The 65737-nt window shown below is 38.3% G+C and overlaps 1 protein-coding gene across 1 annotated transcript; it reads right to left on the bottom strand.

The window, feature by feature from the left end:
- Nucleotides 1-9207: 9207 nt before the first annotated feature.
- PDK3 (pyruvate dehydrogenase kinase, isozyme 3) lies at nucleotides 9208-43314 on the bottom strand. Its single transcript, XM_010286285.1, has 10 exons — nucleotides 43178-43314; nucleotides 33375-33446; nucleotides 25929-26113; nucleotides 23742-23831; nucleotides 20718-20795; nucleotides 18500-18576; nucleotides 17164-17265; nucleotides 16398-16508; nucleotides 11534-11647; nucleotides 9208-10410 (listed from the first exon to the last, which is right to left on the bottom strand). The coding sequence occupies exons 1-10, from the start codon at nucleotides 43285-43287 to the stop codon at nucleotides 10267-10269; spliced, it is 1083 nt and encodes a 360-aa protein (XP_010284587.1). The 5' UTR covers nucleotides 43288-43314; the 3' UTR covers nucleotides 9208-10266.
- Between the last annotated feature and the right edge of the window lie 22423 nt (nucleotides 43315-65737).

Here is a 65737-nt window from a genome sequence, read left to right as displayed (position 1 = left end):
CTACAAACAAACCTTTGTTTTCCATAAAATAAAGTAACTGTGAACTACAAAGCCACCATCCACTTAGGAAAAGTAGATTAATTATTACCTGCTCTTTAGAATTGACCAGCTTTGAATACCAACAGGGTTGTGTTATTTTAATGTACTACACATGCCATACTAGGCTCTAGTTTTTTTATTTCAAAACTAATGCATGAAAACAGTAAGAACCAAGTTACTTTGCTACTTGGCTGTACTTAAGATATTTTGCATCAGCAATTTAAAAGTTAACAAGTTGCATTTTTAACAGTGTCCTGAGCTTGCACCACTACGTAATTAAAAGCCAAGTGCCAAAACAAAATATGAAACTATCCTTCAGAGAAAATTTCTGGGTTTTGTTTTTTTCTTCTCTCCTTTTGTTATTTAAAAGGTCTCTCTGAAATGTCTGCACTTATTCCAGAAAACAACAAGGAGGTCATCTTAAATATTCATACTGTTCACTTGCAAATAGAAAACTGCACAAGGCATATCCTGTATAAGGACTAACAAGATTCCCCCCCAAACCAGCTGGTTCCAACATAAACATTAATCCAAACAGTGTAGCAAGTCTTGGGTGGTTGGTTTTTGTTTGTTTTTCTTTTTTTCTTCCCCTCAAGCCTACCTTTTCTTCAAAGCCACAGCACATACTTGTACCATAGACACAGAGAACATGGAGAACCATCAGAAGACACCAGCAAGCTCACAGTCTGTATCTTATAACGAAATGCAAGAAAAAACAGTGTCGTGAGGTCAAGCACCTCTATTCTGATTGCTTTCGATTGCCATTTTCTGGGAATTCAAGTCAATCTGTCATTAAGAACACAGCGATAAGCTACGTAGAAGCCAATTAAAATGCAGTTAGCCATTACGCAGAGTGGTGGTACTATCATGCCATCCACAGAATTGACTTCACCCATTACCCAAATGAAATTATAGCTACAGGCAAGTGCCCAAGATGATCTTTTTGTATGTTTTACCTAACTGTTCAACCATTTATCAAGGAACAAAAAGTTAGAGTTCAATTATATACTTGAGCACTGACAGTTGTGTACCAGGGACCTTGATAAAAAACACTTTCATATGCCATTAAAAATGTAGAAAAGTCAGTTCTCTTGCTGTAAAACACGACGTTTAGCAAGCCAGCATTCTCCACGCTGGAGTAATGGCACAGACTAGCAGCAAGACAGAATGTATTTAAATACACCGGAACAAAGCATAACTGCAGCCTCTTCATCCATCACAAGTGGCTATTTGCAGAGTATTCTGTAAAGCTGGTAAATTTGTACCTTATAACACACAGGACGTGGCCATTTTACTTAGTGCATAAGGTAGCAGGCAGTTTTCAAGCATACGGCATCGTACCGGCAGTGGACACCCATGTAGTGAAATACTTTATCTGAAAATAAAGAAGGAAAGTATAATATTGTTTCCCTGGTGGCACAACTGAACCTTTAGTCCATCATCATCTAGAGACACAGAAACTACCACCCAGCCATGACTCAGGCACGCACAACCACCCAGGTTCCTCTACCTGAATGCAAAACTAACCATGCCTTAAGTGCTGGTCCTCCACAGCCCCAAGGATTATATCAAGTGTTCTTATTGTCTATAAAGCGATTTATTATCATAAGGATAAAGAGCAAAGCGAAACAGGCAAGGGAGGTGCCCACAGAACACGTAGGGGAAGCCACGCACGCCACCGATGACCTCACGCCTGCTAGCATGGCGACTACATCTTAACAACTCGCATCTCACTGCAAGCTGGCATCAGCTTCCCCAACCACAAGGAAATTTTAACAAAGCTGTCCTGTGACAGCTTTCTAATACCAAAACACAGATCAACACGTGATCTTGAAAACTGGCAGAACTGAAGCTTTCTTCTGAAAAGCCTTAAATCAGTGTATTTACTGGCGCCTGCTCATTATTAATTTCAAGAAAAGAATCCACAGTGGCAGATCAAGACGGAAAATCATCTTGCAGCGTTCAAATCATGTCTCTGAGCTGCAGGCTCGCAGAAGCAAAGCGACACGCCTGTTGCCTTCGGACTAGGAGACACAAAGGGGGATAGTTTGGGCCAAAGACATAAAAAATTATCCAAGTCAGTGATGGAGAAGGGCTTTCAGGTTGCTGTAACAACTTCTCTGAATGGCTGATGCTCTTAAACAAAATACAGTAAGCATTATTTACTAGACTCACATGCTTTTACTCCTACTACTAGAGAAAATGGTGCAAAAGCTGTAAGTAAAAACAGCCTTACAATTAGATGACGAACATAAACTAATCTGACCAAAAAAACTGTTTTTTCCTATTAAGCATGCCTGACATGTTTTGTATGCCTGACTGCATTTAAAAACTGCCTACTGCAAGATTTCTGCTTCCACCGAAAGTAACAAATTTAAGTACTGAGTCTACAACAGTCTGAGAGAGACATGAACCTCTCATGACAAACTGATCCCTTACTACAAATTGTTCTCCCACGTAAGCCTGTGTCCTAAAGCCATAGATCTTCATTACACTGCTGCTGCAGCGAGCTGCTTCACGTTCTACAGACAGCTACCGCCAAATACCGTGCTGTACATGCTGGCAGATTTTGCAATTTTGAGCTACTTAGTTAACCGCTCAGCTCCGGCGATTTATCCCATCATGACAAATGGTAAGCAGCAAGAAAGCACAACACAGATTTCTTCCCTGAAGTTTTAAAATAAATTCTTCATTGGAAAGAAACTTATAGATCTCAGTTCTAGCATAATTCTGACCAACTGCAGCCTCATTTATTACTTAATGAGAAAGTTAATGAGTCAAGAAATCTGGGTCTCCAGGCATTTTCTCGCTCTGGAATTGCCTGGTAACAAACTTTTAAATTTCTTGAATAAGTTACGAACACGTATAAAATTTTATGGAAAGTTGAAGAAATTTCAAGGTAGAAGCCTTGGGGTTTTTTTGTAACAGATTTCTCAAATGTCAAGAATATTCCAGGAAATTTTAGCTTTAGGGAGATTTATACAGCAGAAAAAACAAATCCAAACCGAGGAGAACAATGTGTGGTGACAAACCATGCTATGTACCCCAATCAATCGGACACCAGTTTCAGAAAGCCCCAATAACTCACTTCTGGTTCTAAACCGCTGTAGGAGCTTCTGCTGCTTCATTGTCAGGAAATCAAGAACTCCAGGATGCATTAGAGGCAGTCCTTAGTAATACTGAACATTAAAGGAAACGTCGTACCCCACAGAAATATTAGGAAGCGGTTAAAACCGTAGGCTTCATCTCTGTGGGCTTCAGAGGAAACGTCAGCGCTGCCAAAAGAGGTAGCTCAATCCCTCCCTTCAGCCTCTCGCCGAATTCAGTCCCTCTGAATCCCGTATTTCCGCAAGCCAGCAGTTTGAAGTGCTGTGAAGCTGTGCTCCTGTCACAGTAACAATGATGATCCAAGGGCTTAAATACTCCCTTCTGTTACTTACTTCAATATATTAAACCAATAAATTATTAAATCAATAAATTATTAAGTCTTGATCGACAGTAAAGGCTGTAAAACCGAAGAGGGAAAAAAACAAACCCATACACTTATAGAGCAAAACGGTCAGCGAAACCACAACAGTCTAGCTAAATTTAAGCAAAGTTTGAAACACAAACAGCGTACGGATGGCGTGAAAATTCAGCTCTTTGGTTTCGCTAATGCTAACACCATTTTCTGCTTCTAAGTCTGTATGTTCCCTCAAAACCAATAATCTGGAGAACACGAATGAAACTCATTTTTTGAAATATTACTTCATCTTTTCAAATGGCAAGATAAGATCCTCAGTTGCCAAATAAGTTTAACTTATAATTCTTTCCACTTAATGCTCTTAAACTAGAAAAATTTCTGGATTCCTCTATGAAAATAAGAAAAGGAAACTTTGGGGTTCTTGCCATAGACATTCTGTTTTAGGCAGTTATAGCTAGAAACAGCTGTTTCTGAAAGAGGCCTGAACTTTTCTTACCTCAAAAAGAGCAATGAATGCTAGTTAAAAAGAGAGAGTAGAACAAGAGTCACTAGGTTAACACAATTCTCTCAGACTGCAAAAGAAAAAAAAATTAAGTTTTACCCCAAAATGCTTTAGGGTACACATTCCACCTACAACTCCCCCTTCCTCCAGCTACAAACCTATAGAGACCAGGGAGCTTATCTGTACAGAGAGAGAAAAAAATATTTGCAGAAGTGATGGACCCAGCGTAATTTTGGTAGTGACTAGTTTTTCAAGACGCCAGTCTCCCACAAATGCTTTTGCAGTTCCATTATTTTGTAGAAAGAGACAACTTCAGATTTACAATTAGCAAAAAAATTCTGGTGTCTCAATTTTTCTGCTCAAATCCAGTACCATTTTATTTTCCATGCAACAGCTTTCTTTGTAAATATTTTGATGTCAGGTTCTTGGCGTAACAGGAAAATCAAGAATTGTGAAGTTCAGCTACTTTAGCATGTGATTTATCTTTTCAAAAACAAATCAAGCCTTGTGCCACAAGAATCACTGAAAGGTAACTTCAGAATTGTTAAACTTACTAGTTTACTAGTTAAACCACAACAAAAATTAAAACTAGAGGTTCTTGTGAAAATAAGCATGTCATGAAGACTCACATTTGACAGGAATAAAACATATTTATGAAAGACTTCAAAAGCTTTAGAGTTTTAAAATCTACCTGGAAATCTGATACAAACCAGATCAGATTAAAGGTACCTGAAAATTCAGAGTAATACAATATGGAAGCAATTGCATTAGTATATAGTTCTAGAACCAACTTAAAAAATAAATTATGCTTGCGATATTAACAATAAATTTCAAGGCAGGGAGGGAGATGGACATGGAAATACTCAAATGTATGTTTCTATGAAATATTTCGAACTGCTTTGTGACAAACAGGCAAGAAAAACACTTTCATCCAAAACTACTGTGAGCTCCCAACTGCAGCTCTCTGAGGGTGTCCCTTGGTAGGCACATGTCAAGTTGACCGTGGGCTGCCAAACCACAACCTAAACTCCATAGTGTGTGAAACCGAATCAGGCCCTTAAAAATGTCATCATGTAGTTTTTTACATATTTTTATTTGTCAGCAATGGAAAGAAAAAAGGAAAATAAGAGTACACATAAATTATATGCACAGGTATTGGACTAGAAACAACTCCAACACAAGTTACAGAAGACGCAAAATTAAAACATCACCAAGTAATTTCATGAAAAATTAGCTTCCCACTCCTCCATTATAGGTTCAGTTGATTCAAATGATGCCACCACAGAGGAAATGCAACACGAGACCTCCTTCCCTCTTGGATGCCTGGTGCAGCACAGGCCAGCTCACCAGTAGGAGTTCTGTCCCATAACCGACGTTGGGAACAAATTGACTTGATTTCCACCCATGTCAGAAACTCACATCATAGTTTAGCACATCTTAACAGTTCATCAGAGATGGCAAGCGTGAAACAGATAGTGGGTCCCTCGCATAGGGACAGTCCTTGCTCAACTGCTGAGGGCACTGATAGTGCACTGCTTGGAAACGCGCCCTACCCACTGCCTGACGGCATCTACAGAGGGTATGAATTTCAAAGGACTGTCAATCTGGCACCTCTCGGCAGCATTCAATTCAAAGGCAAAATTTTAATAAAGCAATTAATATTAGTTTAGCAATGTCAGAATTATCACAAACATCAATCCTGATACTACATTAAAAAAAATATCTACATTTAAGAAACAAACAAGTTCTCTATGCCAATTTCTTTTAAGGCAACATAATACTGCAATTAAAGCACGTGAACTTTAAATTTTCTTGTTTATTTTTAATTAGAAAGCCACTTCAGTTACACAAATCTTCATTGTTTCAAATTAATGTCAACAGCTCAAGTTCTGATCCTGAGAACAGATTCATTTAAGTGGGATTACACTGTTTACTTGTGCAAGTATCTGCAAGATTCAGCCCTGAAGTTGTTACACAATTTATAACTGTATGTTCCTCATTTGTGAATAAACTCACCTTTGAACTCAGTAATACATCATTCTGTCATGTGCCATCATATTCTCTTAAGTTCTGCAAAAACACATTTATATATCAATTCATAGGCAGGTGAGTATGTCAGGAAGAAGAGGTGAAGAGCTATTAGAAACCACAGCGTCTATATGGCAACCGAAAAGACATGCAAGGAGAGTGAACACCGCACAATCGGACATGGTTATCCTTGAGAGAGATACTAACAATAAACATTTAGGCTGTTTTCTACAAAATTATTTCTATCAATCAAGACCACTTTGCACTTTGCAGCACCTAACACATAAGGATCTAGAAGTGCTTATTAAAAGGTATGGAAGGGGGAGTATTTTCCATGTCAATGAGGTCAAGATTTCACCCTAAATACTAAGTTTGGGTGGAGGTGAATAGGAGATTGCCCTACACTGAAAGATCACTCTTGCTCACTTTTTGGAGAAAGTGAGCAGCTGCTTCAAAGCAAATTCTACGTGCCACTGAGGACAAAGCATGTTATCCAGTTGGAGCAGCAAGTGTAGTTTACACAAACAAAAGGTAGCTTAAGTTTTCCAAGAACACTACAATTAATATCCATATTCTTTAAGCATGTGCCAAGGGACCTGCTTTAAACACTGCCCACAAGGTAACACAAACTGCAGCAGGACAAAGACTTTCTCAGTACCATCCTAGGTCACCACAGTCAAGTACAGAGGCAAAGACTGTACGCTTGATTTGTAAAAGAAGCACTTCAGTATCTTCTGAGTATTTCTCATCAAGCACTGACTGTGAAAGACCCTTTGTTAGCCTCAAAACAAAGCCTAGAAAAGTAGGGAGCACAAGCATGTATATAATTTGGAGAGACTAATATTAATATCTATTAATATTAAATTAGGCAGAGGATTAATAGATTACATTCAAGACATGTACACCAGAAAAATGCACACTGGACAAAAAAGTTAAACTATTTGTTACACTATGACACATAGAAATTGTTTGTAAATTCTCAGGAAGAACTGAGGAGCAAACATCTCTTGTTCGGTTTCTGTTAATCACTGAACACAACAGATATGAAGCATTTTCACTGAAAAATTTTTTTTTTCTATTTATATGCCCTGTAATTCAAGACAAGCAGGTTGCAATAACATTAGCAGGCCATACATCTGAAATCCATAAAAAAGAAATACACTTTTCTATCATCAGGAAGTTTGGAATTAACAGCCCCAAGGTATTAAAACAAACCATTACAAGAGACTCCAATCAAAGGTAGAAGTAACTGAAAAGAGATCAGTATCGGTAGTTAAACTTGCCACGTTGAAAACACTCATTTTTCAGGCATACCCACTGAAAAAATCTATTCTAATCGAAGGTCTGCTGCTGTTTCCTAAGACAGTTTTCAGACTAATACCCCTAAGGAGAAACATGGCATGAGGACAATGACTGAAGAACCATTTATGGCATACCTGGGATCTCCACTAAAGCACAGGCTGCCTAGACAAGGCTGGAAAGGAGAGAAGTTGCTTCTCGCTCACATTCACCGAAATGCCCACGAACAGATCTCAGGAAATGTAAAGAAAACACATTCCCTACCTCCCTGCTTTAAGCTGTTCACACATCTTCAGGGTTCTTGGAAATAGGTGCCATTTCAGGGGACTTCAGTATTGGAGTACTAGAGCACTTCAGTCCTGAAAGCCGGCCCGTCGTTTTTGTGAATAAAGAAGTGAAATGACTAATATACCGTAACACCCTCCACAGTATCTTCAGCTTTCATTCATTGGCTTCTATGGTTTACATTCACTTCATGAAAACAAGTTCAGTACGCCTACATCCTTTCTTTTCCTTCTGTCCCCTCTCCTCTCCATGTATAAGGAGACAGCCAAAAAGATGCACCCAGTCAGGATTTACTGCTTCAAAATACGATTTTTAACAGAAGCTGAAACTTGGCTTCTTATATAAGCTATCTTATTCCTTGGAATGTTTTAGGTAATGTTCTAGGAAAAATTGACCCCACTCAAGTTTCATCACAGACTTCTATTTTTAAGCAAGCCCTCCTCTGCAATTACTAGAAAACATACACAACTTGAAATGAATTTAAAGAACAGTAAGAAGTTATGGGTGAGGGCAGAAGTGACTAAATTTTAGTAGATGTGACTTCCAACTGGTGTTTCAGTCAAACTATGACTCTGATTTCAGCCCAGCAGCATAGCTATATTGCTTGAATAGCAATTTGCCTTCTCTGCAGCAGTGCCTGCAGTCATGGGAAATTATTGCTCTGGAGACCACATGCGTTACACCCTCACCGTGCCACGTAAAGATCCCCTAGCAAGGGTCAAACAAGTCCAGTTTGGGAGCAGAAGAAGATGGCCCCATCAGCATGCTCCCTCTTCCTACCTGCTGGCAGAGGGGGCTCAGAAGGGCACCGCATACCAGCTAGCAAGTCAGACAGCCTTCAGCAGCTGTCCTGGTATCTCCGCCTCTAAGCGGTATGGCGGCGTGCTAAAAGAAGCGGGTGCTCCTATATGACTTCGCTGCACGGCGTAGAGAAGTGCACAGAACCTCAAGCCCTGGAAACTCATGAACTATTCACATACAAATTCTTCAACCAGCTGCAACAGGTAAGAGTAAGGGTTTGCAAGGTAAGGACTCCAACTCTTCAGAAATGGGGCTATATGAAGCTTATTGCTCAAAAGCACTTTGTAATCCTGTGATGAAATGTGCTATGTAAGTGCAAAGTACTATCGCCAAGTCAAACTAAGACTTTTTAAAAAATATCTAGGAATTTCTCAGCATTTCCCTGTTTACCTAACAGATCAGTTCTTTATAAAAATAAATATTGGGAGGACAAAAGCAACAGTCCCCCCACCCAATTTTAGTAAACAAGTTTCATTTTTCCATGCTAAAATTTTCATCATCTTTCACAAAAATATCAAAACACCTAAGAGAAACTGAGGATGCATCAGAGCTGCTTACAACTCATCTACTTTATTCCCACAGCTACACCAGAACTTCTAAACTTCCCAAATTTTTCTGAAAGGCCATAGTATCAGAAACAGTATTTGGCAAAGACCTAGTGAGGAACAGTTTCCTAATACTCAGCAGCAGCCCTTATAATAAATTTAAGGGGAAAACACTTAGCTTTTTTGTCTTTTTTTTTTTCCTTAACGCAGGTACCAGCCATGTTTTGTATCTCCCATTTCTACGGTATTTCCAGTTTCATGTATTTAGACCAAACACACTTTCCAAAAGCTGGTGTACAACATCTTTATATACACTACAAATTCAGATTACCAGACTGTAGTCAGACATTGAATATATAAATAACTTTGCAAACTATTTACAGGTTTTAAACTAATCAGGTTCCAAGCAACCAACACTCTTAAGGCAAATTTCATTTGTATGACTGGCTGTCTGGCCTTTCAGCATTTCTCTCCCCTCCCCAACCCCCCCAAAATGATAGAGAATAAACATGAAATTGAGTTACCCCCTGTCCCTATATTGACAGAATTTCATGTATGGAGAAATAATGTAACTCTTTATAATCTTTCCTCAAAACAAGGAAAAAAGTACAGAAATGCATTTCTGGGTGTGGGTGTCCAGAAAATCATTAAGGTGCATACCAAGAACTGGAAATCCCAATGTCTTATAACAACATAATTTTTGTATGCACTTGACAAATGGATCTGGGAATTTGGGGAAAGCATCAGTTTAAAGCTGCACAACCCTCTTCAGTACTACACATTTATAAGCTCATTAGATACACTAAAATCCGAAGAGCTTAAAGGGATTTTCTGTAAGTGGTGACACTGTGCAATATAAAAAAATGCAGCAAAGAGTGGATTTTGAAAGCATATGTTTAACTACATTAGAATTTTTCTCTTATACCATATTGCTGTGCAAGATACTATTCACCATTTAAAGGTATTCTGCACATCTTGCCAATCCTTGTATTAGAATAAAAATTGGCCATTTCGAATAGTATCTTTTTGTAACAACACTGTATTTTTAAGTGCAGTCCCTTCTGCCAATGCATGACTGAAGCAACCAAGCATATTCTGGTGAAGTAGACAGGATTCACATACCAAACGTGCTTAGTGCCTTCCTTTAAGTCCCAATCATCACTTTGTTCTTACTATTTTTCAATGCCCCGATTAGGTCTTTGTTTGGAAGTAATTAGCTATTGTGGTTTGAAGGATTTTGGAACAAAGCAGAGACTTTATACTGAATGCAGGGGTCATCTCGAACAGAGACAAAAGGTGGCAAATTATCGATTAGCTTTATATTTAGAAGCATCCCTTGGTTCACTGCTAGGATTGCTCCAGTCATCTGCTTCCGGTGTGGTCTTGTAGTGTCGCCATGCTGACTTATTAAAAACAGGAAGTCTTTCAAATGATTCACTTGAAAGGGCCTATGGAAGAACAAAAGCAACGGTAAGATATCATAAGAGATACCAAGAGCAAGATGATACTCTGGGGACTTCTACAGTTACAACTTCTCTATCGAACAAGAGTCTCAATTATCCAAGTGTTACATGCCACGACATTACTTTGAAAATACTTTGGCTGTGACTAATCATTCTAGTCATAGTCGAAGTACTAGTCATAGTAAAGGTTAAAAGAAAATAACAACACTTTAAAATATTGCCCTTCTTTCTGGGAAGTGGTGTCTACAAAGATAGCAAGAAAAAAAGCTTTGGTCAAAAACATTTTAGGAGATCTGCCACTGACACTGGGCAGACAGCTTCTTTCCTCAAACAGTTCACTTCAACAAACTCTGAGTCTCTCAGCACACTGGTCTGTGAGGACTGATCTAGTTCAGTCCATTAGCATGCCTCTTTCCTCTGAGAAAGACCATACCTTTTTCCTCCACACATACATGCAGAGGATTAAACCCGTCAGGAACTAAAGTTAGCACAGCTAGCACAACTCACTCGCCACATACAGCAAGGCAAAGTGACAATGCTAAGTCAACGACCTGCACATGAGCTATATGCTATATTCTTTTAAACTCCGCAATGAAATTCAAGCAGTGTCACCCTTAAGGCCCTGAGTAGCCTGCAATCACCCAAAAAATAACAACAGGACAATAGGCTGTATTGCACAAAAGTGAAGAACTGCATAGGGGAAAAAAAAAAAGGACTAGTCAGGAGTCAGTCAATAGTCTTCACAGTGTTATTTTGGTCAAAACTTTCAGAATAAAAAAGTATTAACCACAATTATCTCTCAGCTCACAGTTCTTTGACAATTCAGCACTTACGATGGATTAAGAAAATGCGAAGATCCAACATGGGACTGGGGGTGGGGTGGGGGGGGGAATGGATCAAAGCAAGCTAACTAGTATTAGTGCCAGGTTAACATTTATAACTTCTGCTTTTAAGATTCTGTGTAACTGATTTAAATAAAATATAACGAAGATAGCAACTACAGATTTGAAAACAAGTTGAAGAATGAAAAGAAAGTTCACTTAATTCAGCCTGCTATAAATTATCAAATTGCACTGCATTAATAGCTTATATAGGGTCAAATTCATACCTTCAAATAAATTACAGCATCTGAACCAACGCCTTCCATTGAGTAGAGTTTAAGGTCACCTTGAAAGTACCTAGCGTACAGACGAGAAATTGGCAAGCCGTAGCCAAACCCAGCCTATAAAAATCAAGAAAACAAAAAGGAAGAATATGGCGTAAAGTTAAAAAAAAAATGCAACAGATCATTTATAAAACAGAAGATACATAAAAATTAGATTTGCATCAAATTACTCTTCAAGCTTTCCTTCATTACACAGCCTGCACTACAAGTTGGTATTCAACCTTTTGAGCAATCTCCTTTTTTCCAAGGTGTAATTTTTTAGTTTAAGTACAGAGAATGGAAAAGTATCAGAGTCCTTTGTTAGGGGTACCTTGTCCATTTTGCATTTTGTCAAAGAGGCAGGTAGGTATAACATACAGTACATGCTGCCCCCAATCATCAAAGCAAACCAATATCCCCAAGCCTGGGATTATTATTCTCAAATGTTTCCACACTTAGGAGACTACACAAGAAAGCCAGAGACAACTCTGTTTACTTCATCTAGGTCACACTATTAAGTGATTGCTGATGCCATACTGCAATAGATCAGAAGGCTACTGCAAAAAGACTACATACAAAGCAATACAAAGCAAATAATCCTCACTGTTTACCCATCTAACAAAAGATCAGGATTCCATAGCACTGAATGAGCTACTGAGGACTGAGACCCTGTGCAGACCATGCAATTTTGAAAGCACAATAGACTTGACAGGTACAAATTTTAGATTTTCAATTTACAACACTAATATTCACAACAATATCTGCAACAAGGTCAACAGCTGGCACCTTTTCCAATCCACTCTTGTCAGAAAGTTATAAAAAAACCCAAGCCTCCCTCACTGCAGCCAGGGAATATGATTTGGTCTCTTTCAGATGACTGGGTATGTGCTGAGAATCTCAGTAGTTGATTATTCACCTGACCCCGCCCCCTGAATTTTTCAGGGATGTTCAGAGCAATAAAGGAAGGATTCCAGACATAGAAGCATTTGAAAATGATGATATATAAGGCAATGGTTTTTTTTTTTTTCCATAAGGGTGGATTACAGGAAGAATTAGACACCTAAAGTTTTCAGAAAACCAACAAACTCATTCCCCTGTAATATTTATACGAAGGCAACCTGACAGCTACTGAGAATCATGCCCTGAATCTTAAAACCAAAGCCCCGAAATGATACAAAAAAAAGGGAAGGCTAAGAAGCAAGACTTGCAAGTGTAATACACAGCTAATATGTGGTATGACTTTTTGAGAAATCCCTTGAGTGAGGGGTGAACATTAAAGAACTTTGTACTACGGTATCCATCACAAATTCTCTTGCTGTCATCTACTATCTTTCAACCTCTGCCTTGTTTTTACAGAAGTCTAAATTTAGTGATCTTAAATCAATTAGAGTTGCTCACACTGATGACTGTAACAGTTCTTCAGAGCAAAATGAGAAACCAAAATGCCAAAGATGCCCTTTTCTACTCACATTGCTGGTCATAGTTATTACCGTCCATTTACACAGTTAAAACTGTTGCTTAGCTGCACTTTTTCAAACAACAGTATGCTTTAAAAATGTAATTCTCAAAGACTCTCATTAGACACTTTCAAACATCTGGTCTTGAAACTAGATCCATTTCTTAATCTCTAAAAACTGGAAGTTATTTGAAAGAACTAAAAAAAAAAATTCCCAAAGCTGACTTGCATCTCTTCTAGAGACCAGACAATAAATACATTCCAGAAATTAAAAAGCACAGCAACTGAAAAGCAAATTGTAGATAGCAGATATGCCCAGGAAGAGCTCAAGTTAAAGGGCAGTATCAAGCAATCCTGAAAACATATTGTACTTCCCTCTCTCCAGAACTATGCTTCCAGAAAACCCATGCCCAACTGCTATTTGCCTCCGGCTCCTTCCAGGAAAATCTTTTTATGCTCTGTGCTAGCCCACATAATTATTTTGTACTTCCCTCCTTCAAAAATTTCCTGTCTCTTCTCTAGCTGTTTTCAGGGTATTTTCCAAAAAGAGCCAACTTATAAGAATTATGAAGATAACAAGGTACTCATCTGGGATCTGTTAAGGCAAGACCTTGCAAAAGGTCTGTTCTGCAAGAGACAATTAACAAGAAGTGATTACTACATAGCTCTGTGCTTGACCTCGAGGACAGAATATAGTCAATGACGGCACATCTGCCTTGAGAAGAGAAAGCTTTTCAGAGTGAATTTCTCATTAAATATTACAACATGCTTTATACAAATAGGACATTAAATTTGTGTTACTAGTGTCTACAGGTTTAATTAAGCCTCATTTAAGCCATGTTTCTCCCACTATAAACAAATGCTGTCAGAGGGAGAATCATTAAATTCTCTAAGAAAACCTAATTATCATTAAACATTACCACATGTTTCTATTTTTTCCAATATGTGTATAGCAGTACAGATGAGCGCAAGACCTGCTAGAATCCAAATGCTGCCATGGTAACAAGGTTTCTCATCAGTTTTTAAAGAACACTTGCAATGACACTGAGAAAGAATTTTCACCAATCAACAAAAAGATCACTCTCTTCCACTCCTCAAGTCCATGAATGTTTCATAAACTAGACAGCGGATCATATAACAAGGGGAGGGAGAGTTAGATAGAAAAATATGTCTATTTACACTGCACTGCAATTTATTTTATGAAAATTACCTAAGAATAACACCAGCACAGACCTATCTACCTTCTGAAGCACTGTAATTTTTAAGTGGATTGGTCTTTGGCACTAAGCAATAAAGAAACTCTCCTTCTGCATGGACTTCTTAGAAGATTTATGCAGAACCTTTCTGCTGAAGAACTTTTATTTCTAGACTGACATACAAAGTATAGCATAATTGTTTTTATAACTGTATCTGGGCCATAATACATAATGTGTCAAGCTTCACTGCTAAAGTCCTTTTTCCTTTTAGTGGAAAGTTATGCCACAGACTCTCAGTTCTTGACTTTCTTCTTTCTGCACACACATATAAACAACAGAGCTTAACACTTCTTCTTAACATTCAGTCATGTACGGGCATCAGTCAGACTCACAGGGCAAAAGCTGCCAGGTTCATGAGAAAGGGGTACTTTGCAGGTCTGACTATAGTGACATATAGACTGAAGAGTAAAACAAATCCTGAAAACGGGGTACACTAGAAGAAAACTAAGTATAAATACCACAGAATCAAAGTAAGCAGTCTTGAAGATGAAGAAATAAACATGGGTATGCACTGCTAAGGCGGGGGGGGGGCGGTGCAGGTGAAGAATAGTGTCAATCCTAAACCGAACACATTTTACAATCAGAGAGCCACAAAGGAATACAACTGGTAATCAAGGTATAGGTTTATAGTGAGAACAGGTTTCAGGAAACTTTTGTAGGCTGATATAGTAAATTACTGATCAAAAGTGAGACAGAACAAAGGCAGATTATGAATCAAGAAAGATTCTACCATTCTTGACAAAGAAAAAAGTTTATATTTGAATTAAGGCCTGTTCCCTATCACTCATCCCATTCAAGAATTTTTTCTATGAAAAAGCCACATCATTGTTTGAAACATATTACTAAGATGTGTTGTAATGTTAGGAGCCATGAAGGATTAATATCAAGCCCATGCAGATACAGAACTGGGTTTCACACCTATGGCGGTGGCAACCACCACTGGTGAAAACAACGCGGTACACTTACATGCCACAATGCTATGAACTGTGGACTAAGACAGTACCATACAGTCTTTCTGCTAAAAATCTAAAAGGAAATTTGTTACCTCTGAACCACTCTGAATTGGTTCCACCTGCAGTTCATTGTTAATTACTTTACATCAAAAACAGTCACACACTCTCTGCACCAAATTTTATTAGCTGCCTAAAGGCACTTCAAGTACAGAAGTATTAGCAGAAAAAAAGAAAAAAATAATCACTTAAGAACATGCTAGATGAGTGTTCCTAAATAGGGAAAATAAATTTCTCAAAGAATCAACTTTTTCTCCACATGCTTGAAGATAAAGGATTGCATCAGAAGCTGTAGAGAACAAAGATGAGAAGCAGCAAGAACACAGTATCAGCATTAATCCACTTATTGAAAGCCAGTCAAATGGAACAGAGCTGTATCATTTTAATCACAATGACCCAATATGTAATTTATTAACAATTTTAAAAATCATGCTTGCTAAAAGAATCTACACATCCAATGCTGAAATAATTCCCTGCTTAGAAGAAACTATGGGGAAATATTGTATCAGGGTCAGATTTCAAACAAACATCTCAGAAGGGTCACATGAGATACCTCCAACTGAACAGGAACGTATCAAAAGTGTTCATATCACATGGAGGTTTGGGAATTTTTTTTTAAATGTGTTTTTACAGTCCATAATTTATATAAAAATAATTTTCAAATTTCAGTATAAGCTTGTGCATTACCAGGAGGTGTTTCTCAAGTGCTATAATTCCAACAATCTGGCTCACCTTTTCAATATATTTATTATACGAAGGTTAGATAAACAGTAATTTACACACTACGGAGGAGCTCATTAGGTTATCAACCTTCTCAGCAATTCAGCAGTAAAAAACCTGTCTGTTAACCTGTGAAAATATTGTGCTTACGCAGACATGCTTGTTTCCAAGAATATAACGTCAAGACAAAGAAAAGCAATTTTCTATTCCAAAGACTAAGTGACAATAACAGAACCCATTTTCTCCTGGTATGTTTTACCTGCCTAGAATTGCTGACTATAAACAATTTCTTCAATGGAAAACCTGATCCAGTTGATTGCAGTGAAGGGAAACGTACAAATAGTGTAGTGCAAAGGGACATTTAAATTCATATTGCAATTGCTTACCAAAGGCACAGCTCTTGAGGGCTCCAAACTAGGCCTGGGTGCTGTTGAGTACATGTAGTTAAACAATCTGTCTATTTTTCTTAAAGGTACACCTCCACCTTGATCACTTATCTAAGGAATGAAAAGTTAGAGTTTTAAACACTATGTTCTGGGGGAAAAAAAAAAAAAAAAAAACAAACCACACCACACAAACAAAAAACCCACGCAAACCAAGCAGCATTATCTAAATGACTTGAGAAATATTGAAAGTTGCAGCTAGGGAGTTTGACTTCGCCTGGTTTGGAGAAAAGGTGGCTGAGGAGCGACCCTGTCGCTCTCTACAGCGTCCTGAGGAGGGCAAGTGGAGAGGGAGATGCCAATCTCTTCTCCCTGGTATCCAGTGACAGGAAGCATGGGAACAGTTCAAAGCTGCATCAGTCAGGGGAGGTGGAGGCTGGAATGAGGAAGCATTTCTGTACTGAGAGGGTGCTCAAACACTGGAACAGGCTTCCTAGAGAGGTGGTTGATGCCCCAACCCTGTCAGTGTTTGAGAGGCATTTGGACAATGCCCTTAAGAACACGCTTCAACTTTTTGTCAGCGCTGACATGGTCAGGCAGCTGGACTTGAGTATTCTTGTAGGTCCCTTCCTACTGAAAATATTCTATTGAAGCAATGTGAAGTAAGTGTCAGAAGTGCTACAGTAATTAATTTGCCTTTTCAAATTAGAAGTCATACTATTCTAAACCTAGCAGGCTTGTAAGTTGCGTATCATTTTTAGGCATTTACCTTAATAGACAGATCTTCTTTCCCCAAAGTGACTAAGGTTTTGATCGATGGATAGCCTTCTTTCTTACCTTCATGCAATTCCACTGTAGCTCTCATTGAATTCTGAAGATAAAACAAAAAACAGTGTATTTGATTCTAACTTTACCATGTATGTTTTTTGTGACAAATTAGAGCTTGCGTTTAACTTGTGATACTAAAATAGATACTAGATACTTTGTCCTACATTTGTATACGAGACAGAAAAGGCCATACTTAAATTCAAGAAGTACTTTCAAGTCAATGAATTGTCCAATTAAACTTTTACATCAGAACTCCGTTATACATTTATCTATTTCATACAGAGTCAGAGAACATAAAGCAAGAATTATTTTTTTTTTTCTGTGTGAAATCAAGTAATTATATATAAAGGATGGCAACATCCTTCACCTCCACCTTGCAGAACACCAATAGTGATGTTCATCACAGAGAACAAGTTTTTATTTTCTCAGCCTGGGTCACATAATTGTTCAGTAATTATCTATAAATCTGACTTTATCATATCTATTAACAGAGCTTCCACTGCCAGTTCATCAGATTACCGTTACTTACAACTACAACTTACTGTTTCATACTGTTTCATGACTCATACCAAAACATACCTACAAGTGGTGTACAAATTCTCACCTGTTCTGCCCTAGAACTAAATGTTACAAATGGCAAAATAGGGGAAGATTTCAATGACCATACTTGACAAGTGACAGAAATCAAACCCAAAATACCATTATTTATGAAAAGTTTCTCTCCGACCAAATGCATTTTCTCCTGAATTTCTAGTGTTCAACTGCACCACCTAGAGACCACCTATCTTATTCAAAAGCATACAGTAGCCTTCACATGTTTCATTTTCAGTGTTGTTCCAATTATTCAGAAAACACAAATAAAACCAAAATAAAACATGTAATTTACACTATTCAAACACATACGGGCTGTTTTCACAACAAAAGACACTGATCCTAACCAGTCCTCAAATATGCAATTAAGAAGCAAGCTTAAGAAAGTTGCAAGATAATGAATATGTCATCATTCAAAAATACACTATGATGAGTGTTTTAAGTTAATCAGCTGCAAAAGCATAAAAGGAGAAGTGGGAAAACCCAGAAATATTTTTAAGTACACAAGGGCATAAGAGCGAGCTGTAAGCCTAGCTTTTAAACAAGTGAAGAGGGCTTGAAACTGTTAATAAGCTTAAGAAAGGAAAACTGAAATAACATCTTAGGGCTGTAACTGAAAAGGATCTCAATTTCAACAGTAATGTAAGTTCACAAACCCCTTCCAAACATTAACAAGTGCAACCTACCTTGAATAATTCAAATAACATATGAAACAAATGAGAAGGTACATAGACTACTTGAATAGGCTTGTTTGGAGCTTTAGCTAAAAAAAAAAGGACAACAAATGATTTTTCTTTCAGAATTTTGTAGCATTTCTATTTACAGGAATAACATGAAACAGTATGCAAAGACAAGTAGGTAAGCGTGTTCTAATTTTCCAACTGCAAGATTAGCTCCATGGGGTAAAAACATAAATTTCATTTACTGCTATCACCTGAAATAACACATTCTAATCATTACTTTCAAAAGATATCTATGTCAGTAGACTGTTTAGATACGAAACTTCACTAAGCAGTGGTTGGTTTAGTACTAACAATGTATGTTAACTAAGAGAACTTTCCCACTTAAGTGGGAAACTTTCTTAACACACACAATATTTATGTTTAATATTTGCTGCACAAAAAGATTCTTAAACTAAAAAAAACTGTTAAACTATTTTAAAAATTGCATATTTCCCTTAATTAAAACAAAGTGTAGTCATAGAAATTTGCAAAATACATTACAAACAATATCAGATTTTTCTTATTCCAAATCATAACTGAATTGTTTGTCAACTGTTGTCCTGTTAGTAGTGTTTCAGCAGAGGCATATGGCTTGGCACAGCTCTGAATGCTAGGGTGCTAACTGATTTGGCAGGAAATAATACAGCTGCATTTAATACATTCCAGGACAGTTTTGGTGCTGAAGATGAAGTCATCCCTGAACATTCAAAATTCTACTGGCATTAAATTACACAGTCACAGCTTGTCAGACTCAGCAGCAGTTCAGATTCAGAAAAGCGTCTAAATGCCTGCTTCATAAATTGCAGGAAGGTAAACACATGCACACAGAACATGACTGGAGTCAACTTCACCCTTTTTGGCACTGAGGGCTGATAATAATACCAGTTATTACTTTAAGAGACACAGTGGTGAAATCTCCTAGGAAAAGACGACCAAAACAATGTTCTGCATAATTAGTTGCAAGGCAACTTGCTGTTTTATTATGTTAATTCTGTCAGAGCCCATACTCCAACTCTTATGCATTACCAAAACCAAGGCATACCGATCTGTACTTGTTTGAGGCATAGAGTACATGTAGAAAACATGTTACTGTTGGTCTTGTGAGGTAATATGCAAAGTCTCTTTCCTCATGTTGATAAGCTATTTAAAGGAAACAAACAATTCCTTCCTTGCTTCTTTTTTCATGAGATCCAGTTATTTGTCTTCTCTATTGTTGGAATTTTTTACTTAGGCCATCGAATTAATTTTGCACTGATTCCTCTGCTACAGCAGTCAGTACTTTTAGCTCTAAAATCATTCAGTTTTGGAGAGGGGAAGGTTGGGTCCTTTGATTTTGGGAGAGGGGGCTGGTAATAACGTATCAGTGTTCACAATATCACTTTGTGTAGAGAAGGACTTCTACAATATTAAACAGTACTTTGAGCAACATATGTTCCCATATATCACACTCTGCATTTTGAATATTACCTATTTCTGAGACTTTTGCAATTCTTCTGGTGGAGTTTGGAAACATCTTAGTCTTGTGTTTGGATAGCTGTCCAAAATTTGCGAGATGATCACTCAAAACAACTTATTTTTTTAATTGGGGGGAAAAAAAAAATCTACCTTTTTTAATAGAAAAGGTGAACAAAAGTCAGTCAATATACTGACAAGGATGGTCTCATCAGTTTCGTAGCACCTAATTTTCATCTTTGCAATCAACTTGAAATAGATTTCCATGTGACAAGTTTATGATAGGACTTAAAGCATAGACAATGTAAAAAAAGTTTCTAGTTTTGCCATCTTACACAGAAGAGCTCTCCACTGGTGCAGGGACTGACAGTGGAATTTACAAGCATTCTTCAAAAAGAAAGAAATTCAGCTCTATTAAAAGATTAGTTAGAAGGCAGGCATGTTTCCTTCCCAGTTATAAGGACTCTTGACCACTTTATTTCCCTTAGAGTGATAGCAAATTCAGTAGATAGCACTCTGCATTCAGCATTAAGAAGTAAAAGAAAAAACCATGTCATGATGATAAACTGTAATTCCGGTGCCCATGTAGACACAGTAGAAGAAAAGTAACTCTGCATACACGACTGCAGAGTTTGAATTGTAACTTACAATTAATTAACAGAACTAGAAACCACAGATATCAGATACGATATTTTCTTACATACATCACTTAAATTAATTTCGCAATTACCATTGAATTCTTCAACTTCCAGATCAGGTGCCACGAGATAGTACTGTTCACATAACATCTTAGCTGTTTCATAAGCATCTACAAAGCAACAGAACAATACACAAACTCAAAGATGTTTTAACTACATTGCTTCAGCTACCTTAACAGAAGTGGCTTCTTCAGAATAAGTGTGGGCTCAGAGCAAGCACAGAAACAAATGGGCAGCTCTGCAGACAGACAGGAATTTGCTAAGATAGCATAACAATTGCATTTGACCTCACTCTACATATATCTTCTTCCTCCTGTCCAAAGTGACACTACAAAACAAAACAGTCACTGTCATAACTCAGAGCTATGTGACAAACACAAAGAACGTAAAATCACCAGTCCCCAGAAAGGGCAGGTTACCTATAATTGTTCTCCTTCAAGATGTCTATGGAAATAATCTATAATGTGCCCTATTATCTGAAAAAAAAATTTTATCAGTTCTTCTGACATCTGCAAGGCTGGACATATCACACAAGGCTGACACAAATGCTGCTCCATGTAAAATGGCGCTGATCAACACTGGAAAGATTCTTGATCAAGTCCTGTTAATGTCTCACAAAATCAGCTATCCAGTAGGAATCTTTTGTGTCAAGATGGTCAGCTCCAAGGACTTTCAAAACACAGTAAAACGTGCCCTAGTGAAAAGATCAAAACCCCATTTAATACCCAAGCTGTACAGAGAACCTCAGCCCAGGATATGCATAATTTAGGGAAAAAAGGTGCAAGAATACCTACACTTACACCATAGTCTAAGATCATCTCAGAACTTCTGATGGCCTTGGGAGTAATCCTGTGCTTTAGAAAAAAGGGGCATAAGAAGCACAGCCACAATCTTGACCCAGTCATCAAAAGCTGAAGATAGCAATGTAGCTAGTATGACCATAAGGCCATCTACATGGAGAAAGGTATACATGAGCACACTTCAAAGAAATCACACATCATAGAAATGAAAATTAGATATGGATCCAGGGGACAGAAGCTGGGTTCTTATTGTGGAAAAAAACTTCAAGGCCTCTGAAAAGCAAATCACTACGTGGGAATAAACCAAAAGCTCTCAATACACAGATGTGGTACAGGCAAAGCCACTATGCAAACCTTGAGAGAACAAAGAGGCTCTGAATACATCCATTTACCCCTGCCAAGTTTAATGTAGAACTCTCATCCATTTTCAATAAGTAGCCACCCTAACACCCCTGACATGAACAGGAAGTCACTATCACTTCATCGTCCAGTAAAATATCCAGCTCCAAGCAAAACAGTGTCAAACAGAGCCTGAGTGGAGCCTTACATTTTACCACCTTCTAAAAGCCAACTCTTTGGCAGAGTCCTAAGACTGTAAAAGAGACTGCAAAGTTCAAAGCATTCGTCACATCATAGCTAGAGGTAAGTAGCAAGAGTGAAGGATCTATCCGTATATCTAAAATCCCAGCTCCAGGAATAAGCCTGGATTTGCTGTCAGCTCAAAAATCTTATTGTAGGATAGTCAGTGAGATAGAGACCCACCTCAGGCAGTTACAGACAATACTTGGTGGAGCTGCTTGAAGGAAGAAGTGACTGTTTAAATAATTTCTTCAATGTTTGAAGGGCACACAGAGCTTGTAGCTGCCACATACAGTGCCAAAATCGACATCTCAACTCTGACAAATTGCTCAGAATGTCATCTGTGAACCAGGACATTTTGGAGCTAGCACAGTATACAGAACGTAAATTAACCCCTGCACCAATTCTACAAGGAAATGGCCTCAATCACCTTGACTCTAAACAGGCTCTGTCTTTAAGGATACTTCATTTCTTTGAAAGACAACACTGGATACTGTTTATGATGCCCTCATTTTGTTAGCGATTATTTCTTCAGATGTGGAAGACCTATTTTAGCTGCTAGCTTGAAAACTGGACTGAGCACCTTCCGACACTATGACACTTCCAACTCCTCTGTCCAAGGCAGCAACTATGAATTTGATGATCAAAATAGATGCAAACATTGCTACTAGAAGGAGTATCTAAACAAACAACACAGCTGTAACATATTCAATGCTGAGGTCAAAGTGGAGAAAGATCAAAAGAAAAGAAAGATGCTGAAAAAAGTCTGCCCTAGAGACAAAGAGAGCTACAATCCAAGAAGCCTTCATAACAAGCAAGCTATCACGCAGGTCAAAGTCTGACATAAGAAAAGTTCCCCCTCTTACTTCACCAAAGGCTGAGAGAAAGTGAAGGGGAGAAACACATTCTTCCCCTCTTGCAGCTACACAAACAGCAGTGAAGGATAGAGGGTGCAATTCACTCCTACAGCAAGACCTGTATTTGTAAACACATACACCCAGAGTGCGAGTTCTTGAAGCAGACAGCATTGCCTCATGCCTACTTACTAACATACTGAAAGCATATGAACATTCACAACATTAAGGAAACAGGATTTCTAACATGACCATGCCAGCTCATTCAGCTACAGCCACCACATACACATCTTCTGTGTAAGAGAGAACAGGCTGAGATATGATCAGATACACATAGTAATGGGGAGTTTCACTGGAATATCTGTACACCTGTGGACATTTAATGAAAGGCCTAACTAAACAAATTGGAAAATTTCACGTGTTCTAAATTTTCTTTAGTACCAGCATCAGATAAAAAGCAGTACATCAGAACCTGCTTCTAAGCATTTTAGGAAAGAAAACATCTAAAATTTAACAAAACACTTAGACACTTGATCTGATATTTAAAAGGACAGATTAAAGTTATTAAAAAAAATACGTTTTCTTAGTTCTCTTAACATACCAAAGGTTTCTTCATTCTCAATAACAAGGGTATTAAAAAGTCTCAATAAGCCCATGGCTTTACTGTGAACAACTGAAGAACTTCCATTTTTCTTTTTTTTTATTTTATTGAATGTAAATCACTTTCAGTCTTTTGTATCTCAACAACTATTTATGCATATTCTAAGTTGTGGTTTTGTTTGTTTGTTTTTTTAAATCAACAAAAATATTAACTTCATCTTACCTTTAACCACCTCTGCCACGTTACAATTAGGATCAATACTTCCAATATGTTTGGGATGTGCAGGATTAATATCTCCACCAAAGAGAAGTGCTAAAAGGAAAAAGAAATAGCAGTAAATTGTCTTTTACACTTGAGGCAGCCCAGAAATTTTCAATCTGGTGGTATCTGAAACTTACTGGATAGCACATCATTTTGTAAAAAGATACTTTCACAAATTGCCAAAATCCTTGTTTAGGAAGGCTACTCACCTCCCTCCTCCTGTTTTTTTTTTTTTTTCCTTTTCAATTTTTAATAGTTAGTTTAATAGACTAGTTAATACAGAAATAGAGGTGTGGGAGGATTAAAGTGAAAACCTACATTTCAAAGTGGACTATCAACAATCAAATAGAACTAAAATGTAGAATGCTTCAATTGTACCATGATATCAGAACAGCAGCACAACAATGAAAATGTTACAGCGAAAAGGGCTGAGGAACTGTAAGACAGCATTAAAAGCCTTTTACACTCACCTAAGCTGCAATTTCACAGCTGGCACAGAGCTCTCTCACTCAACTTTCTCCCTGACTCTCAGCAGTATGCTCCCCACTCCCTCCTTTGCACAAGGGTCTGGCACTCACCAGATCCTTCACTGAGAGTTTAGCTCTCAAAGAAGTAGAAAGGTTTTACACTTTTTTGCAGAAGTGATTTTCTGCTATTTTAGCAAGTCAGTCAGCTCTGATATGAAACAGATGCAGTATGAAGTAAGCAAAAGACTGAAAGCTTTTCCTATTCCGGTCATGGTGAGCTAATACACTGGCATACTGCACCTTGCAAAATTGCACTGTAAGAACAGTCTGTCAATAATGTACAGAAGAAATGCAAGTTACATAAAAACCTCTTTCTGCATTCTGCTTTCCAATTGTCTTTTTCATCAGTGCTTCAAGATTAATATTTGCCATCACAGATGGGTCACCAACATTGCTTAGCATAGCGAAACTGTACAAGGGTAATAAACCTTTAAGCATCTACAAGTGGTTTTGTTTTTAAGTTTCAACCAGTTAAATAGGAGTGTCCATAGGAAAAGACATTTCCATTCAATTAAATAAGTTTGATATTTTAGAATTAGTGCAAATTATGCTAACACTTGGCCTAATAATTCTATTTTTACTTATTGCTAGAACTCTTCTACAAGAGCCTTTTAACTTAACTTGGTTTTATGCCTGTCATTGGTCTGCCCAGGTACAAGTAAAGAACAAGCTGTGCACTTATTTTGTGTGCTTTGCCACATGGAAGTCATTTGTACACACCCAGCAAGGCACATGCTAGTCACATAAAAGGTTACTGGACACGCACCTTGTAGTAAAATACCTAACACTACAGGTAACATGGATGCTAGAGTACTGTTGTGTACTACAATTTCTAAGAGCTCATGAAAGCAGAATACTGGGCAGAGAATGAAGCTCTAGAGCTAAAAGGTACAAGACATACTAAAAGAGATCACAAGATTGTCCTTAACTTTATACAGATCACTTTCTGCATGGTTGCACATACTGGTTAATACTGTGCAAGTAACTCCTTTTACTCTGTAATACGAATATAAAAGTAAGTTTATTAGTAACAAAAAATGAAACAGAACCTAATGACAAAGGATAACTAACTATTGCATTTATTCATAAATAGTAAATAGGAAATAGGCAGAAAAGTGATGTAATTTGAACACTAAGTTACAAATACTCAACCTCTTCAGAAGGCAAGAAAGTCTAGATAACTTGCTGAAAAAACAATAAAAATCCATATTGTGCATAACCTATTCAAAATTTATGGCATCCTTGCATTTCAGTATGAAAGAAATGTCAGCTCTACAAACTAAGTTGAGAGATTTGTAAGCAGAAAGATACAGCTACTCTATTGCTGTCTAAAAATACTTCATGTATCACTTACGCGAGCTGTCTCTGCCAACAAGATTAAAAGTGACAGCCACACTGACAAAAACCTGAAAATTCTAGAAGAAAGCTTACTGGTGTTTTGGATTGATTTCTGGTAACTGCGAAGTACCAAATTAACCAGTTGCCAGTATATCTTTTACTATAATTAGCACAGAATATTAAGAATTAGTAATAAGTATGAAAAAAACAAAACAAAGCTACAGCTTCAGGTTTACAAGCAGTAACTAATGAGTTCTCAAAGATGAAAAAAGCAATTACTTACTGTGTTGGTTAATAAGCATACGGAAAGAGATGCGGTTGGTGTAGAATCTATCTAGAAAATACTGGATGTTACTGCTAACAAATGGATCAAAGCCATATTTTTCCTTGTATTCAATCACCCCTTGGGCCATGGTTGGAACCACATCATTGTGTCTGTTCCTGACTTTAATTAAAACATCTAAAAAGCTAGAGGAAACAAAAGTAGAAACAGATTGTTACAAGTATAATTAAACTGAACCTCTCACCTCTGTTTTCAGCTCCCCACAGCATAACCATTTTATCTGTTAACTATCCCTCCCAGTCAAAAAAAAAAAAAAATTATCAGAGGGAGAAGAGTAAAAATACAGCGGTAGCTAAACAAATCCATTTAAAGAGAAATATTTGGTCAACCTCTCACTCATGAGATCTGTGAAATATTTAGGGCATCAAATTAAGTTAGCCCTCCCCAAAACACTCCGTTAAATTAAATCTCTCTTCACCATTAATGGAGAACAAAAGATTTTCTTTTATTGCAGTCATATGCACCATGGTAACTATCATTCTCTGCAGCTAAAACAACCTCACTGCCCTTCACAATTTTCCAAGAAGTTTTACACTTCATACTTCCCAACACCTCAACCCCTGCAGTCTAACTTCTGAACGCACTTTCTTTACCTGGCATCTATTCTGCTAAGTTTGAATATCAGGATAGGCAACTATTATCAGTGTGAGCTCTGTTCAGTTTCCTTTTACACCGCTGGATGGCAGAGCGCATACAACGGTGCTCTGATGGACTCTCCTCTCTGGGAGCTTGGCAAGTTTTAGGATATCACTTCCACTGCTTTTAACAAGCCCCTGTTAACAAGCACACATACACTTTGAAATAGCTTGGAGGATTTTTGTTTCTCCTGCCAAGGCAGCTCAATACCTATGATCTTCAAAGTGCTCATTCTTTTTTTCCCCCCACATGCATATTTGAAATAGTAATTATTAATAGTTTTCTAAAGCCTGGATATAGAAAAACAGCACTACTCAACTCTGCTACATTCTCTAACATTAAATGAATATTAACACCACAAGGATTATGTGACGTTGTTTTAAAAAAAAAAAGCACACACAAATGCATCTTTCAAAAGAAAGTACAGCTGGGAGGCTTGTTCAGCTATGCCTGTATCTGCAATTCTACAGAGTGGGTTTGGTGTTTTGTTTTGTTTTGTTTTGTTTTGTTTTTTTTTTACACAAAAAACATCAACAACAGAACATTCTCAGTAGATTTATAATGAACACTGAAAAGAAATGTATTAATTATTTTTATCAAAAGTAGAATATAAACCAGCTAAGGAAGGAATCATAGAACAGTTTGGCTTTGAAAGGACCTTTAAAGGTCATCTAGTCTCATCCCCCTGCAATGAGCAGGGGAAAGAACATGAAGACCACCAAAAGTAAAAGTTAGTCACCACATTTAAAGCAGATGCTTCCTTCCTTTTCATAACCACTTAGCTGAGACAACATACCATTCTCAACAAGTGATACACTTTAAAATTATGCCTCCCACTCTACACTGCCAGCTCTACAGGAATGTAGGATTTATTTTTAATAGTTTTTTCACCATCCTCAGTCTACCCATCAGTTTTTGCCTGTGTGTTAACAAACAGTTCAGTAGCCTTTCAACACTATTTTGTTGCATAGAAAAGGGGAAGTTTTAACTGCCTAATTCCCCAGTCTAAACACTACGACAGTAGAGAATGACTGTTCTCTTACTTACCAATCTTGCTGACTGGACAGCTTAAAAATATTTTAATGCTTAAAAGGTTTGTAGACTCTTTTCATATTTATCAAGTCTTGACTGTGTGTGATCTATAACCACCGAGATCTGATGCTAGTTTTCAAGACAAGACTAGTGCCTAGCTATACTCACACTGCTGCTCTGTTTCAGAGCAACAAGACACTAGCCAAAAACAGAGCCGAGAAGCAACACTTACAATCACATCTGAAAGACAACTGACAGCACTCCCTACTAACTGCTCTTTGCTGACAGCTTTGCTATTTGTTTTTAAATACCTCCACTATCCACAATATATACAACAGGATGCCTACATGCTCCATGAGGGCACTGTCACTGAGTTCACTGTCATCCCACTACCAAAGCACTTAAACGCACAGAGCATGCTGAAGGGCAAACAAAGGGCTAGGAGGCTTATCTGCTACGGACCAGCAAACCATAGTGAAGCTTAATGTGCAAATACACACAATAAAGGAATTCTTCATTATTGCAGTGATATGGCAAACCTCCTCTTCCATCTGCAAAGATAACTGAGCTCACTCAAGTGTTTCCATCAAGCCAATACTTTTAAAAGGACCAAACATGAAGTATATAGGTATGTTTCAAAACAGCAGAGCAGAAATCAAAACACTTTTCCTTAATCTTACTACCCCCCAACCCCACACACCCCTGGAAAGATACAAAGCTTTTACTGAACTCAAACAGCGAGAGACCATATCAAGGAATTTTTAAAATGCTCATGGCATTAGCTGGGGGGTGGGAATACTCCAGAATAGCTCTGAAAATTTCATTTGGCAATGACTGTTTTCTCAGAATTCAGTGTATTGTATTTTCAAAACGACAATGAATAAATAATGCAGTTGGTTTGACAGATAAGAAATTATTAATATGAAGCTATTTTAGTCAAGTGAGCTTCAACGGCTTCTGTATTAACAGAAGAATACTTAAAGCGTTACCATTGTTGTTAAACAAATTAAGCCTATAGACTTCTGCAAAGACAGTTAATGAATGTCACAACACAAGTTATTATTTAACTCCCTAATGACTGTATATATTATTCTGTTTTGATCTATTATCACAGTGCAAGAAAAGAAGTTATAATTAAGTCATTATAAAGACAAAGGGAATTTTTGCTATCTCTATTTTATGGAAAGTATTAGCTGAAAGATTAAGGACAAGAAAGTTATAAGTAGACTGAAAAAAAACCCCCTCCTGTTAAATGGAACAGACATGCAATGGGGTTTTTTTTTTTTGACTGGCCGCTCTTTAAGGAAGTGCTAGCTGGCAGCTGAGAATCACCAGAAAGACAGGTACAAGTTCACACTCTGAAAGATTTCTCTACTAGAAAGTATAGCTACTTTGCAGTGCAAAAGTCACTGAACTAGCACTTCAGATTATTTGAAAGTAACAAAATGGCACCTTCTTAATCAAACCTAGTCCAGTATTTACTTATTTCAAATTGCTAACAGAATCACTGTTTTCACCTTAGTGCTGCAGAAACGAAAGCTACTTCTTGTTTACTAAGTTTCTTGTGTGTCTGTTATCTCCAGATATGCTGGCAGCTTACTGCTGCAGTTGTTCTCAGTTCCAGGACACACACCCCTGCCCTCCCATGAAAGGGACACAGGACAAAAAAATCAGCGAAGAAACTCATGGGTACAGGGGGTGGAGTAAATGTTCTTTGAAAGTACATGTGAACAGCACATTTTACAAACCCTTCAGTTTTTGAAAAATGACTTCTGCCTCTACGTTTATCTGGATGCATACCGACACCATGGGAAATTTCCAACACTTCTGCCAGCTTACACCCTCTACCAAGTGAGGACACCTTATCTTAACGCTCCTGCAATCACACCGTTTGACAAAACCGTGGAAAGACTTCCACCTGACCGCTCTGCAGCTTGAGGAAAGATATTCGTGTTACCGAAAATGCAAAAGTAACCTGACCTTTTGGCATATGCCCATACTACTCACAGCAAAAGTGATCTGGCAATGTTGTAGTAATTCTTTATAAGGTCTGCTAACCAACAGAACGCAATAAAGAAACTGAAGCACCTGTGAATCTCTTCATCACAGAAATGCTGAGACAAAAAAAAAATCCCATTAGAGGATTTTGTCCAACATTCATAAAAAGTTAACACTCACGAACATACATCTGTCCTCAAATTCCTGCACTAAAAGCAGAGATAAGCTGGGCCACTCTAAAAAGCATCAGCATTAGTTTAGTCTCCACACTTCCTCCTAACCATTCATCCTCTTTGTTGCGTTGGCACTGCTCTCTGTCTATGTAGGCCACATGGTTTAACAGCTTAGGAACCTTAGGGACCACAGGGCTGAAAGTGGGCTAATTTTTCCACAAGATCGATTTCCCAATTCACTTCACTGCATGGCTTCATAGACAGCTGTGCCAGTACATGGGTAACATCTAGAATCCTCTAACACTGGTACATAAAATGGTTTCCTCAGAAAGAGAGCCCAAATTCTGAGAATACCAGAGCAGGCTCCCCAAACAAGCAGAGATATCACACAAATAGTCAGGGCACAGTTTTATGTCCAGCTGACCAAGTCATTCCACCATTTTAGAAAGCATTAATTGAAGGACTACTGCCAGCATATCCATCTATGGATAACAAACTTTTTTAAAAGATCGTTTTAGCTCCCCTCTCTCCTATGCTGTTAGCTTGATTACCCATAACAGAAACTGAAGTCCACCTTAGCTGACAAAAAGACCACCAAGGCACTCATTCCATATCCAAAAATCAACTGCTCTGTAAGTCTTCGTGTTTTTTGCATGCTTGAGGCAAATGCCACATTCGGCTCCAAAACAAAAGCTGCTGGGGTGGTACAGGAGCAGAAGTACTTCCATCCAGGCAAGTTTCACATTTTGTGATACTAATTAAGCTAAGGGAAGAAGCGTTGGGGGCCATCATGAAAGCTGTAAGTCATCCAGTACCCCACAGGGCACTAACAAGGATGAGCACTACGATGACCAAGGGATGCAAGACTGGGTCTTCTGTAATCTGAAGCTAGTCTCTGCAGTGTGCTCAATGTGGGAACAAGACAGCCGAGAGGAACCAAGAGATGAAGAATGCTCCAACCCCTCTTCATATGCAAGGTACTCAGAGGTAGACTGCAGATACTGCTAGGACAAGAAAGGCTCTGGTTCAAAGGGCTGGGCATACCTTACAAGAGCGAACCTCCATGTGTCCTTCTCTAAACAAACCAATCTGGTTGAGGAAAAGTACTGTTCCTATTCACACAGCCCTAAAGACACTCTCCACAAAGTCCCAGATAATGGCTCAAACACTGTATGAAATGATACATGCAACTACAAAAGAAGAGTGTTATGTAAACATAAATGAACTCAGGTATGTTTTTTACCACTGAAGAATTAGTTCATTAACTACTAGAGTTCCCGACATTTCTCCTCTGACAATAAGGGACAAAAGTAGGATAGGGCTAGACAGCAGCAACATGGAATACTGGTACAGGAGTTGAGAAATTTGCTAGATTTATCTGTGGGTTATTAAAAGATAAATATGGATGTAGTTAAGAGTATTTTTTTAAAGATGCAGTTTGCCAAGAATTTTAAAATAATTGCTAATTACAGCTCAATATCCATTTAAATGGCATAGCCTTCAGAAAGTTAGGAATAAATGACATGCAAAGAGCAGGAAAGTAAATCTGACTTTCTAATCTTAAGTAGCCTATCCAATATTAAAAAAAACCCACACATATATATATATATAGTGATGTACCTTGAACCTCTGAAGTCCATAAAAAGCTGAAATTCAGAAATACTCAACTAAATACAGAACACTAAGATGGTACCAGAAGGTACATAACTACCTCACCTCCGTCTGCACATCCAGGACGTTACAGGCTTAATAGGACCTGTATTACATTTGCCAGGCTTGCTTAGATGTCTAGGACAGCTTATGCCATCTCAAAAGGCAACAGACACCTAAGTTTTGGTAACTTAATCCCACTCAAAATACTCTTTTAAATCAAGCAGTAGGAAAAGTTACTGCTAAACTAGTCACAAGGAGAAATTCTTGTCCCATCAGCAAACAGGTTATAAATCCAGAATCATAAAATGTTAACAGCTAGAAGTAGTCAAAAAGTTCATCTAATTTAACCACTGCAGAACAAGCATGCCTAGATCATCACTGAAAGTTATCTAATCTATTTTTTAAAATGGGATGGTCTACAGCCTTCTGAAATGGTCTTTTTCAGTCTTTCTCACTAATACTAAAATTTGTACTTTTTGCCCTGTATACAATCTCAACTTTAATATCAGCAATTTTTTAATTCTCCACTTCAAGCAACAATCATCCTTTATTAGTTACTTTTTTTTGTGCACTCAAACTTCCACTGTCTCACACTTCAATCTCTTTTTTAAAAGTCTAAAAAAATGTCTTCAACTTTATTCAGAGGTGGAACTCTCCAAGTCTCTAATTCTTGTTCCTTTCACACCAATGCTGTCCATATGTGTTTTAATTTCTTCATGGGTAGTACCCAGAACTGAAGTATTCCAGCTTATGACTTGCACTGAGAAAAGTTACCTTCCCCTTGTTCAATAGCATTACAATTCACTCAGTTCTGCCATGCAGGGAATTTGGTACTCAGGCACTTGAGTTCCTCCTGCATGTATTGCTTGATAAAAAATAAAGTGTAAAGATCTCATATAACATGCCCACAACCAAAAGAGCATAACATCTAAAATGCATTACCTAATAAACTCCTTGCTTAACATAACACAGCAGTTAATGTATCTGAAACTAACTGAAGACAAAACACCATTTTTGCACAGCACAGGCCACATCTGGGACAAACAGCATTTGTTGGACTGCAAGATGTTTTATGAAACACTACCTAAAAAGCACTGTTTGATCAGGCAAGATTTCCAGAGCTTAAAATGAAATTCAGGTTTAAAAGACAAGCTACCCTAAGAAAATTAATACACGGAACAAGAAACCTGCAAGAAGTAATCTCCTGAAACAATGTTGACTGCTATACAGTAGAGGATAACTATAGACCTTAGTGTTGGGTTTGGGTTTTTTGGGTGGTTTTTTTTGTTGGTTGTCTTTTTTGGTTTTTTGGGTTTTTTTTGTTTTAAAGTCTCTGATGCATATGTCACACCTGTTTTTCTCACATGGGGGGGTCTGGTTTTTTCATACAAATTTCAAGGAAACATTCTAATGACAACTTTAATATTTTGTTGATAAAGAAAATTGGCTAACCATTCCTTTCTTCTCAAAACGTAAGTAATATTATTCAGTGAGGTAGGTGAACACCAATAATGGAAATCCATTAAAAAAATCTTTTAGACAAAAACAATGATTCATATATACTATATACAACAGAGTACTAAGCTAAACACGTACTAAAATGACATTTTAGTCATAAGTATTTGATACACAAGTATATTCCCACATGCATGTTGTCTTCTAAATACAGCCTTGGAGGAAGCATTTTATGCCATTTCTTAAACTACAAGACTGTATAAATGCAAAATATATCGTGCAGAAGCACTTAGATTCCTATATTCTGCTACAGATTACAATCTTGGTCTTTGCTGCACAAATTCTACCTTACAAATACCATTACTGTTATCCTATATCAGAAAAACACTTGCTTGAGATTATTTTTAAATGAACTGTCACAAGAAAACAAATTACTCACTCATCCAGAACATGAGGATCCTCAGGACTTTTATTTTCATATTCTAAAAGCTCAAGGAAACTCTGCATGTACCTGAAATAAGCAAAAATGATAAAGAAGAAGTTAAAATACTTAAACCTAAATTACTTTTAATTTTAAGACTACAACTTCATCTGAAACAACAGAAGCATAGTGCACAGTTCTCTGCAAAGGCTAAAATGAAGTGGGACACTGCAACAAAGGGGAAGAAAGCAACTACAATAGATTATATTGAGTTACACTATTATTTATGACCCTACAGTCCACGATTCAGGAAAACTGGTATATAAATCATAGAATAGTTTGGGTAGGAAGAGACCTTTAAAGGTTATCTAGCCCAAACCCCCTGCAACAAGCAGGGACATCGGCAACTAGATCAGGCTGCTCAAAGCCCCATCCAACCTGACCTGGAACATTGCAGGGATGGGGCATCTACCACCTCTCTGGGCAACCTGTGTCAGTGTTCTACCACCCTCACTGGGAAACATTTTTTCCTTAGATCTAGTCAAAATCTACCCTCTTTTAGTTTAAAATTTTTACCTCTGGTCCTCTTGCTACAGGCCCTGCTAAAAAGTTTGTCCCCATCTCTCTCTCATAAGCCCCCTTGAAGTATGGAAAGGCTGCAATAAGGTCTCTCTGGAGCCTTCTCTTCTCCAGGCTGAACAACCTCAACTCTCTCAGCCTGTCCTCACAGGAGAGGTGTTCCATACCCCTAATCATTTTGGTGGCCCTCCTCTGGACCTCCAACAGGCCCATGTTTTTGCTGTGCTGAGGGCTCCAGAGCTGGGCACAGGACTCCACCAGAGAGGAGTAGGAGTAGAGGGACAGAATCACCTCCCTCAACTTCCTGAATCAAATCAAACTGAAGTTAACAGGAGCATTCCTTCTCTTCAGGTAGGTCCGTAATTTCAGGTAACTTAGTTCATCCCTGGATCTTGATTCCCTGGTCATCCACTTTGTACAGATGTTGTTTGCGCCCATGTTCCTCAGAGAACAATTCAATCTTCCTTCCAAAATAAAGCTCCAGAGAACACTCCCCAAAAGCCATGTTAACATGACTGCACCAAGCTGGTCCTACAACAGTACTCCAGAAGAACACCCCCCTTCACACACTCCCACACCTCCTCACATTGTACCTCAGGCCACGTGACACAACCCTCAGCTTCGTAAAAACACCACTTACACAACACTGCTCTCTCTAATTCAGACATTCGGCACACATGAGATAGTAATTGATGCTTAGAGGCACAGAGGTACCACACCAGACCCGAAGAGGATTTAAGGCAAAGTACCACTCAACATGAACATGCCCAGCCTGCTCTGTAGGAAACTAGGCCAACACCAGTATAAATGCCATCACCTCAGACCACTGGGCGTGACAACTGAAGCAGGCACATTTCACAATATAAATGTAGCTTTAAAGATTACAGAATTGGGACCTATATCTTGAAGTAAATTACGCAAGGTATCAATCACAGACATAAAAAGTAGGGTTTCAATGTTACCAGAAGCAGCTGTCATTCCTCTCTCTTTTGCCCTCCCTCCGCTCCTGATGAAGCGCTGCCACTTACACTGTAACAACATCAATGTTAATCAGATGTTTGTGTCACTGGCTGTAGGTTCCTGCAACCGCAAAAAATAGCCAGATAGGCAGATAGGTTTGGGTTTTTTTATCATTCTCACTCATGAGATGAACTCACAGAAAGGTCTAACAGGCTAAGGCTAGCACAAGAGAGAAGAGACAACCATAAAGCCTACATAAGGAAAAAAAGCCTTTCCCCTTTCAGTACCAGCAACCCTTTAGGTCAGCTCAACAGAACGGTCTATGCATAAGCTCAGTGCCTATGAGACTGACCCCAGTCACTGAAGCTTGGACAACTTCAGATTACAAGAAAACCTCTTTCAGTAACAGTTCTACATGAAGATCAGCTTAGGCTATAAAACTTCACCCTACATCTTCAAGCTGCAGCAAAACTTAAGAGAGCACTGCTGTCCACACAACTCCCTCCAGAATCACATGCTGCTGCTCCACCTCCCATTTCAGTTGCAGCCATCCCAGGCCACTGTGACATTTCTCCAGGGAGACTGACATTTTCAGCATTGTCAGCACAGTAACGTTAGCTCTTGCCCCTCTGTGTGATTTTGCTCTACTGCAACTGTCACAAATGACTCCAGAAATCCCCCAAATGTTGTTTGCCAGTTACAAGTTCAGGAAGTAGCTCATGTCTCTACTACTGCTTATTTTAAAACGTGTTCTTTTACACTGCTAAGAGGTAGTACCGGTTTAGAACAACCATCACACCACACCCCCAGGAGTTCAATAAATTGTCTAGGGTCACTTCAGGGAACAGGCAGTAACTTAAGGAGCCATAGCCCACTAGCCACTGAAGATGAGTTCTTGAAAAGTGCAATATTTAGATTCAGTTAGATACTGAAGCAGTTCTAACTATGCAGGGACAGTATACATGATGTGGAAGATAGAGAGGCAGGGGAAAATCACCATGACCATCAGATGGAGAAGGGACTGAGTTTCTGAAAGACTGAATAAGAACTAATTTCTTTTGAGAATGTGTCCTTGCACACACTCCCCTTTTGTTAATTCTCACCAGGGAAAGAAAAAAAAAGAAGAAAAAAAAAATCGCTTTACTCTCTGAACTCAGCTGCTTCACCTGCAAGACTTAACATGTAACAAACTATGATCATGTTATTCAACATTATCTGCCTCATTTGAATCAAGGTCAATCAAGCTACTCAGGATGGAAAAAAGGTACCATTACTAGCGAGCAAAACACATTAATAAAAAAATCAGCAAAGGAACTCCAAAATGAAAGATAGGAAAGCGGTGGAAAAGGCACTGAGGGAATTCAGGATGTCAGCTCTATGGAGGCAGTAAGATGAGTTTTTGACTTCTTGCCAAACCAGGCAATCTCATGCAGAAGCAATGCTTAAAAGCCATTCCTGTGCCCAGTTTTGCTCTGCATGACACTCCACAACCAGTCTTTGCTACCTCCTTGACCATTTCCTTGATCGGTGATAAGAACATATCCAAGTCGTTCCATCCATAACTGTCTCAAAGAGGAAACTGACTTTCCAGACTTTTTCTGTGAAGAGAGTACCATTCATGCGGCATCCTTTTCTTGTAAATACATTTAGGAGTGAAAACGCCTTGTAACTTGACTTAGTCAAGACTACCAGCATTGCCAGATTGGACTAGCTCCCTCCTGCTGTGGGTTGTAATGTAACAAGAAAGCTAAGATCTTCCTTTGTAATTAATTAAATAAATATTTGCTGTCTTAAAGTTGTTTGTATGGTAAAAGGAAGTCAGGTGAAATACTTATTTGATTCTACAGAGGAAAGCAATCTACCCAAAAAATACGTGCCTGATTTCTGTGAAGGAGTCTTATTCTATTCCTCAAATACATGTCGATCTCTTGCCACTCAATGACTGTGCCTACATTAGCATTTTTATTTCCAAATCCAAACCTGCAGTATAGTTTTTGAAATGAGTCCCCTAATAATCCTCACTTAATCCATACTGCTTATATTTGCAAAGTGGTTTTGGCGCTTCAGCACTCTCAGCTTCTTCCCATATGAAAGACGCTTCAATAAATCTGTGTCATGAAAGAAGTGATAGCTTCTCTTGTGGCAAGGTAAAGTTCAGAGGAGGTTATTAGGAAGCTGCTCACCCCCATCTGTCATGATGTAATATTATTGAAGTCCTGTTTCTGAAGATCCAGGACAACCACCACACTTGAGAAGCAACACAGCAGGTGCTTTTTACTACAGACTTCTTACCAGAAATCTTGAGCATCAGCAATCCTGTGCTGATGTGAAGGATAAAAGAGCAATGAGTATTTCTGGTACTGAAGGTAGCTGATACCTGATTTTTGTGCTATGTGGATTTGACTGGTTGCCTACCATTACTGGTATGCTAGATATTAAGATTTGTACTCTCCGTTAGCTTACTGGGACATTGGTCCTAAGACTGCAGCCCTTGGAATAATCAAACATCACTACGCCTGTGTTGAGGGATCAGCACTTTTACTAGAGTATGAGGTAGGGGCAAGCCAAGTGTCTCTCTCATCTAATGCAGGAAGTAATTGTGCAGAAAACTGTCTCCATCAGAAAAAAAAGAGTAAAGCAGGTCTCAGCCAGAAAAAAGCTGCCAAACATGGTCACCAGTCTTCAGTGCAAACAGCAGGTAGAACAGTTTCTGAGATCATTATGCTGCAGGCTCAACACAGCACCAATGAGGAACTGAGAGCTTCTGAAACAAAGGAAAATTACACAAACTAAATTCTCTAAACTAAGGAAATTTATAAATGTGCTGAAGTAATTTCTCTTTAATCTCTGTGGTGATGGAGAAACTATGAAAACAGGCAATGTTTTCCTTTAGGTAGAATTAACTACAATATTTAGATGTCTCCTTCTGATTATGAAGTAAATTAACGTTACTTTAGAAGACAAGTTCATTAGCACAAGCACTGTATCCAGCAAGTTAGAAGGACCAGCTCAGAAAAAACATTATTAACTTCAAATCTGAGTTTTCAAATTTCTTCCATTACTTTTACTATTTCTTCCAATGCATTGACTAAATAAAACCAGAGAAAAGTAAGCCTAAGTCAAACGAATCTAACCCACTGTCCAATACCTACCACTATATGTCACCCAGCTGGGATGTTGTAATACCCTGGTATACCAGTCTAGGTCTCCACTTGACTCAGAGCTGCAAATGCTATACATCTTTTTCTTTTATCCAGTTGTGATTTATAGTTTTTACACAAAATTCACCCCCCCATTCCCTCCCAAAGAGCTCAAAATTAAAGAAATGAAGTAAAAAACTTGTTTAAAAGGAAGTTTATAACTATGATTGGCTGTAATAAATCAAATAATCATAGAATAGTTTGGGTTGGAAGGAACCCTTAAAGGTCATCTAGTCCAACCCCCCTGCAGTGAGCAGGGACATCTTCAACTAGATCAGGTTGTTCAGAGCCCCTGTCCAACCTGACCTTGAATGTTGCCAGGGATGGGGCATCTGCCACCTCTCTGGGCAACCTGTGCCAGTGTTCCATCAGCCTCATTGTGAAACATTTCTTCCTTAGATCTAGTCAAAATCTACCCTCTTTTAGTTTAAAATTGTTACCCCTGGTCCTGTTGCTACAGGCCCTGCTAAAAAGTCTGTCCCCATCTTTCTTACAGGCCCCCTTAATTCACAACATTGTCTTAACTACCACCAACAGTACAACCTGCCTAAAGGTGAGCAGTCAGCAATGCACTTCACTCCTGTATCAGCAAGTGTGCGTAAAAAAAGTCATGCCCCTTTCATACAATTATTTCCTTGAATTTTCTTTTGCTTTGAACTGTGGGTGCTGATACAGATATAATGAAGGTGGTAACTGCAGAATTTATCAAGCACTGAAAAGCAAGACCTTGCAAGGTTTTAAACTCACTTCACACATAATTAACAGTCAGCTAGAATAAAGGAGAAAAGTACTAGAATAACGGATGATTTGTTATATTATTAAATGAATACAACTATACAGGACAAATGTACAAAAAAAAACATCCCTCCGATAAAAAATGTCAGTTATATTTTGCTATCTTCAGTGAGTCATAAAAAGCAGAAATCAAAGCATATGACCTTCAAATCTGTTTTCTTTCTGGTGTTTAATTCTTGTATCACAATACGCTACAATTAGTTGGGCGAGGTCTTTGGTTTCAAGCGCCCTTTAGCCTTGTGCTTTTGTTAATCACTCCCACATAGATCGAATTCTTGTTAGTCTGCCAAATGTAGTAATTCTAGAATGGCACATTTCATACATGAAATCACTGTAAATGCCCATAATGTCAACGCCAGACTTTTTTTTTTCCAACTCATGCGACATACATGTTTTTCCCCATGTGTATTTCACTAAGATATTCCTTTAGAATTTCTCTAACATCAAAGCACTGAAAAGATAAAACGTATCTCCATGGCAACACAATCTTGTTAGCATAGTCTGAATGTAAAAAAAGAGGGAAAACAATTATTAATTCCCAAACAGTACTAATTTCTCTAATGGGTCTTTCCAAGGAGATAAATGGAAATTTATAGCCTTTTCCAGGGAAAAGTACTAAAGAAAAGTAGACAAATTTGTTCAGAGTTAATTAAAACGTGAATTTTAGATATGACTGAGTAGCATACTGTGCAACCCTCACACAGTCTAGATATTTTACAAGCTCTGACCTTATCCAGTATGAGGTTTTATTACAACTATTTTCCCTCGTCACATCACATCACTGACGATATCCTTTATTATGCAATTCTGCCATATGTTCAATATCCTACCTGTGCACTTCAGCTACAGAGCACCCTCTGAAAGCTGCCCTAAAAAAGGCCCACTTCTTTGGAACTAAGAAGTTGCCCATTAATTTTGAAAAATTGAAAATAAGTTGCTGATCCCTAGCAAGCTGGCTGGTGATCTGTCTGTTATTTGGAATCACTGCAGTTCACAGCCAGAACATATTAACTGTGTTATTATTTAGATTCACTTTATTCCTTCCCTTGCTACACCATGCAAAACATACACATAAACTAAGTGATAAACTCAAACTGAGACAGAGCTAATGTTTTACCTTTGCACAGACTGAAATGCAAAATTATTTTTTTGTTCCTAGTTCACTCTGTGGGTAATGCCAGCTTTATTCAGAAAAGCATACCTGAGTAGCACAAAGGAAGGACAGCTCTATTGCCTATCCTCATTGCTGCACACACCAGGCTAAGGAACCCAGGAAGGAAGGAGAAAAAAAATGCACCTTTCCTGACAGCAATCAAGCAATTGGTTGCAAAAATCTGCTAGGCAGCACAGCACAGCCAAGGAACGTGGCACAGGAAGCAAAGTGCCTACAGCATGACCATGAAGATGGATTAGAGAACTGAGAGGAGAACAGGTCTTGCCTGCAGCAGGGGACATGTTCTCTGAAGTGACAAGGTGAGGTTGCTTCCCAAGGGTCCTACAGGAAATTCATGCAATCCATAATGTCTCTGCCTGGCTGGACAGAAGACTGACAGGAAAGGAGCCACGCTGTACAGTAGGCAGGGTTAATTTATTTTCTTACTCCACCAAACCAAAGTTCCATCTATTTACAGAGCCACCTTACTCTAACTTAGAAGTTTAATAAAACCTACTTTAAAGATTAGGAGCTTTTTTTATTTTTTGGCATTAAGGAATAGACTGGGAACTCACATTTTAAAGCTCCAGCTAATTTGGAGTCTCAGCAAAAGCACATAAAAACATAGGCTTCTAGTGCAAAATGGTAGTGTAAATAAATCATATATATGCTGGTGACTACATAAATTACTGAAAATCAGCAAATAAACAGATTAAGGTGAATAATGCATTAAATTGCTCACTTGTGGCAAATATAAATCAGATTTTTCATTTGTATATTAATAAATTGCCAAGCTTCCTCAACCTATGGCACAGTAAAAATAAAAGATCATGAAGTCTGACCTGGAAAAAAATTCTTGCTTGTGATATCAAACAAGTGCATCAAGAAGATGTTTCTTCATTTTACAAGTTCACTAAACAGCTGAACAGCTAAATTCATATGTATTTATTCTACTGCAAGAAATTCAGGAGTCTCTCTAGATATGTCTAAACTTTAGGTTAAGAAATCATAAATGTTTCAAAACTTGCTATCAGCATAGCTGCGTAATACTCAAGGTCATTCACATTGAAGTTAATAAAACTGTTTTGTTCTAGTCTTTTTAAAAGCTAACTGATACGGTAAATTTTGCCCAAGGTTCATCACCAGTGTATCACTAGGACTTCTAATCTACAGGTGAATGTTTAAGAAACAATTAAAAACCACTAAGTAGAAAAATAAGAAATAAGCTCTTTAAAGTCCACATCTGTAATCAGGAAAACAACATGATACAGTTACTTTTGTTACTTCTGACATACGATCACAAAAGTATTCTTACATAATCTCAGTGAAGATACTCCTTTCTGCAAAAACTTACTTAACTGAGGATCAAAATCAAAAGAACACTACAACAAACATTTTGATTTCTAACTTCCGTCTCTGGGTTGGATGTCCTCTTGAACTTCGTCATCAAGTTTGATATTTTGGCCCATTTAACAGAAAACTGTCGGTCTACAGCTGTGATAGGGCAAATCATATTATCATATAAAATATATGCTTTGGATAAGTGTCTTACAGTCATTATACATTCTAACACATTCCAGACTAATTTTTCTTTTCTTTTGTGTTTTTTTTGTTGTTGTTGTTGTTGTTGGTTGGTTGGGGGTGGGGGGGGTGGGGGGTTTGGGGGTTTTTTTGGTTTTTTTTGTTTTTTTAAATCAGTAGTATCTATTATAGCCATAAAAGTCATCCCACAAGTCCTCAAACCTCTAAGCAAAAATTCTAAAGGGGGCATCTACTCTAAACACCCATTCCGTTCCTTTGCCAGAAGTGATCCAAACGTTGCTTGACTCGTATTAGCAGGGCAGAAGCACATGCCACAGAACATACAATTGGATTAGAAGAATTACACTGTGGAGTCACTCCAGAAAAATAAATTTGTTTTTCTTCATTCACCTATCTGTCCACATTTCACTAGAGACAGCTACACAAGTCATCCAGATCAGAAAAGCCTAAAAGGCCTGCATATTATCTACTCACTTCTATCTGGTATAACAGCTTCTGCTAACACCAGTGAGATGACACAAGCCTTCAATCTTTGCAAGCTGCCACTTTACCACAAAGTGATTGCTGTCATATGGCTCCACAGCATTTACATTTATTTGAAGCACTTAATCACTATGTTTGAAGTGGTCATCAAGACAGCTAGTATTACCTTTTGTAGACAAATATATTTAAACCAAAGTACACAATACCACATATCCTAATTTATATCTTCTAAGTCTGAACCTTGACAAATACGAGACCAAACCCAGCAGTCAATATACAGTCAACATGGAATTTCCCACTCAAGGGCTATGACTGAAATTACCAGAAGCCTACAACATTAGTTGCAACTCACACACTTAATAGATAAGCTGTTATTCACACAGGGAAATTTGCTGTACACTGCAAAGATATTTTGACATAATTTCTTTGGATCAAATATTTGCAGGTAAAGAGACAATAAATACCCCACAAACAACAGGTTTTTTAGAGCTTAATACATACAAGGCCACAGTCCCCAAACCTCACTGAACATGCAAGTAGACTAAAAATTAATTACTGTCGAAAAGATGACAAGACCTTGAATCATGTCGGATATACACTAGTTATTACAATGGAGAATGTTACTTACTGGACAACATCAGATTTTTGTCCCATTCCAAAACTTCCACTGAATACCAGGTTATGTTTTTAAAGATTTAGCAATGAGAAGAACAGATGAGGTTTAAATTTTTTTTCAGTATTTTTGACAAAGGAAGAATAAGGAGAAAGAACAGGTATCTCAAGAAATCATGGGTGCAATACAGTAAGAATTATTTTAAAAGCTTGCTCTTGGAAGTTACTGACTGATTCTAATTATCGGGGAGACAACAGTATGCTTTTACTAACTTGCAAGACTTACAAATCTTTATCTCTAAAATCCATATTAGAGTATTTACTTAACATTAGACAGAAGAAAAACTTCGTTTGACAAGAAACACACATTATAAACAATTCAAGACAGAAAACAGGCTTCAGTTCAAGACAATTCAAGCTGAGTTACAAGTAAAGCAACACATAAAATGTTAGTTTTACACTAATTTTTCAATCCACTTTTTTTTTTTTAAACTTACCAACTCTGTACTAGCCCAACTGAAGGTCTGTTAAGTAAGTTATCAGGCAACAAATTGACTTCTCTCATGGTGTTAGCTAGTCGCACAGGAAGTTCTTTCCGCAGAAACATGTATGAAGTCTTCTCACATGCATTGTCACGACCTGTTAGAAGGAAGGAAAAAAAACAGTCCATTGCAGCAGATCAAATTTTAGACTTCACAGTGCTAGAAGAAAAAAAAAAAATCACTTCTGGAAGTAAAAACAGTTTAAAAGTAATTTCTTTCAGTACCCATCTTCACTTCCCTCCCACTCCCAAGACACACATTATACTTTTACCTTCCTAGAGCTTAACCCCTTTTATCTGACATTCTTCCTCATTTCACATCATCTCATCCTCTCTCCTATAAATAAAAAAGATCTCTCATCCTCTAAATAAAAATCAAATACTAAAAACTTGATATTAGCTGGAAATAAGACCTCAAAATACTAGTTTTTATCAGTGTGACTTTTCTACTAAAGTGAGCTTTTAAAAAGTGTGTGCCACACACACAATGGAGCTAAGAAGTGAAAGAAGTGAAAACAAAGGGACAAAACAGAATGGCAACAGCTAGCTGGTGTTGCATGTCTCAATCAAAGCTCTTCAAACCTACTAAGTAGTTAAACATTTCAACAGCACCTGGAAAGACCAGCAAAGGTCATCACCCCTCCTAGGACAAGTTGCTCACTAGCCACCCGGAAGCAAAGTGCAGTACTCATCACCACACCTCAATTTGGAAAAGCTGTAGCTGAGATTATCTTGGACTTTCACTTTTAAAACAAATTTTTATCAATCACAATATTTTGAAAATAAAATAAAATAAAAACCCAAACAGTCAGAAAGCAAATAAGAGGGATCCAGCAAAATAACAATACTTTGCTGCAGACCTAGCTGGAGCAGTGATTATTCTCTGGAGCCACTCTACATGAACCAGAAGACTGACATGACTAATAGCATTCTTAAGCTAAACCAGTTACTGGCAATACCTATAAAACTTTAACTATAAATATTTGAAAGTATGAGATGTTAAGACTCTTGCCCAAATAGTTCAGATGGAAGATCAGACCTGACTTGACATACTTGTTTCTATTTTGCACATTTCACAAGTCGGGGAACTCCGCACCATAACCAATTTCTGAAGAGTCCGGGTAAATTAAAAGAAAAACATCCATGTTTTACTCGTAATGAACAGTCAGTATTCTGCCTTCATCTAAAAAGACAGCAAATGTCTTTTGTGATGATAACCAGTACAACTGCCTGCAAAATTTGTGAGTGAAGGCATAATACAAGAGCTAAATTATGTTCAAGCAAACCAGAAAGTGTTAAAAGCACTACTAGGCACATAATCACTGAGATTTGCAATTTGAAAGACTCAAGTACAATGCAGCCAGCACAATCAAGGTGATACTTTTTAAGACAGTCCCATTATAATCAGCTGAACAGCAGAGTTTTCACCTTCTTTGCATAGGTAACATGCATTGATGGATTAGTTCCCAAACCATAACACCAGCTTGGGGGAATATGCAGGAAGGATTAGTTTCCCTTTCTTCTTGTTCATTTAGGTATCATCAATCAGTGGATCATTAAATCTATTACTGTCAGCAATTCTATTATTATTCTTCCAGCAAACATTTGCACCTATTTTACTTATTTGCATTTTCACATCTTCAATTACAAATACACACATCCTGTCAAAATTAGACAAAGGAAACAAGACATTACATTATTGTTTTCTGTGAAAGCCAGTAATGTTTTTGGAGTTCAATCCTTCAACTAAGTCAGATACCAATTCACCTACAATAGAGAATAGAGCCACCTGTTTGCTCACAAGTCATTCTACATAGTAGGTCCTTAGGAAGATGGCTGGACAGCAGGAGAGACTCTCTGACTAGCTCACACTACAACTTCTGGGCTGGAAAAACCCTCAGGAAGAACAAAGACAACAACTGATTCTTCCCAAGAGTGACTGAGAGCAAGTTTACTTATTTTCTCGGCAATAAAAAGCAAAAGAGAGGAAAGACAGCCGAGACAGAGAATGAGGAAACGGTGAACAGAACCCACAGCCTGTGGGAGTCTGTGAAAGGGCATGGGGGCCCTTCACAGACACAGTCCCCAGGTTTGCGCAAGGCAGACAACAAAAGCTGCTAGACTGGAAAGCAGGACTGGCAGAAGAGACCCACTTCCTCTCCTCTCATCAGTAAGGGCACATCTCTACTCAGTCTGTCTCACACCAGTAGTTCTAAACTGTCTTTTTAAGGAGTTGCCGTGCTGTAATGTACAGCTATGTTTTAGGTACAGAGCCCTTCAGGGTCCCTTTGCATGATCAGGGCGGGAAAAGGAAAAGAAGTTTTGTTTCAAGCCTAACTTGAAGGCTTGACTCACCATAACTTCAGTACATCTTTTTGGTTTGGGGCACGCAGTCAGAATATCAGCTGCTTAGCTGTATGCCATTTATCCAAGAGCCTCCAGAGAGCTGCTTTGGCTTCTAGCGTAAGGTCAGTTATCTGCTTGCCAAACAGCACGTGCAGGGGAGGAGAAAATGACTGTTCACCAGGATCAGTAATAATTAGCCATTCTTCAGCTTTTGAAGCAAAAAGCACACGGTGTCCTAACAGTTGCTCCTTGGCTGCTGTTCCTCACCGCAACACCTGTACAGCCACATTCGTCAAAAAGAGGGACATTCTACTAAGTACAAAAAATAAAAGCTGAGTCTGTAAGTCGAGTATTTTCTTAATACAATTTATTATGCACAAGTCCAAAGTGAAAGTGAAACTTCGAAAGAATCTCTCCTTGATTTATACTGCAGCCCCCAATAAGTTACTCAATAATACAAATACGACGTGCTTACCTTTGTATGAATTCAAACAGAAGAAAGAATACAGTAATTCTACACCTTAGTGTTGACCACACTGCACTAGGAATGAAGGACTGTGATTAGCTTTATTTCCAGAAACAAGGGTTGCTGTGTCAGACAGTTGTTTAATTATGGTCCACTGAAGACCTACAGTAGCAGCAGACTTCAAGGCAGAATGTAATGACACAGAAGTATAATGCTAACACAGCAATATAAAATACTAGGAGTACAGCTTTTGTTATAAATTACTAACAGGAGTCCCACTGCTTTTATAACCTGAAGCAACACACTGCAAATACAGCTTTTATCTTGTGAAATGACATGAAATTAACATTCATTTTTAACTCTGAGGAGTTGTGATTTTTTTGCCTATAAATCACTGAATGAACTACAGGAATACTGTGGAAGGGGCTGCTCAGAAGGTGCAATGTGAAGATCACTGGCATAAAGAAACAGCTTAACCTACATTTTTTATGTGTAAATTTACTGCCTGGAGTAGTTCTACAGACATCAATGCAACTTCTGTTTAAATGCTGTACATAATTTTCTTGCAGAGACAGGATATAAATAGGAAAAGCATTCAAGAGTAAGAGAGTAGGACAAGGGGTAACAATTTTAAACTAAAAGAGCGTAGATTTAGACTAGATACAAGGATGAAATTTTTCACAATGAGGGTGGTGAAACCCTGGCACAGGTTGCCCAGAGAGCTGGTAGATGCCCCATCCCTGGCAACATTCAAGGTCAGGTTGGACGGGGCTTTGAACAACCTGACCTAGTTGGAGATGTCCCTGCTCATTGCAGGGGGGTTGGACTAGATGACCTTTAAAAGGTCCTTCCAACCCAAACTATTCCATTTTTCTATGAAACAAAAAAATGCAGGGTCCATCTCAGAACAGCCATCCTGCCATCAATGTCCAGCAACAGACTGAGCTCCAAGGTGGGGAAGTAGGACCTCACTGTTCAACTAGTGACAAAACAGAATCTACACTGCTAGAGACAGAAGAGTTTCTAATAAGATTATCCATACAACATTCTCACCTTGATACTAGACCTATGGAAAGACCTTTGCCTTCACTTTTACTGTCCACTACTCCATTATTTAACTGTTAGTGATTAATTAGGGTTCTTTTCCGTCTTGCCTTCTTTCTATCTATGTTTTTCTAAGTAAAATGAAATGTTGACGTTAAAAACAGCTAATTCAAAGACTTTTTCAAAGTTTTAGATTCAACTTTCTCTGAATGTTGGATGCGCTTCCATTAAAATGTTACATCTTTAATAACTAAAAATTTATGCATAAATTTTCTGTTCATGCTGAGATTGAGTTATTTCAATGTAGGACAAGGTTATCATTTCATCCTAAAGAGTGTTCCGATACAAATATATACACACATTTTCTTTAAATGAAGACTTACCTGTTGAGGTAGCATAGCATTTTCTACAGATACATGATGCACCTCTGCTTATTTGTCAAATACTTAAATTTAGATTTCAAGCACTAGTAACAAATCAGCACAACAGAATTGTTCAACTTGTGGTCTTACTGCTTAAAAGTAAAGCATTTGAGAAGATTTTAAAGCAGGTGGGGGTTTTGTTTTGGTTTGGTTTTTTTAAGATTTTAAAGCAGATATAAGTTTTGGAGTGATATTTCAAGATAGTGAAAATCTTCTGCAAGTCAGAAGTTACGGAGATTTTCATTTTGAGAAGAACAGCTAAAAATTTATTTCCTTAAACTGGCAGCTGCATAGGTTGCCAATGTCAGTACCTGATTTGTGGATCAGCCCACATGCTACGCTATACTATGAAAGAAACACCAAATGAAGCAGGAGTTTGAAGTTCCCAATGCCATGTATCAGAGATTAGCAACACCAGAAAGGAGAGAATGCCCAAGAAACCAAAGCACCTGTTAGTCTTGGATCCTCTACAGCTTACCAAAAATCCTGAATCCTCTTTCTTGAATTGACTGTTTCTAGCTACACATCTGTTGGAAATGTTTCATTAAGCTGTGTAACAGATCACCCTTCAATATCTTGCTACTTGTGAGAACACAGACCAACAGTCCAAGTCTTCAGATCCTTTCAAAAGCCAACAGAATTTCACTGCATATTTTAGGTAGTCCTGAACATATTAATATAAAAAACAAAAATGAAGGAAAATACACACTTGTGGAGATACATAAATCCACCAGGAATAATTGTTCTCATCTCAAACTTCTGCACTGTTAAAGATTCTGATTTCTGAGGTACGTAAGCTGGTAGACACCTAAGTGCATCAGAAATGCAATTATTTCCGTTTTTCACAAGTTCTGCATTGATTTTTGTGAGGATAAAACTCTGACAGAGTTCCACAGAAGAATTAAGCAATATTCTGCTTTGTTAACACCCTTGTGAAGAATGAAGGACAGATATTACAGACATTGCAAATTTGGACCTTTCATTAAGTATGCAAGTTAATCTCTAGAATTAATTATACCTCATTAAAACTCCTTCTGTCTAACTTGATAATCAATGTTTAATGCAGGCAGAACAGCCAAAAAAGGACATTCTAGTGGACAGCATTGGGGTTTTTTTCCATACATATACATTTATATAACCAAAAACACACAAAGCAAATAGATCTCTACCTTCTGGATAATGGAGATCACACACACAAAAATGAAGTTCTTTAAAAGCATGCTTTTTAAAAACTGAATTAAAAAAATGAAACTGTTAGAAGACTACTCAAAGTGAAACACTTCTTATCCACAAAGCCAAGAAGAAAACAAAGTAAGACATGACATGATATATGGGTTTCACAATTTTACATGCACCATCAACATTTATTTTCTAGTGCTTGCAATACAGCGATACTTGATTTCAGTTGAACAATAATTCAGTTTTGTTGCTTTAAGTCGAAAAATTGTGCAGACCAAATTCTTAAATCAGGCACTGAAACAGGTTTCCTTCAATGAGTATCACGTTAAGGTAACACAAAGAACCAACCATACAGCATACTACCTCTTTGCTGTAGGTCTACTCTGCTCTAGGGAACAAAGCAGCCCCGCACTACTACTCATGTAGAAAATAACCCTATAAAGTAATTCTGGTTTCTAAGGGGCTAGATTCTAATTCAGAGTCAAGAGGCTAGATTATCTTTAGATTTTCACTCTTCTTAATGAAAGTTATATTTTCAAGCTGTTTAAGAAACTCCCAGATCATACCTATGGTGCTTACAACTTAAACCCAGAATTTGACCAAAGAGGATGAAGGGAAAGCACATGTAAAATAACCCACTCTACTCAATACTGGTGAGACTCAGCTGGAGGATTACACCAATTTTTGAGCATCTTCAGAAAGGGTATATGGTCCAAGCAGAAATCCAGATGACCACAACAGTAGAACAGTCTGTGATAAAAGGATGAATGAATTTGACTAGATTTACCTGAGAAGGAACAGATAAAGAATACTGCAACACTCTTCAAAGCATTACAGCTTACTACAGAGAAGGCAGCAGTAACCTAGTCAGTCCATCAAGGACCAAACAAGTATTAGGCTCAAACTGCAGAAAATTCAATTCATAATTTGACAGATGGTAAACACCATAAAAAACAGCAACCTGCTGCTTTTTTGCCATCTCTTTTACGAGTGAAGTTAGACATCTGCCCAAAATTACATTAAACTAGCTGATTCAGTCTCTGAACTGGAGATTTGACTGAACACTGCCTAACATTCTTTGTAGCCTTAATTCTCTCATGACCCAAGTGGAAGAAGGTGGTCACCACATATCTTGTCAATCACCTGCAAAAAGAAAGCAGTGCTGTTTCACACACAAAGAGAAACAAGCAAAAAGTGAGAACTCTGAAGCAAGTCAAAGTTAGCAAAAATGCAGCATGGATTGTGTAAATTAAATTATACAATAGAAGTTACTTTGACAGAAAAATGGCGACAAAATGCAAGGTAGTTGTGAAGGAAGTCTTCAAATTATTTCAAGTATTTAAAAAAATATTTCAAATAATCTTCAAATTATTACTACTACATGTATACCTAGCGCAAAAACTGAAAGTGTCAAGTGTCACCACAGTAGGTCTTTAAAAAGGCTTTGAAAAAAAAAGTTTGTTCAATAAATGCTCTACTGTCTTCAACATTCTGAACAATCTTACCTGTTTGAGCTAGTCAGTTACCCTACACAAAAGCCATATAGAAAAGCCCATGCTCCATCTCCCCTCTGCCACCTCCAAATCTGCAGTTCAAATCCAGCACCAAAGAGAGACTGTGATGCCAATCTTCAGATTCATTTAAGTACAAGTCAGTACTTATGTAACAGGCTGACAACAAACACAGCCTTCAACATAGTGAAAATGAGAAGTTACATCAGTTGAACACGGATCTAAGCAGTGATTCCTGGACTTTGCATCAAACTAAGGTCAGTGAAGAATATTCTATGGACAACATTCCCTATAACAGCCTTATACACAATAGAAACAAGCCAGGATTTGTCACTACACTGGAAATGGTACCTCCACAAACATTGCTGCATTTGGAATGGTCACCATACACGAGGGAGAGACACTCTTTAAATTATGGTATATTTGCTTATGCAGTGAAGTATGACACACCTGAAGAACTGATTTGACTGTCTTTGCTCAATTTTAAGTCAAGAATATAGGTAAACTTCTTCAAATATAACAGTAAGATATTAAGATTTCGGAAGAAGTTCACCCAGAAGGTGGCATTTAATATTAAAATAAATTTTCTTAGATGTGAAAAGGTGTTAGACATTTCCACCAAAAATAAATTATGCCACTTATTCAATGAGACAGGTATCAGAGGAAAAAAAAAAAGGATAAGAAAACACATAAATAAAACATGATCCAGAAGCTTCAAGGTAACGCAGGTCACAAAAGCAGGCCTGAATACTTTAGGTCTTCTAAATGCAATACCATCAGAGGGGAAAAGATTAGAAGTGGAATGTTTGGGGGTTGTACATCAATATTATCACTGGTGGACCTGCAACACAAGGGAAATTCAGGAAGCAGAGCTCTACTTCCAGGCAGTTTTCTCTACTAATCTGTTTTTCCCCCACTGGGATACAAGTCTTCCCTGAACATTTACTCGTCTCTTCCCTCTTGTTGTCTTTCACCTTTTACCCCATAGCACTAAGAAATGGAAAACAAATGTGACATTGATAACAAGACCCACTCAGGCTCTAGGGATCATATGCCTGTAGCATGTAGGGGGAAAAAAGAAGTATTTTTCAATGACAAGGAATGAACATTCACCACAGTGCTCCCTTTGATCCAGTATCTTTTCAGTTCCTCCCATGGCACTGATGGAATTAGGCAACTGTTGCAAAGCTGAACCTAGAGAAAACTTTTGTTCTGGGTGCTGCAACAAGAGGCACAAACAATGTAGAGGCTCTTCATAGACATGCAACAGACCCTGATTCAATTCTGGCAAATTTTACAAATTGCCAGAGCAATACTATGCTGTCCAAGATTCAGGTTACAAAAGGATTAGTTCCATACAGAAGGTTGTACACAAACCTCAACTTTGCTGCAGAAGAAGGCAGAATCTCAGCATGAGACCATGAGCTCTGGCTCCTCCAGAATATTATCAAATGCTCAAAGTGTAGCTGCCAGATTCCCACATTCATGAAATACCCATTTGAAAACAGACTACGGTAGTAGTCCTTCACAGATGATGATCAAAGTCATCTGCTTTGAAAACCTAATATGGCTGTCACATCCCTAGCAGGTACTGGACTGCCAGAGTCACATCATAAAAGCATCAGTTTCTGAGTATTAATGCTTATCTGTGAGAGTAGACAGGAAAAGGAGAAATTAAGCTCTTTTTAGTATCTTCACTGCACCCAGAGGTCTAGTTCCCTCCATTAACAATGTATCTAACACCAAGCTGAGACACTAGGTACCATGCTACTTCAAGACTCAAAAGCAGCGGTCCCACCTGTTATGTCTGAGAGGCAGGACTCCATTAAGAATCCATAAAAACAAGATCAGAAGCCTTTCAACCTCCTACACCTGTGAAACTACTACTATTGCTTCTATCTATGGCAAAATAAAGGAAGACAGGAAGGCAGGTGTGATCAACCATACCTGCCCTCTTGAGCTTCCAGAATGCTTTTTAGCTCCTGTACAGGCAAACACAAAGTGAAACAGAGGGATGGAGAAATAGTCAAAAGAATACCTACAAAAAGAAGTGAAAGCATCAGAGTGGACTGAGGAAAGGCTAAAACTAACAACTTGCTACTGAAGCTAGGAAAACAGAAGTAAAGAAGGATCGATGAATTCCACTGATTATGCACCATTTCAGGAGGATGTGCTATATATTAAAAGGCAAACAAGCTATTGCTTGCACAGCCTCAATAAATGTGGCTACAAAAAACCCTACCAAAACAACTCCAACTGCAAAAGCATTCCTATTCCCCGACAGAAATAAAGACATTTTCAGCATACTCTCTAGGTATTTATCTCACCAACCACTAAAAATACCAATCCCACAAAAAGCATACAGGGTTGGTTTGTTTGGTAAAAGGCAGGGCTTCATAAAACCCAGTGAAGACAATGAAGCAAAGAACACACAACACATAATTGGAGATGCTGACTCTTGCTGGCCTTCACTCCCTACCACAGGCTGCCTCTAAGGAAGCTGTACATTGAAATTGGATTCCCTTTTCCGACCTACCACGTTGTGCTACAGGATAGCAACCACAGCCTGTGCAGCTGTTCCAACACAGATAGCCAGCGGATGGCCAAATTTAAGGATCTGGCCCACACTAACCTCAGCTATTCAGCCTCTTTTTAGACAACCCAAACCTAAGCTTCAGCCCAAGTTCCATCACTGCTCTCTAAGGCTACTTCTACCAACACGTACAATTTTTTCAGGAAAGTGCCCTGTTTTAAGGACATGCTTTCACTTGGCACATATGATCAGCATATTAAGAGACTGATTCTATGTCAGTAAGGAAATTGGAGAAACTCTGAAGTTTCAAAAAATGAAACTTGAAGAATTGAGGACAGGAAAATATTTTTTCAATCTTACTGAACTATAATAAACAGATCACTTTTTTGAAGTCTGCACAATTAAGTTTTGTTAAACAGCTACTTCCAGAAAACCAGCTAAAACCAGAGGAATTAAAGTCTGCAAGTAAGCTTTCCCACATAACTTGTTTCTGTTCTTCAGTCCAGTTCCCATGACTTAGTTGTACCTTTGCAGTCTAAGTGAAAGCACACTGACAGAGGTACACCGGGTTGTCTCAGTCTAAATTATTTACGTTCATAGATGAGAATTTAGTTGTTAACACTGTACGATCATTGATTTCCACACTGTGCCATTTCATTTCCAAGCACAACCCAAACTGGCAAGCTCACATGCTAGTTAGCTTTCCAGTTAAACTTTCCAACAGTCATGTGACACAGCATATAGATAAATTACCAGAGCTGAAGTACAGAAGCAGTTCAGCTTAATATACCATTTCGGATTTATGCAGCTGAACGAAGAATAGATTCAAGTATGCTTTGACTGCCAAGTGAACTGCAGCATTTACTTTCCATTCCAAAGGAAAATTTCAGGACACCATTCACTAATGAGAATGCATTAGCCTATATTCTCTTGTCTAAATGACCAGACCAAATTCCTTTGACAAGCCACAAGTCTAGACTTCAACTCAAGAAGTTCAAAATTAAATAAGTATAACTACCCTTCAATTTGCACACAGAAAAAATATACTTATCTCCATTTATTTCCAAAATCTCTGAAAGAGTCAGCTTCTTTATGTCTTATCTGTATTAATTACTATGGCCATAAAGATGAATACCACTGCCGCCACTAGAAAGTTCGTATTTTCATGTGAATGCAGGTTAAGGACAAAATGTCAGACAGCTGTCATTAGCACAACTGCACAGCTCACTATGGATGAAATCATAACATTTATAATTACATTAGCTATACACTAACGTAGTAACAAATAATGTAGTAATAATAATGTAATAAGTTACAATATGTAACTTGTGAACTCCAGTAAGCCTGTTTGAAGTAAATTGTGATTCTGCCCCTCTACTCCACTCTGGTGAGACCCCACCTGGAGTCCTGTGCCCAGCTCTGGAGCCCTCAGCACAGGAAAGACATGGACCTGTTGGAGTGGGTCCCGAGGAGGGCCGGAAAAATGATCAGAGGGATGGAACACCTCTCCTGTGAGGACGGGCTGGGAGAGTTGGGGTTGTTCAGCCTGGAGAAGACTCCGGAGAGACCTTAGTGCAGCCTTCCAGGACTTAAAGGGGGCTTGTAAGAAACATGAAAACAGACTTTTTAGCAGGGCCTGTAGCAATAGGACAAGGGGTGATGTTTTAAACTAAAACAGAGCAGATTCAGACTAGATCTAAGGAAGAAATGCTTCCCAATGAGCGTGGTGAAACACTATCACAGGTTGCCCAGAGAGGTGGTGGATACCCCATCCCTGGCAATATTCAAGGTCAGGCTGGACGGGCCTCTGAGCAACCTGATCTGGTTGAAGATGTCCCTGCTCATTGCAGGGGGGTTGGACTAGATGGCCTTTAAAAGGTCCCTTCCAACCCAAACTATTCTATGATTCTGTGATTCTGTGAATGGTCCTCTGAATGAAACTGACAGTGCTGGAAAGCAGCTTAACTTATTACTGAACTGGAACAGATAAACAGAAGGAATTAACAGATGCACAACACACTGTAAATCTACCAGTCTTCACCAAACTGCAACCATTAATTGTAACTCTTAAAGCCACAGCCTTCCACTCACTGAAAGGACCCAAGGGAAGACGTCTCTCAAGAAGAATGGTTTACCAGGCAACCACTTGTAAAAGCTGTAAACCAGTACCACATATTAAACAAACCTACCCAAATTAAAATAAAAGCAAGAATTTTAAAAATAAGCTTCTCTGCTCTACAACTAATATCAAACTGCTTACCACTCAGTTCTGATGAAATACCTTTTTGAGTGGTTTTTTTAATGTATTTTAAAGCGTTTGCCAAGAGAAAGCACAGTAATCAAAAGAATTTATAAAGTTTAATGCGGAGGTGCTCAAGCAATTACCCACAGGCAGTATTTTTTAGACCACTTCACATAGGTTGCCTTTCCTTAGGACATTTTGGGAGTAGGCTGGAAGTCGGATGAATGATTTTAGCAGCTAAGCTTTGTCTTGCCTGTATCACAGACACCCCCCCACAGTACGACAGGTGAAGAGCCAAGATGTTTGTAGGAGAAACCATCGCCTAGATCAGGTTCCTGATCCTAGAGTTATCCATACAACCCAAGGCCTCCTTCCCTAACGAAGTGCAAGCAGCCTCTAAAAAAAGTGGCTCTTCAGACTATATCAGCTCCTCTTCCACTAACACTCCCAAGACCTCAGCAGGGCATAGTCCAAGAGCAGGACAGAGGTGTACATACTGTGCAGCACATCACATTGCCTACACTGTGAAGGGGCTCTATGGCTTTCAAACAGGAGACCTTGGACAAAACAAATTTACTGTGTTGTTCCAGTGAGGCTCGGAATTTTAAACCCAATTTGAAACTTTTTTAATGTAGATGAGGCTTAAAACACCAAGCTAAAGAAATCTTATTCCCCATTTGTTACTCTCTGATCAGATTCTGTAACAATAAACTGACCAGAAAAGACTCAATTTTGCTCCTTTGAGCTTATAATCACCTTCCCCCCCCCAAAAAAGGTGAAGATCTAGTTCACATTGAGGGTTGAAATTAGATACTCCAGATTTTTAACACTCTCCCTAAGCTCTCACAGCTTTGACAACTTCCTCCCTAACTTTTATGGAAAACTTCCATAATATACAAATCTCTGCTCTATCCTTCAGTCCCTGTTAACTTGCCAAAGAGAAAGACATTCCAAATCTCCAGCATAAATAAAATTAACATTTATGAGCAAAGACTCACACAGTTAATACCAATTACATAAAAATACTGCCAATGCCACATGGTCCAGTTTCCCTTCTGGAAACTGGAATTGGACTATTACCATCTTGTTGCAAAATGCTTTGATGATTAACAAAGCACACTGCAAAAAATATTAGAGGATTCCTCTATGACACTGCTAGTTACCAGGGTTTGAATGTGTTTATCCAGTCTGTAAAATCTTTAGGAAAAGCGTAAACAAGGACTAAAACAAAGAAGTAGCAGTTAAAATGTAATTTTTTTTTAGAAAAAGTCATTTTGTAACTTTTTTACTTTGCCTCTTTCTCTATTTATACAGTCTTTCTAATTCTGAAAAATATCAACTAAAATTTGCACAAGTATATTATTTTAAGGAATTAAGCCAGTGGAAGTGTTTACAATACTGTGTTACTTATTTTACATTGACTACAAACTAATGTGACAGTATATATATACACACACACACACGCCCACAGAGTAAGAGTAGCCTCTTCCCAGGCAAAGAAAATAATTTAAACAGGGCAAAGAAACATGTAAAAGACAAAGTCACATTTACATAGAAAGGTTCAGAGGAAAAAAGCATCACTATAGTAGTCTCTTATAACACACAAAGCATCAGAAAAACTACAGAAATTGTGTATCTCAGAGTCACAGTTCAGTGCTCTAGTCCATTCTTTCAACCTACTACTCCAAGAAGAAAAATTACATTTAACTGACTCCAGGAACACCCACAAAATCATAAACATATTTTTAAAAGGATAAGCAGCCTATAAAATACATTAGCAATTTTGGGGAAAAGGTAGGTTTTAAAAAACACTAATATATTAAGGATAACTGGCATCAAGAAAAGCTGCTTTAATATAGTAACTATGGAATTAGATAAAACAATTCCTAAATCTATGCCTAATTCTATTACAGATTATATTGTTTCAGACCATGAGGAATGGAGAAATACTACTCTCTCTCTCTCCACAGAACAGCACTGTGAAGACCAACGACTGCTAGTGAAACGTAAAGTCTATATGGAGTGTTCTTCATAAACCTGTGTACTGCGCCTGGCTGGGATGGAATCATCATTCCTCACAGCAACCCATGAGGTGCCAGACTTTGGATTTGCAACTAAAACAGTACTGATGACACACCTGTGTTTTGGCTACTGCTGAGTAGTACTTGCACTGGGCCCCCACCCCAGTGAGTAGGGTTGGGGGGTGGGTAAAAAGCTTGAAGGGGACAGAGCTGGGACAGTGGACCTAAGCTGGCCGAAAGGATGTTCCATATTACACGACGTCATGCCCAGCAATAAACAACTAAGCGGCTCTGTCTCCCCAGACAGCCATTACACCAAGACCAGCTGGGCATCAGCCTGCTTGTGGGAGGTGCCGAGTGACTGCCTTTGCATCACTTCTTTCTCTTCCTCTTTCCTTCCTTATTAAGCTGTCTTTATCTCGACCCATGACTTTTCTCACTTCTGCTCTTCCTATTCTCTACCTCATGCCAATGTAGGGTAGGTGGAGGGGGGCAAGAACCTGCATGGGGGATCAGCTGCTGGATGGGGTCAACCCACCAGAACACTGCATATCTACTATATAGCAATCTCATTTCAAAGTTATTCCATAGTTTCTTGCATGTTTGTTTTTTTTTTTTAAATGAAGAATTTCACATGGGACTGTGATGAAACTTTATAAAGAGTCAGGTACAGCATCTACTGCTACTGCCTTAGCAAACATCAAATTAACCTGGAAAACAGACTACCTGAACACAATTCACAGAATCATAAAATCACAGAATAGTTCGGGTTGGAAGGACCTTTAAAAGCCATCTAGTCCAACCCCCCTGCAATGAGCAGGGACATCTTCAACTAGATCAGGCTGCTCAGAGCCCCATCCAACCTGACCCTGAATGTTGCCAGGGATGGGGTATCTACCACCTCCCGGGCTTTCCTTCCTTATTAAGCTGTCTTTATCTCGACCCATGACTTTTCTCACTTCTGCTCTTCCTATTCTCTACCTCATGCCAATGTAGGGTAGGTGGAGGGGGGCAAGAACCTGCATGGGGGATCAGCTGCTGGATGGGGTCAACCCACCAGAACACTGCATATCTACTATATAGCAATCTCATTTCAAAGTTATTCCATAGTTTCTTGCATGTTTGGTTTTTTTTTTTTAAATGAAGAATTTCACATGGGACTGTGATGAAACTTTATAAAGAGTCAGGTACAGCATCTACTGCTACTGCCTTAGCAAACATCAAATTAACCTGGAAAACAGACTACCTGAACACAATTCACAGAATCATAAAATCACAGAATAGTTTGGGTTGGAAGGACCTTTAAAAGCCATCTAGTCCAACCCCCCTGCAATGAGCAGGGACATCTTCAACTAGATCAGGCTGCTCAGAGCCCCATCCAACCTGACCCTGAATGTTGCCAGGGATGGGGTATCTACCACCTCCCGGGGCAACCTGTGCCAGAGTTTCACCACCTTCACCTCCAGCGTTCTCCCCAATTACTCTAAATTATCTCAGTATCTTTTTCACTTCTTTTCTACCCCTTGACTTTTCACCTTAGCTGCTATTTGTACTGCAACCCGAGATATATGTCCTTGCTTCCAGTTTCCATATGATTCTTTTTTAATGAACAGTATTTCTGGAATTCCTAACACTGCTCTACTGCTCTCTTCTCCCTGCATCAGAATTTCTCTTTCAGAAATAAACAGATCATCTTGTATTCCTTATGCCTTAGGAGAGACCCTACCTACATATTTTCTTAGCTTGTAAAAGTTATGCTACTTAAAAATCACTAGCTGTCATTTCTTCTATTCCTGAGGGGAAGCAATGCTATCAATTCTTGATCATTTTAATAAAAATTTAATTAAGTTTCTGATTTTCAAGCACTTCCTTATTAGTGCAAATCTAGTCCAAAGCAGGCACTTCAACAATTTTAGCTGTTTCTGGAAGAAAAAGGTATTCCAAACATTCTTAGATCTTCAAGAACTGCAAATCCTATCTTTTTGTCCTTCCAGAAAGTAGTTTTGTCAAGTTACCAATTTCTGTCAAGCTGTATTCTCTATCACTTCTGTTACTTGCTAAAATAAAACACTAAAAAAAAAAGACCCACCAAAAAAAAAAAAAAAACAACAAAAAAACACACAAAAACAAAAAACCCACATTGTTTACTGCTGCATATAGTTTAGGCATTCTTGTCCCCTTTTCTGTCACCAACACACATTCAACTGTCTGCTTCAACTCCAAATCAACTTCAGCAAAAAAATGCATGAGAATGAACACACGTGTACATGTGCAGCATAACATCACCTCTTTTTCTGAGCACCTGAAGGCAGAGGACTGAAGCAGCACCTTTGGTCAGTCCAAAGACAAACAGAATGCAAACCAAGAAATTTTCAGCCATTTAGGGAAACAAAACACTATCAATCCCACCAGTTGGAGGATGCTTACTTGCAGACTACTAGCCTATGCTTGCAGGAAACAAACAGCCAGTCAAATCACCTACTGAAGGCAGAATTTCCTGTGCTTAGTCTTTATGATATAAAAAAAAAAAATATTGCCTTGGTGATCCAGTTCAATCATTCACAGCAACTTACAGAATTTGTACAATAACTATGCTAAAACACTGAATTCAGAATATATGAAGTCTCAATTATAGAAATTAAATAAGTGTTCCTTTACTGCATAATCAAAATAGTTTAAAATTTAAACCAAAGCTGATTTTTTTCTTGAGAACTTTGCAAAACTTAATAACGAAGATTCAACTAGCAGCACAAAATTTGAAAACAAACCTTTTCTGAAAAAAAAAAAAGCAACCATCAAGCAAGCACACTTAATCCCTGAAACAGCCTCCAAATGTGATTGATACAGATAATTCTGTAAACAAAATGGACCACAGTCTAATACTACATAGTACTCCAACACTCACACACAAAAATATCTCTACCATATCACAGCTTTTTTTTGAACCAAGTTATCTAATCATAATGACTCTCCCAGACCTTCACAACAATCAATGTTAGGCCTTATAAAAACCTTCAATGTTATATTTGGTATTGGAATATCACTGCCTGTCAGAGACTGGCAGAGTTGTAAATAGTAACAGGTTATAAATAACAGTTGAATCAAATAAAGGCTTCTAGCTACTTGCTGTGCTACAGCCCATTCAAAGAAAACCCTTTTTTATATTGCATGCAAACTTTATCCACGCTTAGATTTAGAGAATGAAGAACTGGATACAGAAAAGCAATAACCCCAAAATAATTCAAGAACAAAAGCAGATAGACAAGCCAATTTTGTCATCTGTGACAAAAGGCTCACCTTTCAAGGTAAAACCAAAACAGCAGTAAAATTATTCTATTTGAATGTTGGGCAAAACTCCTATCAGGATTCTATTTAAATCCCTAACAGACACACCTGAAGAATAATATTGAAAATCCTGGAAAAGCTAAACAAGTTCATTCCATAGTATTTTCATAAGTCTTGAAATAACTCATTTAAAGAATGTGTTGAACTTCACAAAATCAAGGCAAAATACTCCATCACAATGTATAAATACCTCATAGTGAAAAAATTCCAGGCATCAAAGGATCCCAACCTACCAATGAAAACTATAACAAAATTGCTGGTTGGAAGCTGAAGCCAGTCAGATGAAAATAAAAGACAGTACTGTCTGACTAGCATTCATCTTTCTGATCTGATTCAGTGGTTAGCATTCATGTCAACAGGAAAATTTTTCTGAAGATACATTTAAATCAAGCGTAAAGTTTTAAGGTCAGTGGACAGACAGCAGTAGAAAAAACACAGCTGCAGGCAATAAATGGCAGGTAATTATTTAATAGTACCTTTGAGCCCTAAACTTTGTGAGTCTTAGATGTACAGTCTCTCCACTAACGTTTTGTTAAAAAAAACACAAAACTTCTACTTTTTTTTGTGTAAAAAAAGCTTTTAATGGTCATCTTCCATCAGAACATTAATAATTTTATTCGGAGACATAAAGCTGCTTTGAATCTCTAATTGCCTACCCCCACATCTTGTTCAAATTGTATCTGCTAGCTACCTTTTCAATGGTACTTTTTCAGTTCCAGTGCTGATGCATACCTGCTGCCCACAAGACAACATGCAGTGTAAACACTCTTGCAGAAACCTGATCTAATACGGCACATAACAGCTGACAGCAATCAACAGCCATGCCAATACCCAGCTTACTCTTTGTATCAGTTTTGGAAGAGGCCTACAAGTTTCCTCAAGACAGGTAAGTTTAATAGGCACCATTTAAAGTAAACAAATTCATACCAAAAAATTATATTTAAAAATGGGGAGGATCCATTGCTCATCTTTTTGTACAGATATGCCCGAGGACACAACAGTTCCCAAGCTGCATGCACTCACTGTGATTATCTGCTGCATGCTCAGCTGTTCACAGTACAGTGAGATTATTAAATTACAACCTTTGTGATATTTTTCAATGCCAATAGCTGTAGCAGTTGCCACAGATATTTTGATTATAACCTATGAAATCAGGATCTCCTAAGCCACGTTTCACAACAAGAATTCACTATGACTGCCATCCAGAGGGACCTGAACAAGCTCGAGGAATGGGCCCATATGAACATCATGAGGTTCAACAAGGCCAAGTGCAGGGTCCTGCACCTGGGTCAGGGCACCCCACAGTATCATTACAGGCTGAGGGATGAAGGGATGGAGAGCAGCCCTGCCGAGAAGGACTTGGGGGCACTGGTGGATGAAAAGCTGGACATGAGCCAGCAACGTGCGCTTGCAGCCCAGGCGACCAACTGTATCCTGGGCCACATCCAAAGCGGTGCAGCCAGCAGGTCGAGGGAGGGGATTCTGCCCCTCTGCTCCGCCTTGGTGAGACCCCACCTACAGTCCTGTGTCCAGCTCTGGAGCCCTCAGCACAGCAAAGACATGGACCTGTTGGAGCAAGTCCAGAGGAGGGCCACAAAAGTGATCAAAGGGATGGAACACCTCTCCTGTGAGGACAGGCTGAGAGAGTTGGGGTTGTTCAGCCTGGAGAAGAGAAGGCTCCGGAGAGACCTTACTGCAGCCTTTCCATACTTCAAGAGGGCTTGTAAGAAAGATGGGGACAGACTTTTTAGCAGAGCCTGTTGTGGTAAGACAAGGGGTAATGGTTTTAAACTAAAAGAGGATGGATTCAGTCTAGATCTAAGGAAAAAAAGTTTCCCGATGAGGGTGGCGAAAGACTGGCACAGGTTCCCCACAGAGGTGGTAGATGCCCCATCCCTGGCAACATTCAAGGTCAGGCTGGACGGGGCTCTGAGCAACCTGACCTAGTTGAATATGTCCCTGCTCATTGCAGGAGGGCTGGACTAGATGGCCTTTAAAGGTCCTTCCAACCCAAACTATTCTATGAATCGCTATCTTCTATCTTAAGTATATAAATGACTCTGTCCAAACTCATTAGTAACTATGTGGTGTATGAACACTACCATAATGACAAAGAAGGAGGAATAAGTGCCATTTCGTTAAGTTTTACCTATACATACAAACAGCTAACCAAAAGTAAAGCTTAACCTCACACTACAAAATTCATCCAAAACATTTGGTTTGAGACTTGAAACAGAAAAGGATAGAATATAGCTAAGCACAACTGGCCAAGATAGCTTTAGTAGTAAACAAGCTCCAAAATCAGATGGTAAGTGTTTTTGATGAAACAAAGTCTCAGGCTGCAGCTGAGCAGTAGCAATGAGAGTATTACATGAGTACTGTATACTGGCATACATTCACAATATAGCACTAGCACAACTTCAGATGACTCTTTCATGCATGATCAAAGGCTTACACAATTTATATTTCACCTGTGTCTTTATTTGAGCTTAATTATTTTATAACTGCCCTTTTCAGTACAATCATTCATTTCATGAAACATTCGTTAATGTCATGACCCAAACCAAGCAGTTGCATGGAGCTTGCTAGTTTCCGCATGGTTCAGCATCAGTACAACTACAAGGGTTTTGGCTCACACCTAGCCCTTATCAAGCTGAGCTGCAGCACAGGCAGAATGAGTTCAAGTCTCTGTGCCTTTTTTTAAATGCTAGGACATTCCTTAATATAAAAACTTTACTTTCCTCAAACAGATCTGTCTGATGGGTTATTTACTTTCCCCAGGCATATGTGATCAGTTGGTTACACATGTATGTAGTTGCTGATGAAGATTATTGGGTATTTTGGATTAACCTGTGATCCTCTAAGACCCACCTTACATGCTGAAGCAAATCTAAACTGAGATGCTATATCAATATGGATCTCCAGTACAAGCACTTTTTTTCCCCTCAAACAGTCTAGCCCCCAAGTGTACCAAGATTCATGTACCTGAATGTTAAACTATATCTTTTCTGAAATGAAATTGTAAGTAGAGATATTTTAGTAATTATATCAGGCTGGGTCATTTAGGAATGCCTGCACTTCGAAATCTACCACAGTAACTTCTAGAGTAACTACATAGTTTGGAAGTATGCAGCTGAATTCAGTTGGTTGGTTTTGGTTTTTTCCAGACCAGAATAATAATGGAGGCCTGGATAAACCTGGAGTGACATGCTAATATTAAACAAGGTCAAAACTTGTTTATATTAAAACACACTTAGAGAAGGTCATTCTTTTGCAAAAGAATGAGATTACACAAGGATCTTGGGAAATACACTTTGTAAGAAACAAACTGAATGAACAGTATTGAAGAAGAATGTCCAAATGGAAAACATACACACACAGACAAAAAAAAAAAGGACAATCTGAGCACTCATACTTTGCGACATAGAGGTCCCGAGCCCATGACACAGTAACCTCTTGCATAGTTGTGACAGCTACAAAGATAGCTGCAAGCTCAACATTAAGTAAATCACAAATGGCAGAACATGGTACGCAGACACAAATAGGACTCAGCTATAAAAAACAACTGATTCTGCTTTAAGTATTGTTTTCTGTTTTGTTTCACAGGTTTTTAGTACTAGTGAGTTAGCTTAAACAGCCAAACTGTCTTTTATAGTGGTTTAATTAACTGAATTAAGCTACCTGAGAAAGTTTTTAAATAAACATCATTAATTTCTGTCACTGGAAAAGAATAGAGACTCTATAGCCGCACTGTGCACACAACTGTATTCCATACAACCCACACTTATTCAGTAATAAAAAAAGTCTAAGCTGTATGTCAATATACATTGCCACCAACTGTGTTTGAAGAGACTCTTCAGCCCACAAGAAATATGAAGTTTCTTTCCCCCTGCTCACCAGGACTTTGCAGAGAGAAATTTAGAAGCCAGTTTAGTCTAAACCAATACAAAAAAGACATAAAGACCATACTATAGTTTCATTGTTGTCAGAAATGAAGTTGAAAATCCTTCTCCAAATAAATTTGAATTACAGTAAGTGCAAATCCCTCTTTTTTTTTTTTTTTAATACAAGAAACACATGTACATCAGACGACAAAAATCACAGACTGCCATGACAGGGTAATTCACACATTTCCTTTGGGCTTATTCTTCTTTTAACATTTGTTGAAAATGTGGTCATGTTTTTGTAACACAAGCACAACATTTACATAACTCAACAAAAACACCATTTCAAGTGAGACATTAGGTAGCCTCTATAAGCTGACTACAGAACAGTGTCTTCCCCTCAAATATTCAGGCTAGGTACACACAACTGAACTGCACCTTGAGTATCATGCTCCTTATGCTTGGCATATTTGCTCTCTTGAACACTCGTGTCCTGTGCCACCAGCAAATTCTTTTTTGGGAAATTCAGATAAGTAACATAGTTCCCTGATACAGTGCATATTGTCCAGGCCTTCCACACCTCAAGTGGTAAAATTCTTGCACCAACATCTTACATTTTGTTGCCAATTTCTCCTCTAGGCCCCTGAAGTCTCCAACAGAACTTGAAATTACCCAAAGCCATCAGCATCTAGGATCACACAAGTAACTACATTGTTTTTAATCTATTTGAGAAAACTGTTGTAATATTCCTACTTGAGGTTTCCTGAGCAAACACAGGCACTAAAGTAAGTGGAGATGTTAAGTGGCCCATAAGGCTTATTAAGATCAAGCTGATAGTCTCATGTCACATCAGCCTTGCTAAAACTACTAATCTTAGAAGCCTAAACTGTAGGCATTTTTTTCTTCAGAAGTTTTAAATGTCAAAGACTATATGGTTTCCTGTTAGTCTTACAACACGAACACACTTCAATATATAGCCTATGCACACACAAGATTCCACAGACACATCCAGTGACAATAGACTGGAGCACATCCAAAAAACCGGGCTGGCCAGGCTGTAACATGTGCTGTTCTTACCCTGGTCATTTCCACTGGCTTAAAATCATGAAACGGGACCACTTCTTCCTCGAGAATCATGAGACACCTTTCAAACCATGAAGTAATACAGATACTAAAAGGTTAAAAAAAAAAAGCATTACTGAAAGGCTGCCACACAGGAGATGTCCAAAGGCAAGCAGTAATGCAGGGACAACTTAGAACATTAGAAAATCTTATCAAAAAGCAAAGTTTTGCCAGAACACCCAAGTCATTAAAGCAAAGACTGAAATCTTTACATGTCTCTAGTCACAACTGAAAGGCTCCATGGAATTAATATTTCCCCAGCAACAATTTACAAACCCAACTTTCAAACAGATAACAGTGAAATTATTTCTTTAGTGCTAGGACTAAAATTAAGATATTCTAGGCCATTACTCTTGCCAGTGCAGAAAGACATGGCATAAGAGGCACAAATGCCAGAGTAG

Source organism: Phaethon lepturus, unplaced genomic scaffold (assembly GCF_000687285.1).
Source record: "Phaethon lepturus isolate BGI_N335 unplaced genomic scaffold, ASM68728v1 scaffold3644, whole genome shotgun sequence".
NCBI classification, from domain to species: domain Eukaryota; kingdom Metazoa; phylum Chordata; class Aves; order Phaethontiformes; family Phaethontidae; genus Phaethon; species Phaethon lepturus.
The sequence above is the reverse complement of the archived record's forward strand: the minus strand, read 5'-3'. Positions and strand labels throughout refer to the sequence as shown.

What these genes read in the sequence shown, in the direction of transcription:
- PDK3 (XM_010286285.1), bottom strand. Translation starts at nt 43,287, where the DNA reads ATGTTTCTGCGGAAAGAACTTCCTGTGCGACTAGCTAACACCATGAGA. An exon ending in CGTGGCAGAGGTGGTTAAAG is followed by an intron (nt 20,796 to 23,741) that starts GTAAGATGAAGT and finishes GTTGCTTTGTAG; the next exon opens with ATGCTTATGAAACAGCTAAG. An exon ending in ATGCTGTAATTTATTTGAAG is followed by an intron (nt 10,411 to 11,533) that starts GTATGAATTTGA and finishes GTTCTTCCATAG; the next exon opens with GCCCTTTCAAGTGAATCATT.